The sequence below is a fragment of the Limanda limanda genome, chromosome 15 (genome assembly GCF_963576545.1).
Source record: "Limanda limanda chromosome 15, fLimLim1.1, whole genome shotgun sequence".
Lineage (NCBI taxonomy): Eukaryota > Metazoa > Chordata > Actinopteri > Pleuronectiformes > Pleuronectidae > Limanda > Limanda limanda.
The window spans coordinates 15,918,981-15,972,842 of NC_083650.1; the positions used below are offsets into that span (position 1 = coordinate 15,918,981).

General features: G+C 42.5%; 1 protein-coding gene across 1 annotated transcript; it reads left to right on the top strand.

Annotated features, from left to right (window-relative positions):
* The first annotated feature begins 247 nt into the window (after positions 1-247).
* Positions 248-52,949, top strand: lyst (lysosomal trafficking regulator). The gene is made up of 54 exons (XM_061087184.1): positions 248-311; positions 1,731-2,006; positions 12,237-12,328; positions 15,617-15,815; positions 18,932-19,022; positions 19,952-22,046; positions 23,774-24,710; positions 24,820-24,981; positions 26,575-26,731; positions 28,401-28,612; positions 28,725-28,791; positions 29,103-29,212; positions 29,890-30,259; positions 30,349-30,505; positions 30,601-30,774; positions 30,875-31,035; positions 31,950-32,140; positions 32,704-32,949; positions 33,318-33,491; positions 34,269-34,418; positions 34,995-35,132; positions 35,208-35,406; positions 35,498-35,626; positions 36,441-37,056; positions 37,638-37,818; positions 38,349-38,518; positions 38,616-38,846; positions 39,019-39,185; positions 40,474-40,626; positions 41,290-41,481; positions 41,598-41,815; positions 41,902-42,111; positions 42,447-42,623; positions 42,796-42,872; positions 42,964-43,152; positions 43,971-44,116; positions 44,198-44,294; positions 44,438-44,499; positions 44,711-44,766; positions 44,849-45,001; positions 45,981-46,225; positions 47,778-47,844; positions 47,928-48,084; positions 48,628-48,768; positions 48,869-49,086; positions 49,171-49,401; positions 49,928-50,117; positions 50,213-50,349; positions 51,091-51,189; positions 51,667-51,806; positions 52,113-52,210; positions 52,306-52,462; positions 52,553-52,624; positions 52,719-52,949. The coding sequence occupies exons 2-54, from the start codon at positions 1,926-1,928 to the stop codon at positions 52,855-52,857; spliced, it is 11,478 nt and encodes a 3,825-aa protein (XP_060943167.1). The 5' UTR covers positions 248-311; positions 1,731-1,925; the 3' UTR covers positions 52,858-52,949.
* Positions 52,950-53,862: the final 913 nt, after the last annotated feature.

Genomic DNA, 53,862 nt, shown 5'->3' on the forward strand with positions numbered 1-53,862 from the left:
AAAACAAAGAAGGATACATTGCAGGTTATTCCAAGAATCTAGGTGGAAATGTAGATAACCTCACAACCCAAACAAACTCAAATCCAAGCGGACACAAAATAGTTAATATCAGTCTAACGCGAATCGTGTTTTCTTCTCCTCCGTCAAAGTGCAGGCGTGTGTAGCGTCAGCAGACAAGGAAAGGGGCGGCAATGTGTTGGTCCTGCAGTCCCCGCTGAGGGTTTATTGACACACACACATACACACACAGCAGTAGTAGTAGTGTGCCTGACGGAGGCTAACAACAGTCGCTGGCTCTAATTCACACCAAGGTTTGTATGAAACTTATTTCCTCCCGGAACTGGACAGTGTGAGTTTGAGGGGAACGTGTTTGCCGGAAATCGGTGTGTTTGTTTGAGTCCCGGCTGACGACGCGCCCGCTTCTCTCTGTGACAGCTGCCATCCTCCACAGTGCGATGCTAAGGCTAACCACCTCGGAACCGGGAGGGAAGCTGCTCGAACCCCGGGATGCGCAGATCGTAGAAGGGACGTGTTGTAGAGCTCGTTGGGTGTAGCAGCTTTGAAGCTAATGTAGCATTCATGGTAACATTTGACAATGCGATACATCGAGCTTTCTTGTGTGATGCGGTCAAGCTAGCTAAACAAATAACACAGCTGTGGAGCGGTGCTTTCAAAGTAAGAGTCCAACTGCAACGTTTGTTGTAAACAGAACAAATTGAAGTAAAAAATACATTGAATTGGGGATTGTAAAATATTTCAAATGTCGTAGTTGGTTGTATGTATTTAAGTATAGGCGTATCAACACATAATATCATTTAATTAATGAATTAGCTGTTGAGGAATAATAGCTTAATTTAAACAATCAAACTATTGTCTCTATTTCATTTGTGTAATTTGAGGTGTACTGTATGGTTTGAAATTCTCATTGTTAGCTTAAATACTAAATGTTGTCACTTTTTCATGTATAAACAGATTTCACAAAATGTTTGGTCATGGAAATTTGGTTTAAAGTTATTAAAAAGCCATGGAAAAGTGATGGAAATCCATTGGTCAAATTCTGTATGAACCCTAAAAGGTGTAGAATAAATATCATTATCCTTTGAAAACATGTGAAATATTAAAAAAGGTTTAATTTACAATTTTTTTAATAGAAGGAAAACCTTGTTTATTTGAGTTGACAGTCTATTTCGTGGTTTACACATGCATCTTAAATATATCTGACGTTATAAATTTAAACAGAGAGGTTACATTTGTTGACTAAGTGGCATTCAAAGCATTAAAGCTCAGTGGCTTGGAAAACTTTCATTCTAATAGTTTTGCTGCCACTGCAATTTATATATTTCTGAATGTTGTAGGTCTCTGCTGTAGGAAGACAGTAAGATTCAAAGTTAAATATGTTATTTATATTTCTAGTGAGATAATAGTCTGATGTAGGGTCCCAAGTCCTCAGCATTTGTAGTTACAAAAGCTTTTATTTTGAAAACAAATCTCTCCCCGGACATGAGTTGCTGGGACGTGCCTGGTGTTTGACGTCACGTCACGAAGCTAGCTAGCTAACCGAGTGCGTTTTGTTTTGGTAATGCTACACCGCTGCTCTGGATGAAGTTTCTCTTCACGTCGGGCTCAGGTGCCTCCGTGCAGAAGGATCTCTGTTTCCCTGCGAGCGGAAAGAAAAACGCTTAATTGGTTTTCTCGGGCTAATTGTCTTTCCACTGACTGTCTTTCTGCAGAGCTCCAGTTTAAAAGTGGCAGAGCTCTGCAGTGAATGATGTCTCTGCCATGAGAGAGTCTGGAGGACAGCTGGAGCTTCGTTCGGTGCTGTCCGGACCACGTCCAGTCACCTGGAGGAGCAGGAGGGAGACCTGAAGGAGGCTGACATCTGGGACTCTGCCCCGGCTGGTGGTGCACCTGGAGGTGGGGACGACATGGCAGCTCCACAGCAGAATGAGCTGTCATTCGCCTGGGAAAAGTACATGGACTGTAGACTGCAAGGAGCGGATCTGCAGGTAGGCACATCACGACTGGGCTCTTTCTCTGGGTGGTGGTGAGGCTTCCTTTTCATTCCCTGGCCCATATGCTTGTGGTCCTGTAAGAAGCCTGAAGAATACTGACATTTGTATGTGGAAAGGTCCTGCACACAGTTGCGTTTCCCATTCAAATGAAAACAAATATTGGTTTTCATCATGTTTTATTTGCCAAACTCCTCAAAAATAATCTTTAGGATTAAGAAATACATCTGATTTCACTTTATTTTTGCTCAAAGTGATGAAGTGAGCCTTTGCTGTCTGTTTTGAAATTTTAGTTAAATTCAATATTTCCTCCTCACCCAATCCAACCAGTTGGGGGGTTCTGGTGTTTGGATCCGATTTGCTCAATTTCAAGCCGTGGTAAAAGGTCACATCATCCAACAATAGCAAACATTGTTAGGATACATTCTAGCTGCCTAAATCACTTTACTGTTTTAGTGTTGGCTGTTCCAAAGTGAGTCAGAGCTTAAACAGTCTGTTGCAATATGCTGTGCAGCTGCAGAGAAGTTAACAATAACACATAAATGTTAATATTTGTTGTAACTGTGTTGTTACTCATTCAGGCACTCCAAAAACTTTAAATGATACATCTGTACATGCAGGAGATGACAGGATGTCTGTTGTTCTCCTTAGAAACGGAGAACATTGTTTGTCCTATGACTGAACAGAATTGTATATAGTTATATGAGTGGGTAGTAAAAAATAACCTTGAAGTAAAACAATTCCCTGTGTTGCATGGGACCTGATTTGAATCCTCTTTAGATCTCCAGCTGCCATTTTTTTTGTAGCTAGAAATGTGACTGATACACAACACGAGCGGCAGTAGCAGCAGTGAGTCACCTGCAGAGAAGGAGGCAGGTGTGAACCGCAGATTGTTCACTACTAGTGTTGTGTAAGAGCGGTTAACGCACATCGAAGGAGTAAGTGACTCTGGTTTTCAAATTTCTGTCAGGCCACTGCAGCTCTTTTCACTCCCATCCTGCTGCCAGGGAACTCACAGCAGCCGGATCACGAGACATGGATTAGGATCGGACTGCAGGCCTGAGAGAGTGATCTGCCCCGCACCCACACTCACACACACACACACACACACACTCACACACTCAAACACACACACACACATACACAGATGAGCTTATTTAGCCTTTCTGGTAGACCATTATATATGCTCTGTCACGTGTGAGCCGTACTGTAAAGACTGAAGTGCTTTCATTTGTAAAGCTAATGGCCGCAGAAGAACCCTTTTGGGGTTTTGTCTTTCTTGGAAATAATGGCTTCCTTCCTCAATAGTTCTCACATCTGTGGTGGTGTATTATGCTTCATAGCTTTGTTAATCACGTTGGTGTGCATTAGGTTGTCAGCTGAAGAAATGGTGCTGGTTTGTTCGCAGTTACCATGGTGATAACAAAGCAGGCTCTGCCTTTCTATTAATGGTAACTTTTTCTGTCACTTTTGGTTGTGACAACTCCCTTGGGACGACTGCGTTTGCTCGACTTGTCGCCTCTGCAGTCGTCAAAGTGTGTGTGTGTGTGCGTGTGTTTGTGTGTGTGATGCAGAGAGATGGTTAAGTGAGCACATCTGTACTCTCTAGTTTGCTGATGCTGTAGCTTTCCCTCCTAAATGAATCTGATGGGGACACACAATGACAGGCTGTGGTGCACACATGCTGATGCACTGCTTGTACATGATATATTGCTCCAGCTCATCTGTGCACCAAATGTATACTGTACATTTATACTATCTCTCCTAAAGTGGCATCTTCTAGTCGTTAACATTGGAATTGAACGACTGAAAGGCTGTTTTTGACCCATCAGAGTGTAAAAGCTAATTTATGCAGCCTGTATGAAAAGAGATTTGTCCGCTTCACACAGTTTAACTCTCAATGCCCACATACTTCCATGTGGGCATTTACGTTGGCATGGTTGTTCGGCAATACATCCCCTAGAGGGCAGATCAGAGTCAAGAGTCAAGTTTCTGACAACAATAAACATGACGACGGTGGAGGATGTTGAGATAATGTACCTTTTAAGAAAGAGGCAAAAGGGGTTGTTTGTCCCTCTGCCAGGGCGAAGTAACATCATATATTAGTAGTTACTTTTCAACTTGCAAACTCTCCTTAAAAAGTGCCACCATTGTTAAAATGTCTTCCTTGTCATATTTCAGCTATTGGCTAGTTGGACCTTCAACAATTTCCCACTGGTACTGCTCAGTTTCGTCTGCATCCTGAAGACAGATATGATTGAAATGAGCGTAGAGACGTCTCTGGTTTCTGTACACGTATCTTACATTGAGCAGAAATGAGCCTTTAGCTATTCTGTGGTCGTACTTGACAGTGACATGTGTAGGGCAACGAGACCTTCTCCTGCAGTAATCAGTAAGGTACCATGAAAAAAGTGTGAGAAACTTATGCTGCAGTCCCCCTCCTTTTTTTTCTGCCTACTTCATTTTTCATTCTTTGCATTCTTGTTTCTCACTTCTCTGTCTCTCGATTGCATTTCTGCCAGGATTAAATATCTTGCTGGAATATCTGTCACTTATCTGCGTTGGCTCATTGTGTGGAGCCCTAACCCTGACCCGATGTTTGACTTTCATCTTCTGCTTTTCTGCTTTCTTCTTTCCTTCTCGGTTGATGCTTCTCTGAGAAAGCAGAAATGCCCTAAAGAAATTACATTTTGGAACTTTCTCTGCTCTCGAGGTAATTTAGCAGTGGTGCAAGGGTAATGGGTCAGATTCTCTCTTAATGCATCCCTCCTCCTACTATCTGTACAGTGTATACACTGTATTAGATAAAAGCATTTACTTTATGGAATCCACTGTAATCCAAATGACATTTCACATATCTTATTCAGGTATATTGGTATAGTAACACCAGTATAATTATTTGTTCTTAAGAATTACTTATTTTTTGTGGAGCCTAAAGGACCACATTGGTGTACTCCACATCAAAGTCTTTATCTGTAGGGACCCTTTTAATTCTGCTTAGTCTGATGAACAGAGTCAATAGAACGAGGGTTGCCTGGCTTGGAGCCAAGCAAGAGACTAGCGTTGGCTGCTTTTGGATTTTCAGTTTCAATATGAGCTAACAGGATGTTTCAAAACACCAAAGTGAGGTATAAGGGAGGACTTCACTTGTTGTGTCTTTCAGTACTGAAGGGTCTCGAAGTAATTGAGCTTTGCTGGTTCTGCGATATCAGTTTAAAATCCATGTATTTGTAAACTTGATCTAATGATTACTTCCTAGACCAGTTCAGCTCTTTGCATGAATGTCATCTGTGAAAGGAAAATACTTTTCCTGCAGTGTGATCTGACTCATCTCGTAAGTATGATTCTACAGCTACTCTAACATGACTTGCAGTTTATGAATGTGATGGGCTTTAATGCAAATGTCCTCATTGTCACATAATCTCTAACAACACACTCAGTGATTGTCTGAAATGGGACAAACCTGGGTTACGCAGCTTTCTAAGCTCAGGTTTGTGCTTTACATTCCTTCTGTGGTTAAGCCCCAAATCCTTGTCTAAAGAAGATTAAACTTGTCGAGCAAAGCATCAGGGAAAATGCGGTTAATTCTAAGGAGGAAGTAAAGTTGGCAGTTCTGGTTTACCTAGATCCTCTGAGTTTATTATTTTACTTTTAGCACTTAACAACAGCATGCACCCTCTGTTATCTCCAAAATCTACAATGTGCACACTTTTTCCAAGAAGGCATTATCAGAGACAGTATCCTCTTCAGTTTGTCTGCCACGCAGTTCGACTGTAGTAAAAAGTAAGTAATAATAATATACACTGATCATAATCCTGCAAGGGCACAGTAAGGGAAAAAGTCATTTGTCTCTCTTGTAATTTTTTAAAGCCCTGTATTAAAATAGAAAAATCATTATTGGTATCATTTTCTTTTAATTTTAATGGTAGATGACTTCAACTATCCAATTTTCATAAACATTTACATAAAAATGTGTCACTGTAACCCAAGTTAATTTGTTAGATATTATAGTCCAAAGTGGAAAGTCAAATCTAAGTCAAGTTACACTTCATTCATCAACAACCACGAGTGCTGAATTGGATTACAATACACAAATACAGGAAAATCTAAACAGATAAAAACTGAATAAAGAGAAAATACAAAAAGCAATAAATCTAACAATTAAAATATAGCGCAATGGCAGATGAAAATCAAGATCTGGAGGTGAGAAGAAGTCTGAGCAATGATTTAAACGTTTGAGGGGTTCTGATATGAACAGGTAAAAAGTTCCAGAGATGAAGGGAAGCCACTGTAAAAACCCTATCACCTAGAGTATTTTTAAGCCTAGATCTCAGGTCATCCAGAAATATCCACAAGTTGTTCAACCTCAGGGCACGGGATGGTGCAACCTAAAGTCAGAACCAGTTTGTACGGCAAACCGTTTGTTGTTGTTGTGCTCAGCCTATTGTTGCTATGTAACTATGGCTGCTGCTTTGTTGTGTTTGTTGTCAAAATGTCTCAAAGTGGTCTAAAACTTTTGGGTCACTCTGCATATGAATGGCATATGTAGGCTGAGGGCAGCATTTTTCCCTATTGGGACATATAGATATTTCAAAAAAATAATCTAAAAAGTGTTTTCAGAAACAAATGGCCAATCCTACATTTTAGTTAATTTTTTAAAAATATTCTGGGACTGGATGTTTATCGGTTGCCATGTTTCCACGGTAAGTAACCTAAAGTAAAGCTGGAGGGTTGCATAAAAAGTTCCTCTTTCATAGCTTGAGAGCTGCTAATTTTAAAGCACATGGCATCACATTAGTGTGTCTGTGAATCTCTTCCCGTTATTACTCTTCCACTTTTTAGAGAATCTACAATGAATAATTGTTGTGCGACGAGTGAAATTCAAGGACTCCGGTCCCAACATAAAAGTCGTTAGTCAGGCTTGGATCCTTATGTCTTGTGATCATCACACTTCTTTAACCACAGGTTGTTGATGATGATTTTGAGTTTTGAGATTTTCACAGTAACTAGTTTGTTTTGACATTGTTTACGAGTCCAGAGTGAAGTGATTTCCATGGAATTGCCGGTTGACCACAGGACATGTTTCACATCTGCATTTATTGTTCCGCTCTCATTTCCAGCCTAACTTTTACTGGCTCTGCTCTCCAGGGCTGTTCCAAACGCTTGGCTGAATTGATGAATAATTAATCTCTCTCGATCTGGACTGAGTCAGTCTCAGACCATTGCTCTACCTCAGCTTTTTCCACCCAGTGGCATATTATTAAGTCAGATCTCTCCCTAAAAAAACAAACATTTCTCAGGCCACCTGAGAGGGGAAAGGCCAGAGCAGGCTTCTCGGATTGTAATTTCGACCAACGCCAGCTTGTGCGCTATCTCCCTGTAATGAAAACAATGAAGCGGAGAGTGACGCATTTTCATTTCCTGCACAGTGGCTGCGCTTGGATAAAGGTCACTGCTTGTGACTGTGTGGAGCTGTTACAAACACAAACATGCTTTTTGATGGTAGCCTCCTGACATTTTGGCGTGTGTGTTAGTGGGGGGAAAAAAAGTTATTTGTGGTGTTGTGTGAAGCGGCTCTGCTCTCTGACTCGTAGGTTGTGAGGAAATGCGCAACGTTAGGGGCTCCTCATGATGCTCATAACCCAAATGTCAAATTAGATCAGTGGGGATCTCAAACAGGAAAAAAACATTGCGTAACCAATGCCCCACGTCCTCGCTCACGAGGACAGGATCACATCGCTTTCACTGCCTCTGCCAAGTTGTAGTCTACCCAATTATCCAAAGAGAGCTTGAGAGAGGAAAGTCTGTACCAGCGTGAGTGACTCAGCGATCAGACTCCCATGACTAGACCTCGCATGATCACCGTGTTGGTTAAATACAGGTCACAGTTCAGGGGGAGATAAAACGATAACAGTATTTAGCAGGATATGAATTGGTTCTAGAGCAATCGAACAACTTCAATATATATCAGTCAGTGTAATGCTTATGGGCAAGATAAATGAAAGGTTTAAAGGAAATAACTTGTTTTGAATCCACTACTTCAGATTTGAGAAATGTTGTTTGTTTGTTTCTGTTTGTTATTTTCTGCCCATGATGTAAAGTTTAAAACAACAAATAACTGACTAGTTTCTGCAGCTTTCAATCAGAGGAATTTAAACTTTAAACTTGAATGAAATCATGATAGTCATCGGGATAATTAGGAAAATCGACTGATTTACATTTTTTATCATAATAATATTTCTGTCAATGCAGCCCAGCCCTGCTTGCAGCTGCTCTGTCTGAACAGCTATGGAAACTCAGCTTTCGGTATGTGAGCATGAATTCTTATCAGGTAAAGACACCCTCTGAAAAAAAGAAATGGTGGAAACAGTTTTGTTTAGAGTATAAAACAAGTGTGAGAAAATGTGTGTTGTTCAGAGGTAAGTGTCATTGTCAGTTCCGGTGTTTGGCAGTTGAATCTAACAAGAGTGTTTTGCTTTACATTACAGTTAGACACTTACTAATATAAAATCCCATTATATTAATTATTTGCCAAACAACTTTAAACAGAGGAAATTTGAATGCTGTCAGTGCCGAGTAAATCCTTCTTTGTTTCTTAATACACCAGAATTTTACATCCGGTATCTGTGGTTACGTTACCGTGCTGCACCAGTAGCGATGCATTTTACGACCAGCAGCAATGACTGGTTTTGATCGAGCGGAACTGTTATGATGGGGAAGGAGTAGATTGAGGATGGAGGATACAGGGGTGGAAAGATTTAGCAGGTGAAAAACAAAATCTTTTTTATGTCGTTTTTTCAGAGAAGACTAAATGAAAACGATGAACTTAAATCATGTCTTGTCTACACAATATTGATCTAGAATGCTTTTTTTACCTAATTTGCAGCTCTAGTTAATTTTTTCCATTGGCTGATACATTATTCTTTCAACGAATAAAAAAAAAAGCTTGAAAAATATATTTTTCTGGGAATTACCGTGATCGCAGACCACTCGATTTCCTTTTCCTATATGAGGAGTACAACCACAACAGGTATGCTGATAACACAAGGACAAACTCAAGTCATTTCAGATGCTCATTTTGGTAGATTCATTTTAATAAATAGAGTGAGTGCACAGCTCCAGGGCTTGTTTAGTAAACTAATCACAGTTTAGGCAACCTTGAGGCTTTGATTTCCTGCCAGTCACTCCCTCTGTTTATCTTTGTTCTAAACCGCTACCGCATTTATTTCTCTCATCTTTATGTTACTGTCAGCTTTTATGTTTTTCCCCTGTCCTCTCCTGTCTCTCTCATGAGCCATGCATTTCTTTTTCTTCCTTTTCCTCGTCTCCTGTGTGGGATGCTGCCTGGCCCCCTGGTTTGCAGTAACTCCCACCCATCAATTCCCCCCTCTCTGCTTGGTCTGGTTGTTGCCTCAGCTGGGGAACAATCACTCTCTCCTTGACCTTGGTGAGTGTGGTCTACTCTGCATCTTCATCACTTGGAACATCCACAAGCTGTTGTTAGAATGAAATCCAGAAAACTGTGTCCAGACATTTTCCTGAGTTTGTCTTTCACAAATGAAGATCCCATCAAGTGATTGTAGTGGCCAGACGCATTCAATACAACAGAAAAATGTCCTTAGAAATTCAGTTGAGGGATGGTGCCTGGCTGGACTTTGCAGGAGGCAGGACATGATGTGTAAATTCAGTTGTTTCTGACCCTCGAGTGTTAGAAACCTATTCAAGAATGCTCGCTGTGATTTTGCGGACATTTTCCTGCTGTATTCTCACATTGTCTCGCTCCAGATAATTTTGTAGAGCAACTGATTGGGACATTTGCGTTGTCACTTACAGCCCCTAGGTACAATTTCTGAAAAGTTCATGTCAGTGCATGTCTGAAAATAGCTTGAGATTGTCGCAGGCATGATAAGTGTGTGCATCGTGTAGTCATTATATTGTTAGCATTATATTGTCATTAAAAACAAATCTTGCCTTGACAAAAGTGTCTCATGAAGGAAGTTGACTCACCACAAGCTGTTTTTTTGATATAACAGTAGCCTCCTGGTCCCCGTTCTCCTCACCGTGAAAGTTAGCAACAAAAGTGTGATGGAACCTCAGGAACTGTAAATATATACTTTGAAAGTTTCACTCTTATTTGATAGACATGGAAAAGGAAAAGAAATTCACAGATATGCATAGTGATTTTGCGCATTTAGAACATGTGAACTATACACAGACAATGATGACCTATTCACTCTATAAAGGTCTCTTTCCATCACCTGCTTTCTGTGTTTGTCACCTTCTCTATGTTATAAACCAAGAGTTTCCATGTTTGACTCGATGCAGAAATCGGTGTCCTTTCAGCTACATGATTTGCTGTGGTGTCGCTGCCGATGTTTTTGAATATTGTAAACCCTGCATTGCTTTCATCCTTGTTTGTTGCTAGCAGTCTTCTCCTTCCCAGCCTTTGCTACACTTGTTTGGGCACGACAGTCACCAGTTGTCAACCAGTAGATCAGCATGAAACAATCACAGAAAGTGTGTATCGCGCTGCCCCCTTGCTCGTGTTTGTGAATTGTAAAAAAGCCTGCTCCATTGTGGTACAAAATTGCCACTGGGACCTTCAAACAGCACACTAGGTGATTTTATGGTTCCTCTATCAAAAGTAGGGTGGGATCATGGAGTTTCTGCCTTGACAACCATTGTCACCTTCAGTGTTTATTCTGCAAGTTTTTAATGGCACCTGAATTATCGCCAGGAGGTTTCATTCTCTCCAAAACAAACAGACCCAGTGATAAAATGAAAAAACACAAAATAAAGCAGGTTTATTATTATAAATTTTTTTTTTCTTATGATGCCCAGTGAACCGAGTCACACTTGCTCAGCTTGTTTGGGACCCAGATGTCCTATAACTAAAGGACTTTTTATATATAACCAATAATTTGGTTAAGATACACATTATTGTGTATCTTATTATTAGTGTGTATTATTAGTGTGTTTTTAAAATGTTGCTTAAAACGGAATAAAAAGTTTATGTTTGTGGCAGACAAGCACAATGCTAATATCTGCACAAAGGGGAGATGACAGGACCAAAGGTAACACATTTAATATGACTTGATAGAATTTGTGACAATACATCTTTAGACAAAGATGATCAAAGTTCTGTAATCAGTCAATGGGTTAAGATCATACTTACTGGCCACAGGTTTAATGTAATTCAGATAAAGAAGTGTTAATTGAAGATTCCCTCATGTCTTAGGTTAAGATGTTTGCAGATATATAGGGAACCCCTCAGACACTGCTGTAGGCATCCCAGTATAATAGGGCTGGGCCATGGTCAAAATATTATCAAGTGAAATATTGAAATTGTAGGAGATGTTTCTGTCTGTGCATGTCAGACTGTGTGTAAATTGATTGGCCCTCTGTGGTGTCTACGCTTTGGCTTTGTGACCTAGACGCTCAGTGCAGCATCTCTCAGTCAGGGATCAGGGTTGCCTGAATGAACCCAGTCAGTGGTGTCAGATTAGTAGAGGCGTACAGCTGGCTGCTGTGTGGTCCGAGGGACGGCGGGACGCTGGCTTAGAAGATCAAATGTCTGCCGATACAGCTTTAACACCATGGAACCACTAATGTAGTAAAAAGTCGTCAGGTGGCGTGTCTGGAGTGCTGTTACGAAAAATCCCAAATGCCTCGCCAGCTCCGGTGGTGAGAGATTCCGGCTCTGTGGTCAGGCTCTGACCACAGAACTGTGACGAAGCTGATCCCTGTGTCGTCTATGTTACCCCAGATTCAGAGATTATCCTGGACTTTTCATTTGTTGCTCTTTGTCACCCATTACATTTAAAATGCTTAAATATTACATGATAACATATTAAGAATTATAAAATATGACTTGTGGCTCTAGGGACTGAATTTGTTATGTGCCATTTTCTCATTTCTAATGTGTTTGAAAACTGTGCTTTCTGGATATGGTGCATTTGTTTCATATTACACTGCTGCAACTGACCTGATAAATCAATATTGGTGTAACTGTTCCACATAATGACATTAGTGACTGTTACATCACTCTCTAACTGTATTATCCTGTATAACAATTACAAAATGTTGGACTGGAGTGTCATAATGGCTTGTCATAGGAAATGGTGGTGTTTCATTTGAATTCCTCTTCATGTGAGTGTAAGTAATAATGTGGCTTCGATTTATCTTGTCGCTCTCATGTCTTATCTGTGTGTCTCTGTCTCTTATCAGGTCAGCCTCCAGAGTCTAGAGAATTTCCTCTGTCTCTTCCACTACGTGCAGCATCACCCCAACCACAGCACCAAAGATGCCCTGAAGTTCTGGTAGGTCTCATTTAGGGCGGTGGTGACGTAAGCTTGACTGTGTGCATGAGACAAATGGCACGAGAGATGTTATGGTACCAATAACATTATCGGAAATGCTTCAGATACTGCCCAAAATGATGGGTCAGGGAAACGGGATGTACCTGAATCTATGTACAGATCTGATATCAGGCCTTAAATGTACATTTGTTTCACCCAGGTAAAACTGCAATTTTCTTTTTTGGGAATCTCATCGTCTTTGCTTTTCCAAATCGGCAGTTGCACTGTACTGCCACTGACAACAACTGTTTTTAGAGTAGCGGAAAATAAGGGATTTCCGTTAGTGTAGTAATAGCCAGAGCTAGCTACAACGTCAGCAATTTGGCATTATTTCAGGCTGGTCAAAAACTTGTCAAACTAAATAATAAAAGAAGTTCCACTACATAAATTCTCTTTATGCATTTGTTTTTCAAAGGGTTAAATAGGAGTCCGGCCAAAAACAATAATGGCAATAATCACTTGGCATCATACAGCTGTTAAAATACGTTTTATGAAGGGTTTTTTTATGCACAACCCTATTTTCTCTCTTTTTCCTGTCACAGGAAGTAGCTGCAGAAGTGAAAGATTTGTTTTCATCATTTTTCTATCGCACCAAGACATTAGAGATTGCAGACCTTATGTAACCAGGGTGCATTTGCTTTCAGTGTACCTCGCTGCATAGATTTACATAATGATGAGGAAAATTGTGGGACATTAGGCACCTCAAGTACCTTTGGTTTGTATTCTGTGTAAATAAGTCACATACACACACACTTCCTAGAATTAAGTGAGTGCATTAGCATTTATGAGCCATGTGCTGCCTTAGGCTGAAAAGTGATTAGTTAGAGAAGTTTTTTTTGGTTAAAATGCCGGAAATAATGTCCTCGTTTAAAGACAAGCTCAGGGCAAGTTAATGTTTCGCTCTGTGAGATCAACTATTGGATGTTCCATGTTTTTACTTTTAACTTTCTATCTGCAGTAATGAATAACTTTACCAACAGATGTTGTAGAAATGGTACAACAATGGATTCCTCAGTTTCTAAATTCCCTTGTCCTGCCATAAACTCTCTGATATTTGTATTTTATTAGATTTGTACAATAATTTATAATTAGTCTGTTATAAACAGCCAGTTTGTAAGTGAGTTAGTGTAGAGTTACCATTAAGATGAATGAATAAAGTGAAACCTAAAATTGGTGTAGCAACACGAACACAGTAAAGGATTAGACTTTACGTTAAAAAAACAGACACGATGTTACCGTCACTGCCCTCCTACTTCAATGCGTTCTTTGTTGAAATGATTGTTAAGCAATATATCCACTAGACTCTAGTGGATATATATATGGAGCATAGAGAAGACTCTAAAGTTTCTGAGAACAAACATGGCGATGCTATAATATTGAGATCTTGATTCAGCAGACAGACATATTTGATCCGGACTAAAACTGAGTAATCATAGTGAATAGGAATTTAAACTGCAGTTACAACGTGTCACAGGAGTCACAACAGGCAGAGCAGGAAATAGCCTGGGGCCCTGAGCTGAGAAGGGACCCTTTGAGGACAAAGATTACCGCAGTCCACACCAACGACAATTAATCAGTTTTATTCCCCCAAGTTTGTTTTGCCTGGGGCCTCCAAAGACCCTATAAACACTTGTGAGTGTCACTTGATACTTTGTAACAGTACATCATTGTATTATCATTATGGAATTGTTAGTACACTATAACAATAGTGGATTTCCTGATTGGGGTTGTATACAGCTTGCATGAAAAATGTAGATAACATTAAATGCAAAAGTAACAGTTTGTGCACATCTTCATTGAAATATTGTTGGCAAATTTAGTATTTTTTAGTAACCTTTCCGTGTTGTGAGAGGAATTAAAATAGAATTAAAACAATACTAGGCTAGTAGACCTTTGGTGCTTAAAAAAATAAATCCTCAAACAGTTGTTTTAGTGGAGAACACAAAGGCTGTTGTCGTGAGTCGCGGTTGATTTCGGGAGGTCTTGTTCAGGGCTCTGGGGGCTCGTCAGTATTCCCAAGGCCGGTCCCCTTGCCATGTGACATCACATGCTTTCATGTGATACGCTGATCTGCTGCGAATCTGGAAAGCTTCCATTTGAAATTCCAATTTAATGGAATTTGTGCTGCAGAACAGCAAATTCAGTCAGCAGTGGTGTGAGGAGGTATGCAGCTACAGCCAGCAGAGCTCCAGTCAGGCTTGGAGCAGAAACAAGATGAGTGGAAGGGAACAATTTGGCCCAGTAACATTTGGTAAGATGAAAATGATTGTGCACTGTTGAAGGCGAGAGTCAAATATGCATTTTAGTTCTTTTGAAATTAGACTTTTAATGTCGATTTCACGGGACAGAGCAACCGGAGAAATGTAAACGCGTAAATGTAAGAACTGTTCCTGGGGCACTTCTTGAATTCAGGTTAAAAAATGTGTGTTGAACTGTGTAATTGGGATTGTCCTGTAAAGGGTGGGTGTTTGCGTGTGTGTGAGAGTGAGAGTGTGTTGATCTGTGAATTAGGAGAGGTGGCAATTGTGCGTCTTCTTTTGAGAGATGCAGCTCACTCTCAGTAATGTTCAGAGGACTATGTGGTTATAGCAGACAGAAGCATTCTGGCTTGGAGGCGCTCTATGAATGCTTGTCGTAACGATAAGTCGTATTCCAACGTTCAAGCAACACAAGTCTAGATTTCAAGCTTCGATTTGACAACCTGATTATTTAGGTTTCACAATGATATTGCTGAGGCTTTTTAGCGGAGCTGGCTTTGGCTTTTTTGCTCTGTCATCTCACTGTGCTTGAGTTGTGTTACCCACTTGGCTGTGGTATGCAGGCATGTCCATTGAACTGACCTTAACACAGCAATTACTCCTCTATTTTGTCACACTGTGTCGTCTATTACCGATAAAGTCTTAAGTTAACTTAATCATGCTTGACTTTAAACTCCAGTTTTCATATTAAATAAGTTGCATACACTTTCTCCTCAACCTACTGTGTACTAGTACGTTTTTCATTAGCAACAGAATAAACAAAACAAGTGATGTAGTAAATCAGTATCTTCTATGTCTAAACTCTTAATATGATTCATCAAAGAAGGAGTGTGATTATGTTTTATTTAGACCCTACTGGTTTTCCTTAAAGTTACATCAGTAATCCCGGTTTTATTTTCCTCACATGAATAGAAACCTCATAAATCTATTTTGACTGTGAAAGAACTCCATTGTACCTCAGGTGTGTGATGTTTTGTGTCTTCTGTTTTAGTTCAGATATGAGTGGGGCCAGTAACACTCTGGCGAGGGAGTTCCTGACCGATGTACATCAACTATGCAGTGCGGTGGCTCAGAGAGCAGAGGCACGGGAGGAAGACGAGGAGGAGAGTCACATGGTGGCACTGGGCGAGTACCTGGTCAGGGGACGTGGCTTCCTGCTGCTCAGCACCCTTGATTCAATTATTGACCAGGTAAGGAAACACTAAGTGTATCTATCTTATCTGCTGAAGCAAAATCACACGTTATGTGCCTTTTCAATTGTGGTACTGGAAACTGAAGTTGCAGCTGAGATCTTTACTTCCAGGGCAACACTATTAACCTCTACTGTAGGTGAGGAGCAAATAATCCCTTCCTCCGGGATCCTTTTCATAAAATCTGTTTCTGAGTTTCAGATCAGAGCTGAGGGACAACACAGCCAAAAATCACATGATTCACAAACTTGCAAAATGTGTGATAAGTGTGCACCGGTTTTCAGATCACAATTTACAAGGTTGAAAACCTGGAAAAACAAACTGATGCACTGAACACTGACAAATTTTAAACTCTGAACAGGTGAAGAAGGAAAACTTAAATACAAAATAATGTTTTTTTATGTAATAATTTCAGGCAAGAACCTTTCAAATAATATGTCAAGCTTTAAAATAGAGTTTTAACCTCACAATATCTTTTTTTCCAGTTTCTCAATATGATTTGATATTGATCCCATAAAGTTGAAACTACTGCTGTTTTTGTTTTCAACTGATTGTTCAGTGAGAAGTGCAGGGAAGAGGTTACTTCACTCATTGTTTTCAATGAGAAGTGAAATCCTGAACTGAACAAAGTAATATCTACACTGAGCCATGGGCCGCTGATATTACTTTCAAACCATGCCTCACATTTGTTAATTAATCAATATAAACTGGCCTTTATAACCTGCTGCGACTAATCAAAAGGAAATGGCAGACAGTGTTTGCAATAGAGATAAAATATAACGAACACACATGATAAAAGCAATGAAGATTATGCAAACATCAGACAGACACCAGCTGGTGAGATTAAAAGGATATTTAATGAGCACAGTGTAGTACAACCCCCTTAATGAAAAGTAGGATATGCACTTATAAGACTTAAAGGATTATTCATATTTTTTTAAACAAATGCCTGTTTTCATTTACAGACACTTGAGCATTATTATATTTAAACATGTTCAATATTAAAGCTCAACATTGCGTTCAATATGAATGCTCAACATTTTGTGCAATATCAATCTTTCATTGTCATTAAGGTATGTGCAATACTACAATATAATTTCCATTATTATCATGTATAGTATTATAATAACATCATGTACAATACTTACTTCTCACCAGTCATTTCTAGTGCTACTCATTATATTCCTATTTCAGTCTAGTTTTTAGTTTATTCTCTTTTTTTTGTAACCTATTTTGGTATATTATATATATATATTTAGTCTGTGGTCCTCTCTTACTCCCCCTTACACATGATATTTTCATACTTCACTTCTTTTTTTAATACTATTACATTATTCATTTTTATTGTAACTTTGGAGCAAAATCTGGCACAAGACTTTCCTTCAGGATTTATAAAATTCTTACTTTATAGCACCACATGGAAAATGTTGTGTATATATATCTTTTTTTCAGAGGCAACTCATGCTCCCTCTATACCACCTACATTTTCAGGGAGACTATTTTTAAGAAGAAATAGGCTTTACCGTGGTCACATGATTGATTGTGGAAGATTATGCTGCTGCTGCACACAAGATGTTGATGTTGAAATTTTTCCTGTTTTTTTATCATCCAATGCACCAAATGTGTCAGTGCTACTCTCCTTCAAAATGGATCTTACAGATATGGTTTGGACAGTGTTGTACCTCTAAGCAAAATGGTGTCCACTTGTAAACACTCTGTCGTGCTCTGACGGAGCCCAGTGTTTCGTCTGCTTACACACTGATGTCTGCGGACTTCACAACAAGAGACTGGGCTGCAGCAAACAGTCTATTTACAGTACATATTGATCTGATTTGTGTTTTTAGGTCAAGTAACAAGTTATGAATTAATGGGCTTTCACATCTAATTTAATGCATTATGTGTTTGTTATCACACTTCCGACTCATGTGCGTCAGCTGTGGCCTGAATGGAGTAAAGCCTGTAATGAAAATTGGGGCCAGACCTTGTAAAGATTTTTTTATTTGCGGTTTTGGTTAATTGATCTAGAATAACATGAAATTATGAATCCGTTTTCAGAATTCAGTAGAAAAAGAGAAAATATATTTTGGTCCATTATGCGATTAAATACTCTTATTTCTGACATTGTTTGGATGCAACATGTCTTTTTGTAATGATGGCACGTCTCTTATTTATTGGATTTGTAAAGTAATTTTCTAATGTAACCCTGATTCCTTCGGGCATGTTAAACTCATGACACAGCACGTCAAAACATATGATTTACTTTTTTAATTAATTCCACAACGGAGGTTATGTTTTCACTTGTGTCTGTTAGTTAGTTTATTCGTTGGCAGCATTACACAAATACTACAAGACCTATTTCCACCAAACTTGTTTGAGGGCTTGAGCCTGGGAAGAACCTTTAAACTTTGGTGCAGATGCACGAACTTCTCTGTCAGGGTAACAATTTCAATAATTTGTCAGAGCATAATGCACAAGCAATTTTTTAGGGAACTGATATTTATCAGTTTTTACAATTTGGTGGTGATCCATATCTTCAGATTTCTTAAAATAATTTTTTCCACAATTGTTTATTGTTGTTAAACTGCAGCCTTTGTACTTTCTAATCTTTTTAATCTGTTTTGATCTTTCTAATAATGAAGTGAAAGTGATTAAACCATAGCAAGCTGATTATTTTTGAATTCACACATGAAGGAGTTGGTTGATTGTTTTTAATTAACACATGAAGGAAGTGGTTCTCGCCCTGCTGTGAGATATGCACTGAATAGATCCCTCGGGTCTAAGAAGTAATGTTGTCATGTAGGTGCCACATTGCTCACAAACGCACATGCGCAGAATGCTAACTCACTCGCTAGCTAACTGCACACAAACATATAACAAGCTCCTGGGCGGAAGTTTGGTTTAGAAAGTGAGTTAGTAAATCAAGATACGAAGCAAATCAAGTCTTTGATTTGTCTTGGCAGAAAGTGGTAAAACCACGAAATTACTTTTTTTTTTTTTTATATGGACAAAAGTGTATCTCAGTGGGAGGGTCTTAATCTGACATTGGAGTGTGAGGAAGAGGGGCAAGAAGGCATTCTAGGTAACCCCACTGAGTTATTTTGAATTTGTTCTCTCAGGAGCTGACCTGCCGAGAGGAGCTGCTCACTTTGCTGCTGTCTCTTCTGCCGCTGGTCTGGAAGATCCCTGTTCAGGAGGAAAAAGCCCCAGGTGATTGCACACAGATACTTCCTTGGTTACTACTTTATGTTAACTTTAAAAGCACATACCTCTCACTGTCCTGATGCATGTATTGTAACTACTTCTTATTCAAGCTCTGTATGTAACATTTTCAATCACACACTCTATTTAATGAGTGTAAAATATGCATTAATCTGTACAATAGAACAGAAATGCAGACTTCCTTTGGTAGGCCAGAAATCCTATGTTCTGTAGTTTCCTCTATTTGTTTCATCTTCCATATTTTACATAAATCTTAACCAGTTATTGCCGTCAGTTATCATCAGTGTTTTAGCTTTAGGTTTGGTCAGTTTATGTGAAAGCAATGGGATTTGTGCACATTGCCATCTGCTGTAAAAATGTCTCTTAAATTATATTTTATATATATAGAGAGAGAGATTTTAACTAACCACCGCTTACTGTGCACTGTACTCAATTTGAGATAGATGAATCTTTTGAGCCAATTTCTCCTGTTTAATAAATCTTAGCATTGCATCACATAAACAGTCCGACAAGAGGAGAAAACATGTGGTTGCATAAGCATGCGACCTCAGGATGACACTGATTCTTAGTACAGGGCTGTTGATCCTCTCTAACATGGACCCTAGACATTTTTACGTTAATTAATTTTTTCTCACTGAAGATGTTAAACACACTGGAGAGGCCACGGCTGCTGTAATGCAGCAGAGCTTTCTGATCTCCATCTTTTACTTTAAAGACAAATGGTATTTTTGGAGTATAAAATCCGGTGTATTTCAGCATAGCGCTTAGAAATTAGATTCTAGCATAAAAAAAAATATATAAAAATATATATATATATATATATATATATATATTATTTAGGGTCTTGAAGCATATTTGGTACTGTATTTTTATATGTCTGTGCAGAATTATATTGACAGACGTTTTTATGTGGACAGATTTCACGCTGCCGTCCCTACTGGAGGTATTCCTCGGCCGGGAGGTGAAGGCCGTCCCTCTCAAGGCAGGACAGAAGGCTGCGACAGATGAGCAGAGCTCTGGGAAGAGGTCCCGCGTTGGCAGCGGAACCTGGAAGTCAAGGAGGTCGCACCGAGCAGCACAGAGATACTCTGTAAAGGATGCTCGCAAGTCCCAGGTTTCTACCTCAGATTCAGAAGCGAACTCTGAAGACAAAGCAGGCGCAGGTGGTGCGAGGAGTCGAAGATCACACAGTTCCACGATCAGGTTAAGCTCTCAGCATCATCGTTCGGAGGCCTCGCAGTTCGCATCCACTACCAGCACCACCACAGAAATCATGAGTGCACCATACCCCCATCCCCGACCTCCTGGATCCCAGACAGTGGACACGGAAACCCTGACAGACCCAGCTGCAATATCAATATTTAACCGCATGGAAAACTCACCGTTTGATCTCTGTCATGTGTTGCTTTCCTTGTTGGAGAAGGTGTGTAAGTTTGACATGAACATCAACCACAACCCAGGCCTGGCGGTCAGTGTTGTTCCGACTCTCACTGAGATCCTTTCTGAGTTTGGCGACTGTTGTGGTCCAGGAGGTGGCAGTGGAACCGGGGCAGAGGAGCTTGCTGGAGGCTGGACCGAAGAGCCCATTGCCTTGGTCCAGCGGATGCTACTACGCACCATCTTGCACCTGATGTCCGTTGATGTGAGTCAGAGTGAAACCCTTCCAGACAGCCTGAGACGCAGCCTGACAGACCTGCTACGAGCCACCCTCAAAATCCAAAGCTGCTTGGACAGACAGGCCAACCCCTTTGCACCTAGACCCAAGAAAACCTTGCAGGAGGTCCAGGATGAGTTTTCATTCTCCCGCTATCGTCACAGGGCTTTACTGCTGCCAGAGCTTCTAGAGGGAGTACTGCAAGTGCTGCTGGGTTGCCTGCAGGCTTCCACACCTAACCCCTTCTTCTTTAGCCAGGCACTGGAGCTAATCCATGAATTTGTCCAGCGCCGGGGACTAGAGCTGTTTGAGGCCACCGTGTTGCGACTGGAGGGGCTCGGCAGGGCGAGGGATTCTGAAATAGGAGGTGAGGCTTCTGAGAGGCTAAGAGGTCTGATTGCAGGGGTCTTCAAGATCATAAGTGCTGTCAAGAAGGCAAAGTCAGAGCAGCTGCATCAGTCTGTGTGTGCCCGACGCCGTCATCGCCGCTGTGAATATTCACACTTCCTGCACCACCACAGAGACCTGTCAGGTTTGCCCGTCTCTGCTTTCAAGCAGACAGCTAGACGCAACCCGTTTGAAGAGGACATAGATGGCAAGGAAGAGATGGAGGAGGACACAGTGCGCTACCCTGAGCGGTGCTGCTGCTTGGCTGCCTGTGCTCACCAATGTTTGCGGCTCTTGCAGCGCCTCTCCCCGAGTGGACCAGCTGTACTTCAGGTGCTTGCTGGGGTGCAGGCTGTTGGAATATGCTGCTGTATGGACCCCCGCTCAGTTGTAGGACCCCTGCTGCATGCCTTCCAAGCTCAAGGTCTGCGTAGTTACCAGTCTCATGTTCTCAGTGTGCTGAGTAGACTGATCCTAGACCAGCTTGGCGGGGGACAGCCCTCAGAGAAAGCCAAACTGGCTTCCTGTAACATCTGCACTCTGGACAGCAGTCAGCTGCCAGGCCTGGAGGAAACGCTGCAGCATGGGGAACCTTCAGCAGTTTCTACCAGTCTGTGCTACCGCTCCCAAGGTATTCTGCCAAGTGGAGGGGGGGCAGAGGACATGTTGTGGAAGTGGGACGCCCTCGAGGCCTATCAGGAGCTAGTGTTCGGTGAGGACTGGCAGTTGAGTCAGCAGATAGCTGGCCATGTTTGCCACCTGACCTTGCGGGGCAATGCTATTGTTCAGTGGCAGCTCTACACACACATCTTCAACCCTGTGCTTCAGAGAGGAGTGGAGCTAGCTCACCATGCCCAACAGCTGGGAGTTTCCACTGTGTGCACTCAGGTCTGCAGCTATCATACGCAGTGTCTGCCTGTGGAGGTGCTGCTCATATACCTGCAAACGTTACCTGCCCTCCTCAAATCAAGGTGAGCTGTTTACATCAGTTTTTTTTTGTCTTTTCACTTGATCATCTGTCTTTTTCAGTGGTTGTATTAGTCTGGGTTTTCTCAATACCATCGGACTGCATTTTAAGGTTGTGCCCTAAAAGATTAAAAATCTCTAGGCAAAAACATATGTAGCTACAAAGTGTCCAATAATTATTAAAGTTCTTTGGTTTGAAAACGTGCAGAATCCTCAATGCCAATCTTTGTAAACACTTACCTCCAGATGTTTGAAATAGGGGAGAAACAAATATGATTTACGAGCTCAGAGTAAGAAACCTGAGTCACTTGAACGTTGTTGGTCATTAGATCTTTCTCTCCATGTCTTTGCTAATTGATACTAATCAATAATTCATCAGAGCATTCTAGCGTGAGTGCTAGACGGAGGATTGTTGACCGTTTATATAACACTGTTATGAGCAGAGCGGCCACGCTGAAGAAGGTGCTTGCAGTGTTTTGTCTGGACACGTTTGACAAACATACATTTGGCCTGTTTAGGTTCTATCTCAGCACCTGCTTGACCAATGCAGGAGAGGTTGTATTTCCCTTGGGACCCTAAACAGTACTCAGCAACAGTACCATCTGCTTGCCATTTACTATATGTTGTATATCAAATCCATTGTATTCCATTGAGCAATCAACATTTACAAACAAGCTTGAATACTTTTAAAGCATTTTTAACCACATCTGAAGCTGCTTTATCATTTGTTGTAGTTTAACAGGCAATCTGCAAGCAACAATCATTGCTTGTTAAATTGTTGACTGTTTAGTTGTCTCACAGTCTCAAGTGTTTTGAAAAACTAAGGTTAACTGATGTATAACCTTTAAACTAATTAAGGCCACAGCATTTTAAAACCCTTTTTGACAGTGTAAAAATAAAAAAATGTTGCAAGATAATGTAAAAGAAAAGTAATTTTTCAAAGTTGTACACCATCTGACTTCTTACCTCTTTATCATCTTTCACTGCTCTCCCAGCTTTCTGCATAACAGAACTCCACAGCATTAAATATGCAGGCTAATGGATAGTCATCCTGATGGACCTGCTCCTCACTAATGAAAAGAGCAAATGCTCTGAAAAAGCGAAATCAACCAACTCTGCATTAATTTAGAGGAAGACTGGAGAAAGGGTTTGAAAAAGAGAAATAAAAAACAGCTAGTTAATAATCTATGTAATTTCATGCTTTTCGCGCCAAGCTTCAAACAAACATCTGTTTCCTTATCACGCTGTGTAGACAATTTCAGTCATGTTTAATGTCGGCACATCTCTTGAGGGTTTTGTTTGATTTTATCCAATGTTGATTTAACCGCCACTGAGGGCTGATGTATTATTCTTTTTAAATTATTGGCCCTGCTTTTTCAGTGTTATTTTATTATTTATAAAGGCCTCAGTTGTGTGCTCGTGTGAACCAGTTTTAAACACATTTTAAAAGGGTAAAATATCGGCTTTCTTATTGACTAAACTTTAACATTCAGATAGATAGATATAAATTTGTCTTTTATGTGTCTTAGTAGAATAAACACAGTCACATTCTGGGAACGTTGGCAGTACTATCGTGTGGTGCCCTTCACTGTTAATTTATCATGTTAAGAAAAGTTAAAAAATGTATTTAAAGGCATTCACATCTACCTTTTTTTTTTCTGTTTGTGTGTAGTGTTTTATGTTATTGTTCTTCTTGATTTAGTTTCTAACAGTTTTTTTTATTTTGTTACAGGGTAATTAGAGACCTTTTCATCAGTTGTAACGGGCTTAATCAGGTGACAGAGCTCGTCTACCTTGACCAGACGCGCTCTTTGGCTTTGAAGGTGTTTGAGATTCTGATCATTGGAATCGGACACCAGCCGGCTTACGGGGTGGTTCAGGAGCTGGAGAGTGCTGATACCGATGAAACAGAGGCTGTCTTGAGCCTTGCTGAGGAACTGGGGTCCCGAGGGGCTGGAGAGGGCCCGCAGAGCCTAAGCAAGTTCTACGAAGGCTTAAAGGAGGCATATCCACGTCACAAAAGTCGGAGCGGGCAAGGTCGTGGATCAGGGCGCAGCCGAGCAGAGACGCACCTCCACGTTATCAACCTCTTCCTGTGTGTGGCCTTCCTCTGTGTCAGCAAAGAGGCTGATTCTGACCGGGACTCGGCTAATGACTCTGAGGACACCTCAGGTTATGATAGTACAGCCAGCGAACCTCTTGGCGGGAGGCTGCCTTACCTGTCCCCAGATAGTGTAGCTCTGCCCTCCAAAGAGCAGGTGCGACGTGCAGCAGATGTCTGGTCGGTGTGTCGGTGGATCTACCTGGCCAGTCCCCTGTTCCAGAGGCAGTTCTTCAGGCTAGGTGGACTGGATGTCTGCCTGCGTCTAATGGCCATGGTTATCCAAAAACTTTCCTGTAAGACCAAGGATGGGAAAGCGAAGAAGAAGAGGGATGGCAAGGGCAAAGGCAGCCCTGAGTCCACTGTGCCGGTCACACTAGAGGAGACTACATATGATTCAGCTGATACCCTCTGCCCTGGTGAGGGAAAGACCTGCAAAGATCCTGCAAAGAAATTTGAGGAGGAGTGGCAGCTTCAAAGTATTCGTCTGCTTGAGGCTCTGCTGGCTATCTGTCTGCACAGCTCTAACTCAGCCCTGCAGAGGATAGAGCCGGAACTTTCTTATCAGGTATGTCACTTCATATCACACTGATCAGCTAATCCCTAAACACATTAACCAGAAATTCACACTTTTACCCTGGACTTAGTTAAACTATTACATTTCTTTGATTCTGTAGCTCCAGTCAGTGGAAGAAACCCTGTTTGAGGTGAGGGACCAGCTCTCTCGCTCAGGGGTGGTGAACTCTGACCTTGCTATACCTCTGTTTGACTGTCTCCTGAGAGTGGCTTTGGCTGAGGTGTCATCCTGTCCTGATCCCCCTGAGGAAAAGCCAGACAGGGTGAGTCCTGCCTCGGGAAAACCTGTGAGTGTTACATGCACCTTTTTTATTTATTTTTTTAAGGTTATTTGAGCTACTCATGTCAAGACGAGAGGCAGGTTCAGGTTAAAGCTAGTCAGGTATCAGACACTCAATTCCACTGTACACAGGTGCCATTATTGTTCATTACGGTGTAGAGGTTAGTAAATTGTAGTATAATAGTAGCCTTGATCAAATTAACAAATTAACTTGTTTAGTTGTCTCTGATGTCAGCACACTCACCTTTCTGGATCTGGAGACCTCAAACTCTCTGTAATTAAAAATGTTAACCACAAAAGTATATATTTAATTTACAGTTGATTTTATAACTGGTTTCCCAGAAGAATTAAGTAAACAGTGTTAAGTTACCTGCTGCTTCTATGGCTGAAAACTAGTTTAAAAATATTAAAAGCAGTAGTGTTTATTTACCAAATGATAGCCATTGTTAGCTCAAGTATGACCTCATATTTAAACCAAACGAAGTCCTTGGGTATACTTGGATTTTTAGCCTTTTTTATGGTAGTGTAACTTTTTAAGTCTTATTCAAACATACAAAAGGTAAATCATTTGTAACATTTACACATGTCGACAATTTCTCACTACAATGATTAGTCGGAAAGAAAGTCCTTAAGTCACAGAAACTCCTTCCTCCTCCACAGACGCCATTAATGAGAGACTTTCAGGACCGTATATGGTTAAGAGCAGAATGTAACTGCTTTTGTTTGTTCCGTTAAGTGAGATGAACACAGAAAAAAAATACAAAGTTAAGATATGATCATTTGTCATCTTGATGTCCTCACTGAAAAAACTTTAAACCTGGTACAGGTTACCTCCTAACTCGCAACCTTATTTTCCACAAGTATTAAAATGCCTGTCTGACTATGCCTGTTCCAACACTGGAGGATTTAGATTTTTATATAATAGATTTACCCATTTCTTAAGAGCTTAAGTTCTTTCTAGGCAAGCTCAGCAGTGTGATGATCACTAACCAATGCAAAGTGTGCTATGCGCTTGTTTTGAAAGAAATAGAAATAGTTTTGAACGAAATAAAGGTATGTATGACAGTAAACCTCCTGTTTGAAACAGAAAAGGTTAGAGTTTTATTGTGCCTGTGCGTGCGCGTGCGTGCGTGCGTGCGTGCGTGTGTGTGTGTGTGATCATTAAGTAACTGGGCTGTGCGACTGCTCCACAAGTCAGCTGCTCTTTGTCTTATGACCAAAATCTTGTACTTTCTTTCCTTTTCCACATCAATTGAAAACATGTTATTAGCGACTAATTTCTTCAGTGAATAAAACAGCAGTTTTTGGTTCTTAGTATTTTTAGCATTACACTCTTGGTCGATGAGTTTTTCTTTTTGAAAAAAAAAAGATAAGATTGGGTAAGAGCTTGTGAAATGTTTTTTTATCTTGCCAACTGCTTGACAGTTGACCAGGCAATGATCTTGACTTATTTGTATTTGGACTGTGCTCGGACTGCAATTCAGGATTTTGCAGTCTTGCTTGTCCTCCCCCTTCCTCTCCGTCTTTCTCTCTCTCACTCCTTATCACTTCTTCTTTTTCACTCTTTTTCTGTCAGAAGCTCCAGGTGTTGGCGGAGGGGGCGGCTCCAGCAGACGATCTCTCCGAGGAGGTGGACGAGGTGCAGAGCTGTGGAGTCAAGCCCCCGGGGGAGGAGGAGGGCTACGACGCCGACAGTGAAAGCAACCCTGAGGACATGGCCAAGCAGGAAGAGGGTAGGTCCACTCTTATTGCCACACCATACAAACACACACACACACACACACACTCAATACTACTTCTGTTTACTTCTCAAGAATCCACATCTTCTGCACCCTGTCATCGCTACAAATAATAGTAGCTAAGACAAGTTTAACGTCATTCGCGTTGTTTGCTTTAAGTCTTATCTCTGGATAGTTACATAGTACTACTGCTCCTCCTCGTCTACCATTTGTTTATTTTGTCGGTGATAAATGTCAACAGATCCTGATGGATTGAGAGGTCATGTTTTGCATTCAGCCTCTGGCCTTGGGAAACCATATTCCTTCCATTATGACTCGATAATTCAGTTCATTTTTAGCATTATTGCGTTCATTTAGAAGGTTTCATTTTTGATATCACCACAGTTTTTCTGTACTATGCTGTTTAAGTGCAGGTACGGGCTTTCAGTGTCATGTAATGAACCACATCTTCCTTTGACAGGCTGTTGACCATATTGTGGTGAGTTGTTGTTGCGAGCAAATGACATGGCAGAAACTCGGCTGCATGCTTTTCTTCCCCCTCACAACAGCCTCTTGTGTCAGCTCTGCCTCCGCACTCCGGTGTCGCGGGTTAAGAACGTGGCCTGATTATACCCCTTCTACTTTTTCATTCCCCTCTGAGTCATTTTTTTCAGTCTGTGGCCTCATGTGCTAGAGCTTGTGACTTAAAGTGACCATCAAATAGAGAACATTTCCTGTAAGTATCTTACGTCATGGAAAATGGCGAATGTTTGACACTGACCTCATGCTAGACAAATACATGAATTGTCTCCAACCAATGCAGTAACAGTGCAATTCAATCAGCTTATCTCTTCTTAACATTGAACAATCTGGTTCAATCTGAAATACATGCTTTCACCCCAGGATTTTCTCTTTATCTCCAAATTAAGATTTTCTGGTTCTATTAGCCGCTGCCTTCTCACAATCCCTCTGAATGACATAACTTACACTTCATGCTTTTGTAAAGTCTGTGTTCTAAGTCTCCTTAAATATGTACATGTTACTGGTTCCTTGTGTTCACTTATGTAACCTATGAGATTAGGTTGATTTTAATGTTTTCTAATAAAAAATTGCATTTATTTTCCAAAATTACTGCAAGAATGATTGTGAAATGCAAACTTTAATTAAATTAATTAAATGTATCCTCAGACCAAACAATAGCATTGAAACCTCCCACAAAACTCTTTTAAGGGAGATGGGGGTGATAGCTAGAATATGCCCTGTTAGCTTGTATTTACTGAAGGCTGTATGTATCTGGGTGTGTTAGTGTGTGAGACTGAGGCAACCTGTGTAGTTGTGAGAGAGAGCGAGAGAGCAAGCAAATTAATGAATGGAGTAACCAGAAGCCGCAAGGGAGCCTGCTGGGCTGCTCTCCTGTAAATCATGAGGGGACTTCCATGCCGCTCTGAGGCTGAGCACAGGATTGAGGGTAACTCATTTTTATGAGCTGCATCCAAGATGGGAGCTTGGAGCTGAAGCAGAGGGAAGCGTGTGTATCATGAAGCTGTTTCACTAACGCTGCCCAGCAGTGGGTGTTTCTGTGTTAGCGTGTGCCGGTCAGCTTGATGTCTAGAATCTCTCCATGTCCATGTGCGAGTCGCTTGTGATTCTAAACGTCTCCTGGTGGCTGTGATTGTTTTCTCAGGAGTCAAGGTGGAGCCCAGCGGGCTGCGGGAGTTTGCAGCCGTAGTGGACGGGCCCGGGCGTGGTGTGCTGCTCTTCCCCGAGATCTGTACAATGGAGCTGCAGCTTCTCGCCACTGGGTCCCCCGACTTGGAGGTTCTGAGTCATGTGTTTCACAGCTTGCTGGATGCAGTACACGCCGACCCCCGCAATGCTGCCTTACTCTATGATCAGGTCGGACTGACCACTCCTTCCTCTTAACTGCCTCACAAGTTTATATTTGTCTTATTTGTGTCCTCAACTGTGCCATGACTGATAAAACTTACTTCTTGTTCTGGTCGCACAGGGAGGAGTCAAAACCATTCTCTCTGGGTTTCACAACATCCTCAGCCAAACAGATCCCTCCCTCACAGGTTTGTTATTTCCCTTTTCTTATTTCTGATCCTGTAGGATTTTGTTCATGTGTGTTACATCTTAGGAAAAACAACTGAGGACACTCAGTTTGCTCTGTTCCTTGGAGGCTTTTTAACTGGCTGCTGACATTTCAACAAGATTTTGATATACTGTAAATACTCGTATTGTCTGTAGCCTTTTAATTTTTTTAACTGATATTTTTAACTGATAACAGGCACTGGTGACGTTGTGTGTGTCTGTGGTGTTCTCGTGCATGCCCAAGTGAGTGAAAACTGTTTACGTAATATGCTCTTCATTGGTCCATATTCAGATTGCCAGACTGTGCTAGTGGAGCTCCTGGTTGCCATGGTGAGCCAGCGAATCACAGCGGAGGAACTGGCCCTATTGATTCGCCTCTTCCTGGAGAAGACCCCACCTACTGTAAATAGCAAACCCTATCAGTCATTCAACAATGTTCTTTTAGCTTGCATTCAGGGTGTTGACACCATTAGCTTATGATCACAGCATGTGCACACTCAGGCTCATCAAGAACAAGAACTTATTTGTTAGACTTGATCTCCGACTTGCTCACTTCTCAACTCTTTAGAACACGCAATGCCCCCCCTGGGTCCACATTTTTCTATATACAATTAACACCAGTGTGTGAGGAGCAGCTGTGATGCCTCAACTTATTAACACATTGTTTAATTGGAATCCGACAGCAGACATCGTCAATAACCTGTCTCCAAGAAATTTGTTTCCAGAAGGAAAAGGAGAAGTTTATTTTTAACCATGTGAATGTAATGACATGTGACATGTGACATGTGTGTTTTCCGTCTATGAAAATAAGACACCTCAAGGCTGAAGTTTCTGCTCTTTTGGTTTTGCTATACAGGCTTTTCTGGTTTAGACACTGTGTATTCTGCTGGATTCTTCTGTTTTATCTATGGTAAATTTCGTTCTACTTCTTAAAGGCGTTGTTATTTTAATAGTTTCACACAGTTAAAGCATTATACGTATATGCAGAGTCAACTCAGATCTTTGAAGTTTTTCCTTTAACAAATCTAAAACTGATCAAATGCTCCTCTCATTGGTCATTCACTTTCTTTTATTGCCAGGAGATTTTACTGAAGGGCATCCTGCAAGTTGTTGAAGCCAATGTGAATATGGAACCTCTCCACTTCCTGACCTTTCCAATAATCCTCGGGGCTTCGACACAAGGAGGGGTGTCTCCCAGCTCCAGACAGAACGGTGCTGCTGGTGGCAAAAGTGTTGGTTTGCTCTGGAAGGGGAAACTCTCTCCTGGGCGCAGAGAGGGGGATGTCGAATACGGATCGAGCCATGTCAGTTCCTCTCCCTGGCACATCGCTCCTCTCCACTTGCCCTTGGTAGGGCAGAACTGCTGGCCCCACATGGCCAGTGGTTTCAGCGCCTCTATGTGGCTGTGGGTAGCAGAGCAAGAGGAGAAGGACAGGGACAAAGACAAGGGTGAGACACAAATACTTTACCAAGAAGCTTGTTTGCCTGATGACCATAAAATGTAGCTAGTTTTGAGATTCCTCTCATTATTTTTCCAGAAGAGAGTAACCCTCCTGCAGCTGATTCGCTCCTGGACTGCTCTCAGGCTGGGACAAGACTAGTAGAAGAAGGCCTCATTCATATTCTGTCCATGGGCTCTAAGGCACTGATGCTTCAAGTGTGGGCGGACTTCTCCACAGGCTCTCTAACATTCAGGTGAGCTCCAATGAAGACTGCAACCTCAAAGATTAGACCTATTAAGTATTCACGTTTCATTAACCTTTAAGTATCGTAATCTGCTGTTCCCTCAGAATTTGTATAGACCCAAATGATGAGATAAAAGCTGGGCTCCTGGCGCAGGCAGAATCTGCTGAGGGGCTGCTCAGGCCAGGCCAGTGGCAGCACCTCGGCCTCACGTACACCCAGCAGCCCGAGGGCAAGAAGAACATCCATGGCCGAGTTGTTGTTTGGGTGTGTGGCATCAGGTGAGAGACATGTGTAATAGCAACAGTAAGAAGCTGTCAGTTTGTTTTTTCAAGCAAGTTAGTGATTCATAACTTAACTTTAAACATCTCTCCTCTTTAGGAATTGTGAGGTTTCTTTGGACTACACGCTACCTAGAAAGTCAAGTTTATCGTCTGACAGCAACAAAACCTTCTGCATGTTGGGCCACTGTGCGCCGTTCTGTGAGGAGCTGTTGAAGCAGGGTGGACGCTGGAGAATGGGCACTGTGCTTCTCTTCAATGGTAGGTCTCCTGTTAACTCCTATCTTATCTTCTTACACATGCATACATGTACAATCCATTTCCATTCATCTGTCTTCTGTAATCACTAGTGGTACATTGACCAAAAGCTTATCCAATCTGGTGGCTGTAAAAGGCTGTAGCTGGTGTGATGTTTGGCATGCTGCAAATTCCCAACATTCTCTTGGGAGGCTTACTGAATACTTCTCTTGTTGCCTCTAATTGGCTGTGAATGGCTTGTGTCTCAGACGAGCCCAACCTGTGAACCCAACTGATGCCTTTACACGAGCTTTAGCGTCTCTGCTGTACTTGGAATTCATCGCAGGTTCCTGTTTCATGAAAAGAAGAAATAAAACATACATTTTTAGCGCCTCAAGGATCTCACTTTGCATTGCATCATATGTTATAAGGAAGTTGTTTCACCCATGTCTGCTTGTTTACTTGTCAGCAGGACAAAAATATTGAAACAGTTTGCTTTAAACTTGGTGGATGGATGAAGCAGAGAAGAACCCATTAACTTTTGGTTCACTTTAAGATTTATCCAAGATTCATGTTACATAACTATAGACCTGTTATATATGTTGTGGACTTGTGTACTGACATCCAAAATATTTCCAATGATGTTCAAACCAAGAGAAACACCCAGATTCATTCAGGGTAACGTAACATTCCATTTTGGAGGGCCGTCATTCACACATTTTTCGATAATAGTGGTGAAGATGTCAACTGCCATGATTCCTGGCTGCTTCGATTGTCATCAATTGTTTGTTATTTGTTGTTTTAAATGAGAAATATTAAAGGTTTAACAGTAAGCTCCAGATGTCTGGATGATGAACAACAAAAAAATACAATTTGTTTATATTTTCAGGTTTTTGTAATGTTTCTGTCTCCAATTCTATGTTTTCTGTGTATTTCAGGGTCAAGAATTGGATCTGAGGAAGCCTTCTACCTGTACACCCGTGGGCCCGACCTTACTTCGATCATGCCCTGCAAATACGGCAAGCCCAGTGGGTCATTCTCCAAGTTTGTCACTAAGGAAGGGCTAAAGTGTGACCATGTGCGAGAGATCCTAATGAAGAACAAGGATGTGGACACAACAGCTTTGGTGGTACGTCAGAGCACAAAACATCACAAATGAAAGAGACAAAAAAAAGTTTTATTATGTGCGTTGTGTGATCTTTTAGCCAATTACTGTTAAAATGCAGATTGACGCTGCTGTTGAAACCTGTTATAGTACATTGTGATTCAAGTGCTCTGTAAGCATAGTAAATCCTCCGTATGTCTCATTTAAAGTGTCATTTCACGGTGTATGAGTAATGTTCAGTTCCAATTAGTTGTCATCAGTGATACTCCACAGTAGGAAGTAATTTTTCCCCAATGGAAAAAGCTATTACAGTTAAGCAGCAGCTATTTCAGTCAGACTGAAAATAGTTTTACTCCCATTAAATGCTAATAGCTTTATTGATAATAGCTCTGCTGATAAAGAAGAGAAGGAAGTAAGACAAGAATAACGAATGATTTCCTCTTTACATTTTTATAACTTCTCTGGCGCGGGTCTTGATCCGTGCTGGAGACTATTTGGGCGACTTATTTAAACAAAACAATTTAATATAAATCTTTTAGAAATGACTTGAGATGACATTTAATCGTGTGAATTGTGTTTGTCAACAGGAGAGCTTGGCGGTGGTGTATGCCCCCGGCAGCCCCAGCGTCTACACTATCTACGAGCCTGTAATCAGACTGAAGGGTCAGGCCAAGACAGTGGTCACCCAGCGACCCTTCAGCTCCAAAGAGGTGCATAGTGTTTCCCTGGAGCCCAACACTCTCAGGGCTCTGCTCCCCACCGAAACTAAAGGCCTGCAGAGCGTCCTGCATTGGATCGGAGGAACGGGAAATTTCGTCTTCCTCTTTGCACAGGTGGGTAGAATTTTAGAGCTGTAGAATTAGGGGTTGAAATTTCAAGTTGTCATGATATTTATCGCATTAATTGAATGCTGTGAGACAGTTTGGCTCCTGCTATTAAAATGTGTCCTGAATGTGTCTCTTGTGATCACTTGAAATCACATCTCATTCCCCCTGTCTATATGCAAATAAACATGTACGTCTTTTGTGTACATGTACATGACCAACAGTATAAGTTTAGCAGGAACATTGGGAATTAATGTAAAACGCAACACATACAGTAAATGCATCGGCAAACTACATTGGTAACTTGTATACCTATAACTCAGTTTTATTATGTTCATTTTCTTTCTGTCTCTCATCTTGGGCTGGGTGGCATCCAGACTGTGGAGCTGTGTGACTGTGAGAAGACCCAGGCGCTGGCCCTGCAGGTGCTGCTGTCTCTGTCCAAGTTTAACCAACACCGTATCCACGAAATGGACTGTTACCATGGTTACTCTATGATCCACCAGGTCCTCATAAAGTCCAAATGCATCGTGGGATATCATATGCTGAAAGTGAGTCACACCTTGACATTTTTGCTGTCTTATGTTCCCACAACTTCATCTCACGTTTACGGCGAAACATATTCACCGACGCTTGTTGTCAGTGTGAATCGGATCCGGCCCGATACTCAGGTGCTTCTCGGAGCTGGTGCATGTGACACTGCTGTTACTTGACCCTCTGGCTGTGTCTGTAATTGAGCTGTGTGATAGCTGTGTGCTGAAATGGATTCTGTCTCAGTCGATGAGCACTGAGCTTCTGCAGAGTCTCACAGCACCTCCCGATTGCCTGGGTCACTTTTGTCTTCCAAACACTTAATTGTGTAGCACAGAACTGACTAATGAGTGTATCAAACTTTACTTTTCTATTTATATTACCGGTACTGATAACTCAGGAAAATGAACTGTAACTGAACTCACTCATCAGTCAATAAATAGTTGTGTGTAAGCCTTCAGATTTCTGTCATACCTGAGGATACCATAGACCCGAAGGAGTGCAAGATTTATGATCACTGCAGTGAAGCTGGTCACAAATGATGGACTTTGATCGATACCAACCGGGCCACTCTGGGAATAAATGGCATTGGTTTTTGACAGAGTGATAAGCTCTCCAAAAAATTACATGGAAAATGTATTGATTTCCCTCCTATCTGTGATTCTGCACTGCAGGGTAGTTTCTGCAGAGTAAGCGATTCTCATATGTTTAATATATCTGATTAGAAGGAACAGCCCTCTGAAATCTACTGTAGAATTGGATGTAACTCATGTGGCTGCCACATTTTGTCTCTGTAGACGCTGCTGGATGGGTGTTGCAGTGGACCCATTCTCATCCTGGGGGATGATGGGCAGTTTCGTTTGGACACCGAGTCCATCGCTGTGGTTCAGGACATCCAGCTTCTCTCAGACGTCCTGTTGGACTGGAAGATCTGGGCCAAGGCTGAGGTAGACACTCGCACAACTCCAGATTAAGAATTTTCATACATTTTTTATCATAATGAACTGAAGGCCAATAAACATAGACATGAACATGCAGTTTCTCTCAGTTTTATCCCCAACAATCTAAAACATAATTATGGATTTCACACATTTCTTGTTTCACCCAAGGTCTGTAAACTCCTTAAGAGACACCGAAAGCTCAAAACATGATCATCTAATGATTAGATAGTAATAAATTCATACACCGCAGGAGCTATTCTCAGTTGCAGGCTCATATATTTTGGATTTAACCATGTTTCTTAAAAAAAAATACCCAGAATTGAAAGTCTGCAAATTGGTTTAAACTAATGAAAACAAAGGTTAAGGGAGAAAGCACAAATTGACTATGCAGTCAAGCTTGGTAAACAATAATCACCCGCCTTTTTAACAATTTAATAAATCAAAGAAGCAAAAATAATGAGACCTTTGAGATTTCATTTTGTGCAGCACAGTTTTATCGCGATGAGGAGTGATAGTACGCTTAACTACACCATTAGCTGTTAAACCAGGTCCGTCCCTCTTGTTCCCTGTTGTTTCTGTCAGTGCGGAGTGTGGGAGACGCTGCTCGCTGCCTTAGAGATCCTCATCAGGGTGCACCACCCTGATCAGGTTTTCAACATCCGGCAGTTTCTGAAGGCTGAAGTTGTGCATCGCTTCCTGCTCACCTGCCAGGTGCTTCAGGTAGGTCACCATCACAAATCCACTGTGCCCTCTCTCTTCAAGAGCTATTAATAACAATATTGTGTTTGTGTTAAGGAGCACCGGGACGAGTATCTGACTGCCATCCCACAGGAAGTCTGTTTGTCATTCGTCAAAATCATCCAGGAAGTGCTCGGGTCACCTCCAGATATGGACCTGCTCAAACTGATCTACAACTTCCTGCTGGCTGTTCACCCCCCAACCAACACTTACGTCTGCCACACTCCATCCAGCTTCTACTTCTCACTGCACATGGGTGAGGAATCGGGGCAGCTGAAGGCCACGTCTCTGGATTAAAGTTCCATGAATTTAATGCACTGAGCTCTTTTGATGTCTCTGTTTGTCAGATGGGAAGCTGTACCAGGAGAAGGTGCAGTCCATTATGTACCTGAGACGCTCCAACAGCGGAGGGAAGTCTGCCAGCAGCTCTGTGATGTCACTCTCTCCGACCGTCTTCACTGACGCTCATGGCGAAGGTACGACTCCTTCAGCTGTGTTACCCTGACCTTAGAGCAAACGCTGCATCCGAAAACAATGATGATAATTTAATCTAAACCTTCCGTCTGTTGCTCACAATTAAATTATAAATGGTAAGATCGGCAAAGCTTTTATGATTGCTTGTGCCTCTAACAAGGGAAATTTGTCAAACATGTTTAGTGCTGTATCAGCCCGATATTCTCTGTGATGAATAACAGTCATCAGAGTTTAAGTTTAGGTTCCTAATGTAAACACCATTAGTTCTGGGAAAAAACCTGATGCATGAGCATTACGTTTGTGAAACTCCCTCCCATCACTACTCTGCTTTTACTGAGATGGAATCTACCTAATGCTCATAACAATTCTTCTCACAGAACCCTCTTGTTCATTCATCCTATATATCTTTCTAACAGTTCCCTTTCTCTTCTTTTATCTAAGCTTTTATTGTTCTACTTAGTCTTACACTCATAAGCCCCTTTTGTCATCATAGCCTTTCTTTTTAAAATGAATTATTTTTATTTCTTGCAAAGCACTTTACAACTTTGGGAAATGGCTGTATACATGAAATAGATTTGTTGCTAGATCTGCTTTAATAGATTAGCAAAAATACAATTATGAGACTAAAAATATAAAAAGAACTGAAATTTCCTGCACTAAACCTGTTCACATGAGATTCCTTTTTACCTGTTTCTCTGCATATACATATAAAATATTGACAACAAACAGCCATGCTGCTGCTCTGCCACATCGTATTATTCATCAGGTTTGCAATTTATACTGTAATCTTCATACAATGCATCTGCCTACAAACAGGACCTTCCCCTGAACATGGAAGTGATGATCTGTCGCTACGCCCACCCAGTCTGGCGCCATCTCCATACTCCTCCCCGCTGCTGACACCTCGACTCGGACACGCTAGCTCAAGTGAGGCCAGCGAAGGTGACCGGCTCTCTCTTGCCACTCAGCAGGCTCGGGGCAGCACAGAAACGCTCAAGAAGGGCGGAGGCTGTGACGAGCAGCTCCTGAGCAGCTGTGAATCAGCCAAGACAATCTGCGACTCCAAGGACATAAGTGAGGGGGGAGCTCTGCGCACGCCCTCCATCAGCGTGGAGGAGGAGCGGGACGAGGCGGCAGATGTGGACAGCCTGGCAGAGGGGAGCGTGGGGGTGGCCGAGTCTGAGGACAGGTTCGACTGGGCCAGTGAGGAGACACCGCGGCGTCCCGACAGTCTGAAAGGGATTCAGTCCTTCCAGAGGAGCCACAGCAACCTGGCTAGTCTGGGCCTGGCCTTTCCAGCTTCTAACGGGTCGTTGGCTGTTGGCCGGTGGCCCAGTGCGGCCGACCGAGGCTCCATGCCTGAAGACTGGGAGAGTTACACTTACTCCCCTGGCTATGAGAGGGCCCAGAGCAAGACAGAGTCCAATGACAGGTACGCTGCCATTGTACTCTGTCAAATGGTGTAAAACATGTCAATATGTTAAATTAACCCTATTAATATCTTAGTCAAGTTGATTGTGAGTACTTTTCGTAGTTTTAAAAAATAAATCAGTTCTTCAACCACAAGTTTTCATTTCCAAAGAAAAGCCGGTTAAGGGATTTACAGTCTTCAGCCTGCTAAAATTTGAAAATGATTTTCACATAAGTGTCAGCGTCAGTTTACTTGATATGAGCTCACTGAAGGCTTAGGCAGATTGGAAATTAAAAAAGAGATTTGTTCATTGTAATCCTGTTTTCTCATCATTGCGTTGGGCTGTTATTAGACACAAAATGAGATGTCTGACTGTGGGAGATCTGTCTTCATTTGTTAAATTTCAAGCAGTCAAGGAAAAAAATTACACTTCTCATATAAATTCATGGTTGGTGTTTTTTATGTTGTGGGAGATGCTCATAACAGTGAACATTGTACAAAATTCAACATCCTGTGCAATCAAAAATATATTTAAATATATTTAACACTACATTTCAAGAGTACAGTAAATCAACATTGAAATCTAAACGTCTTTCTTTTAGGTCCAGTACTGAGGACTGCCTGGTGCTGATCTGCTGCGGACTCTATGATCTTCTGAGAGGCGTCTTGCTGCTGTTGCCTGATCTCATGCTCGAGGACGTGATGGACAAACTCATCCAGCCAGAGGCTCTCATCGTTCTGGTCAACCACTCGTCACCGCTCATACAGCAAGGAGTCATGAAGGTTGGTACAGGATCCTCTCTGCTCTAATACACATGGAAAGCAGGCTCATCTTATGTAGCAACAGGAGTCATGTACATTTGTTGTACATTTCAAGCTTTTAGCAAACACATTTCTCTCAAAGTCTCACAACAAGTGAAACTGATGTGCAAGATTAAAGATCAGAGGTGTTTTAGGAATTTGAAAAGAGCCTGGTTAGCTGTTTACACCGGTTTCCTGTCTTTATGCAAAGCTAATCAGCTCAAATCTGTAGCTTCATACTTATCAAACAGAGATGTGAGTGGTAGCAATCTTCTCATTTAACTTGTGTTAGGAAGATGAATAGGTTATCAAAAAATGCTTAATTGTTAATCATCTTTATTGAAGATTTAATACTGAACTCGTGTGCCATTTTAATGATAACATCTCAGATGAGTGTGAGCACAGCATACTCAATGTAGGAGAAGGTGGATGAAATCAAAGCGACGCCTCCTTTGCAGAGTTTTAAATCTGTACTCTTAAGATCTAATGTCATTCTCACCACTCTCCTCCAGCTGTTGGATGCCTACTTCAGCCGTGCTCATAAGGAGCAGAAGGAGAAATTTCTTAAGAACCATGGTTTCTCACTGCTGGCCAACCAGCTGTACATCCACCAGGGCAGCCAGGGGCTTCTTGAATGCTTCCTAGAGATGCTATTTGGACGGCCTGTGGGCCTGGAGGAAGAGTGAGTCTGGGAACAATCACATACTCATTATTATACCATAACATCCTCTTTTGTTCACATTCTAACATAAGTTTTTCTTATCTGTGTTGCTTTCTAGTTTGGACCTGGAGGAAATGGAAAATATCTCTCCCTTCAGAAAACGCTGTATAATCCCCGTTTTGGGCCTTATTGAGAACTCTTTGTATGAGAACTCCCTGGTGCACAACATCTTGTGTATGCTGCTGCAGCTTCTCAACGCCTGCCCAAAGCTGGCTGACATCCTGCTCGACCATGGACTGCTCTACGTGCTCTTTAACACCCTCTCCACCCTCAATGGCATGGAGAATAGGTATGTCTGCCAGAACAGAGGATGAGTCATTCAAACACCTTCAAGGGTTCATGTTTTTTTCTGTCTTGAACCTTTTAACCGTGATAGATTAGTCCTCTCACTGTTCATTGGTCTGGTGGTGCATACTTCCTCTGCTTTGTGTTCTATTGTTTTGCTTTTTCTTTCTTTACAGTATTCCCCTGAATGACTACAAGCTCTTGGTGTGTGACATCCAGCAGCTGTTAGTGGCTGTGACGATCCACTCCTGCAGCTCCTCAGGGTCCCAGTACTTCCGCATCATCGAAGACCTTATTACCTTGTTGGGTTTCATGCAAACCAGCAAGATGCGTCGCACGCAGGGTGAGGACTAGTGTTCTGAAATTAAATATATGTGCAAATACATCAGTTTTGTCATCTTCTTCGCTCTGCAGTTCAGGATGATGTGAAGCTGTCAAGCTCTGCTGCAGAAATTAACGGTGCTGTCTCTTCATTATCTACAACTGCAGAGTGGGAGCTCATTTGAGAAGAAATAATTGAAGAACTATCTCACATCTTCATCTTCCCACTAAATGGTTTTTCTAATTTGTGAACTTGGTCTTTGAAAAATATCTCTCCCATCTCGTCCCCATTAGCTCTTACTTCTTTACAGTTTTCCGATCTGTTATAAACATTCTGTGATCTGTACGTCTTCTGTATGTGGCACCCTTTATTTTTGGTAGTCTGTCATTTTAGTAATTACTAGTGCACTGTCTAGTGCCTGTTTGGAATGGGCTGTTGCTTGGCCTGTGGTAATGTTGCAGCTTTCTTTCTAAAATTGTAAAGCTGGCCTGCAGGAATTGATTGAAGACCGATTGCAGGAATCAGTCCACAGAACCCTGAAGCTGCTCCACAAAGAGCTGTTCACTCCAGTTGTTGTTGCCGTCACTTCTGTTGATGAGCGCTAGCCATTGCTGCTTTAGACCGCTAACTGTCTGTTTCTTCAAATTGTATTAATATTAAATGTATCATGCACTTCCTTGGACCTTTAAAAATACTCATACCCAGTGTGAGGCTGATCAGATAACAGGTCTCAAGATATACATTCCACATTCAGACAGACAGAGGTGTCTGCAATTATTAGATAGATTTTCAACTGTATTACTGAACCAATTTGGCCTAATGCAAAGACACATATCTCTCTTTTCAAGTAGGATTCAGGATACTTACTTTACTGCATTTAAGTCTCTCATTTCAAGGTATTAAATGGCGTCTGTTCGTGAGAAAGTGCATGAGTGTATAAGTCTAATTTAGCATAATCTGCTATTTTATAGACCTCGAAGTAAAAAGCAGGATTTATAATTGGTAGATGAAAACCTAAAAAGATAATATCAAGTAATTATTGTGTTATGAAACCCAAAAATTGTGTTTTGTCCTTATAGAAATTGTGTCCTTAAAGTTCTCCATAAACTCCTAGTCTGTGATGCACAGCACACAACATTTGATACGACAGAAATAATATTATGAGCAAATGTTTAGCAAATCAGTGTATGCGATTTTTTTGTTATTTTTAATAATTCAGAACAAAGATGTTTGTGCTGTGTCGTGGAATGTGAGGAATATCATGTTGACCTCTTACATGACAACCTTCACTGTCTCTTGTTTTTCCCAGAGATGGCCGTAGCGTTGCAGTTCCGTGTCCTTCAGTCTGCTATCGAGTTTATTAAGACGACAGCCAATCAGGAACCTCAGAAGCTGAGCAGCTCAGTTAATTCATCGAGCTCTCCACATCATGCCATCCACCAGAAGCGCAAGAGCATCGCAGGTGAGTGTCTCACTCTGATGCCGCAGTAGAAATCTGCTCTGCAGTGTTTGTCTCATCCTGTGTCTCCAGGTCGAAATGACCTCCATTTGTTTTTCACTGCTCCGCTCTCACATGTCTGTTCCTCATCCCGATCTGAAGGTTCCATTGCCATGAAAGACTCCATTATCCCCCGCATCCCCAGACAGCACTACTGCTCCTATGGCCAGATTCCCATGTCCCCTCCCTTCAACTTCCTGTCCCAGGACTCCCCCCTCAACTCCCCCTCAGGAGCTCCATCCTACATGCTCCACTGTGAAGCAGGTAGCTGGGACTGCGGTCTGCAGCGGAGAACATCCCCTTTGCCATGGGGCATGTTTCCCAATTTTGTAGTGAACTCACCCTTTTCCACCCCTAACTCACATTGGTGGAGTTAATTTGCCCAGTACCCTCATGTGCTACTGGTGCGTTTGTGTGTGCATGTTTTGAATGCTTAATTAAATCACTGTTAAGCATTTCAGCACAGATGGCATTTTGATCAGTGAATCTTTATAATCTTCCCTGTTTTCAATCATACATGAGACATTTACATAATGTTACTCTCGACTTGAAAAGAAAAATGAATGTGTGCTTTGACTAAAAAATGGCGTTCTCACTGCTGAGCTCACACCAGTGTTGTGCTTGCAGGCCGTCGTCGGTTCTCTCTGGCGCAGACTGACTCCCTCCTGATGCGGATGCGCTCGGTAGCCAGCGATGAGCTCAACCAGATGATGCAGAGGAGAATGAGCCAGGAAAACCCAATTCGTGCTAGCGAGACAGAGTTCGTCCAGCGGCTGCAGAGGCTTGTTGTTCTTGCCGTGAACAGACTCATTTACCATGGTGAAAAACTCCTCCCACCTACCTGTTCTAATCTTCATTTCCTCCTTCACTTAAAATGAGCATAAACTGACATGCTGTCTAATCTGTTCTGTTTGAATGCGTCTCACTTATTTCAGATGTAAGTCAGGACTTATTTGACCTGCTGAATATCCCAGACTCCCCAGACCAACAGGTTTTCACACCAGATCCAGGTGATCAACTACATGACGATAGTGGCTCCGGCTCCGCCTCCGTCCCGCACTCTCCGACTCCCTTCATCCTGCCGCCGGCCAGCAAGAAGAGCTTTCAGAAAGACATCCTCAAACTCATGATGGATGGGATCAAAATCAGCCTGGTAGGACAAACTCACAGAGAAGCTTTTTCACCTGTAAAGGGACAATTTGATTGTGAGACCATACATTGACGATCTTGATCTCACAGGGCAGCACGGGTCGGGGAGGAGCCCCACATCAGCAGTGGCGAAGGATCCTTTGGTCGTGTCGGGACACCTTTCGGGTCCAAATTGGTCGCCTGCTGGTGCACACACTCAGCCCCACACTTCCCCTGTGTGACAGGAAGGAGACGCTGGAGTTTGTGTTTGATCCAAGACATTTGGATATCCTCAAGGAGAGTCTCAGCCCGGGTCTAGAGGTTAGTGTGAAGGAAATACATCATTACAATCCACGCGTCAGCTCGGATACTGTTCACTGCAAAGTATTAAACCTAAAAATTATACAATTCTGGTAATTCTTAGACTTTTTTACTCGTTCAGACACGTTTTCCAGGAGTTTTCAGGCCTTGTTTCTCAAAACAAGGCCTTTGCATTGTTACATCATCCCTCTGCTTCCTCCTCTCAGGCCTTGCTGAAGGTCAGCTTCCTGTGTAAGGCTTCTCTCCTGTCCATCATTGTGTGTGATTTTCTTTAGTGACAAATAAATATTTCATCTGTCCTTCCTTTGCTCTCCCCCTCTCTCTGCTTCACTCAGCACGGACCGAAGTTGTCGCTGTACCTGTACGAGATGCTGCACGATCACAAGGACAGCCTCACCAAAGATGAGCAGAATGCCGTGGGTGTGTTCATGACCTCACTCAAGCTTTGTGGCCATCGTTGCATCCCACCCAATGTTCCACACAAACAAGACTTGCTCAGGGCCATAAAAGAAGTAAGTCCTAAACTGAGAGCCATTTTTAAAGGGAAGTAAAACAATTTCTAAGCACTATTAATATAACATGTGAAAATTGCCACTTTTGTCCAGGTTATTCCGTAAATGCAAAGCTCAACCTTTCAGAAAATATATGCTAAGAACTTGGTTCCTTGTATCTTTATTCGCACAGGAAAAAATCAAGTATGAAACCGAAGAGAAAACAAGCAAAGTGGCGTGGGAAAAGAAGATGGCAAACACTCAGAGGAAGTGAGTCTGGGCTTTTCTTCTGATGTTAAATTGTTTTTCAGAGCAAGAAATTGGTGGTAAGCTCCGTTTCTTTTTTCTTATTCTTCTGCAGTCTTATCCAGAGGCTTGATGGAAAGTCCAAGGACATTTCCAAGATTGCAGCTGATATCACTCAGAATGTGTCTCTGCGGCAAGGCATGGAGAGGAAGAAAGTCATCCAGCACATCAGGGGACTCTACAAGACGGACCTCAGTGCCAGCCGCCACTGGCAGGAGCTGGTGCAACAACTCACTCATGACCGGTATGCACAGAAATATCTTCCTCACATTGGCAAACGCAATATCGGAAAGTGCAACAAATAAATTGCTTCTGTAGTGATGATAATTATCCTCCTGCTTATTCCATTTAGACTTTAATGACATTTTAATGTGCAGCGCTTTGGCCGTAGTTTGTTTGAATAAATAATTTGGAATATAATAAAAGATTCTCTCAGTATGCAGGGCACCAGAAAAATGAAAAAGAAAGTACAATTTATAAGATGATCAAGTCACGCAAACGTTTTGATCTACACTTTTATAAATCTTTATGAGGTGGGGATGTAACCAGGTTTTAGATTCAACAGCCACAATAGCATCTCTGTTAGCTTATGCTAACATAGAGCTTACAGCTAAATGCTTACATACTGACTATACAAAAATGCTTTTTATGCTATTTATCAGGTATAACAATTAGCATCTTCACCATCTTAGTTTAGCATGTGTATGTTCCGTAACATTTTAACCTGCTGGTGGCGCTAGATGACCAGTTGTCTGCACAGATTTCATCCATTCAACACTGAGATATTTTAATTAGACTTAATTGGGTGACCAACATTACCATTCATTGAGATATGTTAATTTCCCTTTTATGTGATATTTCAGCTGCTATTTCGGGGTAATTTTGTCCTCCTACACAATTTGCTAAAGACTGTTTCATCAGACCTCTATGGGAAATTGTAAAATATAAACTTCTGAAAATGTTTCAAACATTTCTGAGGACATAAAAACCCCGCTGTCAGTTTCCTTCGATACTGATATGAGTAGACAAAGTGTTTGAGACAACTGTAATGGTCTGTTTCAGAGCGGTGTGGTACGACCAGACATCCTACCCGACATCCTGGCAGTTGGACCCCACCGAGGGGCCGAACCGGGAGCGAAGACGGCTACAGAGATGCTACCTTACCATCCCCAACAAATATCTGCTCAAAGACAGACGCAAACTTGAAGGTTGGTACAACCTTTTTTATTCCAAAATTCTGTCTAAGTACCTTTGTGTTTGTCTAACTTAATCTGACCTTCATCCTTCAGACACTATGACGCCACCGCTGTCCTTCCTGTTTGAGGATAAGACTCACTCCTCCTTCTCCTCCACTGTCAAAGACAAAGCCACCAGCGAGCACATCAGGTATAACTTTCTCCCTCTCTGTCTCTAAGCCTTAAAAAAGCATCATGTCCGTCTCAGGATGATCCAAAGAAGACGCATTAAGAGATGCCCATGTTTTATTCAGATGGCGAATGTCTTGTTGAGGAATATCTTTTTGTCCTTAGGTTCACCAGACGCTGCATCAGCGTCGCCCCCTCCAGAGAGACAGCAGGGGAGCTACTTCTGGGTAAGTTGCTGACCGCCGCTCGCAGCTGCTCCATGCATAATATACTCAGGAGGTCAAAAAGGCACAGAGAATAATGTGCTCTCTGTCTGAGCCTCTTGAGCATATTTCTCTGCCCTCATACACAAGTGTTTGCTACTTATTCAGTGTGGCAAGCTTTTGTTTGTCTTCTTCTTAAGACACCAAATGTTAAACATTCTGCGCTGTGTCACAGGAAAGTCTGGGATGTACTTTGTGGAGGACAATGCCGCTGATGCTCATGACAACCAGGTAAAGACAGACTTTACTGTGTTGGCTTTTCCAGGGTGGGGCATTGTATTACGTAAAGAGTCAAACTTTTGTGTTTGAACAGAGTCTTCACGGGGAGACGGAGGCACCTTCTTTTTCCTGGACATATGAGGAGATCAAAGAGGTGCACAAGCGCTGGTGGCAGCTGAGAGACAACGCTGTGGAGATATTCCTCACTAATGGCAGGACCCTGCTGATAGCCTTCGACACCACCAAGGTTAGTCAATAACATATTGAATGAAAATTTAAGAAAGAAATGCTGAAATTAATGCAAACATAGCTCGTGACGGGGATAGAGTAAATCCTTTCCCCTATTTACTCGAACAATTTTTATTTTATTATTGCAAAGAACTGATTCGATTTATTATCAATACCTCTCCCCAGCAGATCTCTGCTGGAAAATTAAATCAATGTTTCATTTGACTATGAGAATGAATTCACACGGGATGCACTGTGATAAAAATAACGAGATGAAAGAGCCACTGATGCTCAAAGTAAAAGACGGATGAAAAGACAAAATGCGACTTGAAAAAAACCTTTGCTGTGTGAGATAATTGTTGAATTGCCTTTTTGTTATTCTGTTCCTGATGTCTGTCGAGCTGTGAAGTCTGTGCCAGGAATTAAACATGATGATGATAAGATACAGTGCCATAGTACTCTGTAAGAAAAAAAAGCTGTTGTTATTTTGCACAGCTTTCATTTAGATACTAAATGTGACTCTTTGGTAGTACAACTGACTTTTGTACACATCAGGGATTTCAAGCAGGTATTTACTATGCAGACACGAAGAAAGATAAATTAACAAGATGATATTTCCATTTTCTGTTTACTTAAGGTAATGCTTTGGTTATTTGTCCAAACATTAGTGTGCCACTCAGAAAGAATTGTAATCAGTATGCTGGCTGTTGGTCTGGATGTTTTCGGCATTAGTGCTTTTATTTTCTCTGACTTGGTTTGGTTTTAAATGCAGGAAACGTAAACTAAACTAACTAAAGACAGATTAATTTATTCTCTACGGAGAAGAAGGTTTTTTAAGGCACCTTGCTCATTATTTCAGTGGTATAGGAAAGACAGAGACACAGCAGGTTTTATCAATCAGCTTACAATGGCAGATTTATACTTTTCAAATGTTAACTTCCAGTCCTGCCACTTTACTGTTTGAAATAATCTTAAAGTTCTCTCTGTTGTTGTGTTAGTTCCGTGACGACGTCTACCACAACATCCTGACCTCTGACCTGCCCAACCTGCTGGAGCACGGAAACATCACGGCCCTCACGCAGCTGTGGGGCTCTGGTCAGATCTCTAACTTCGAGTACCTCACACATCTGAACAAGCACGCGGGCCGCTCCTTCAATGACCTCATGCAGTACCCTGTGTTCCCCTTCATCCTGCGAGATTACACCAGTGAGACACTCGACCTGCAGGACTCAAGCATCTACAGGTTAGAGCTGGATGATAACTTTGCCACGTTTCCCATGCTTTGTGAGTGGAGTGTGTCAGGGATTAGTCTTCAAGATCAAGATCAAGATTCAAGATTTTTTTTATTGTCAAATGCACAGAGATAACATGAAGCAGTCGCTGGCAATGAAATGCTTGAGTCACAGGCTCTCTTTTAGCAATGCTCAAGTAATTACAACCAAAAAATAAATAAATAGAAATAGTATAAAATAGAATAAAAAAGAATATCAAACATTTAAAATAGAAAATAAAAAATATATATCTAAATCTATATCTTTACAGATGAAGAGAAAAATAAAACAACAATAGTGCAATTTGTGCAGTAATGCAAATATTCAAATATGCCACGGTGCTGGTGCAAATATGCAAATATGCTAAGGTGCTGGTTTGGTGGAGTTATTGCATTTCAGAGGAATTTAAAAGTCGTATGGCCTGGCGGATGAAACTGTCTCTGAGCCTGGTGGTGCGGGCCCGGATGCTGTGGTACCGTCGGCCAGACGGCAGCAGGGTCTTTAATAATCCGGTTGCTCTTCTTCCTGCTGGGTGTAGAGGTTCTCCATGGATGGTAGTGCCGTCCTGGTGATGTGCTGGGCAGACTTCACCACCCTCTGTAAAGCCTTACGGTTGAGGGCGGTGCAGCTGCCGTACCAGGCGTAGATGCAGCTAGTATCTTATGCATTGTAATAAACATTTGTACCTCTACTCTTTAAACGCATTAGAAAGGACTCTACTGGCAGGTTTTCTTAGAGTTATTTCAACCTATTACAATAAATCAGAGCAGATATTGCTAATAGATGAAATCTGTTATGTTTAATGAGTGACAGGTTTTGCCACAGGGTGATAGTGTACCTGTGGGGGTGGGTTGTGTGGCATGTTAGCGATGTTCATGTAGGACAACATGCAGTTCAGAGGGGGAGAGTTTAACCCAAGTTATTTCCTGTAGCAACAGTTGACAGATGTTCCCTAAACAGCTCACATGTGGTCGATACTTCAATTCAGTGATGTTTAAAAAACAAGTTATAGTTAGACACTAGCTAGGCAGCTGTGCACTGTGAAACAGCGTGTTCCCCCCATTGCAGAGCATGCAACTCAGACAGGTGTGTGGCCAGAAGAGTGAAATCATTCGTCAGGTAGCATCTTAGCGATTTTATTTATGAGGCGAGGCCTTCAAGATGCTGTTTGTGTGTACAGCCTCTATTACTCCGGACTATGTATCATGTTTTAACTCAATCAAACTGCTAATGGTAAAGATATTAAAAAACCAAGGGGCATTAACAGAATTCCTCGTTGTGTCCAGCTTCAGCTCGGTTGCTAGGCAACAGCAATACTGGCGGGATAGGCTGGTGAAGCCAATCATGGAAAGCCTCTGTAGACCAGCCCGTCTCCTTTCAGTTCGGTCTACGCAGCCCACGAAGACCGCCTCCTTCGTGGGCCGGGTGGACTGCGTCCCTGAATTGAGATGCAGCTCATGTCATTTGCCACTTTCGAAAATCACAGCTCATAAGTTCTTTGCTTCTTATTTTGTCGTTTCTCAGGAATTTGAACAAACCCATTGCAGTCCAGTCAAAAGAAAAAGAGGATCGTTACGTGGACAACTACCGGGTAAGGCCCTGTGTTTGCTTTGAGCGTGTGGATTGGATGTTCCAGTATAAGAAACCACACTGACACGGGTACTTGTCGTACAGTACCTGGAGGAGGAGTACAAGAAGGGTGTACGTGAGGATGACCCCATGCCTCCTGTCCAGCCGTACCACTACGGCTCCCACTACTCCAACAGCGGCACTGTTCTGCACTTCCTGGTCCGAATGCCACCGTTTACCAAGATGTTCCTCGCGTACCAGGGTGAGTCACACGTTAATGTTCGCTACAAGTCATAGAAGAAAATCTTCAGCTAAGTTAAGGCAAAAAACTGAACGTCTGGAGTCTGCAGCTGTATTGATCTTATTTTCAAGAATCAGTGTAAGTGTTAACTGACTGACAGTGTTGGGTTCTTTAACGGTAGATAATTATCATAGAGTTCCAAAAAGCTTTTAGCAGAGAGCCACCTGTCTGATTTAAAGAGACAGCACCATCTTAGTGGACGCTCAGGCTTTTAGTGCAGAGATCCTGGACCTGAGTAGCACGTAGCCGCAGCTGTGTTGCGTCACAGGGATCAGCCATTAAAGGTTACTTCACCTCTGTACTCTTCTCTGTTCTCCTTTTTCTATTCCTTGCGTACGAGTTAATTATTTTTTCCATTCATCCGCCTCTGGGCTCTGATCCTCTGAGGCATCTTTTTGTGTGATTGTAAATGTATTCAGCAGCCGAGGCGTCTTTGGTCTTGAAAGGGAATCTTTTCAATCAGTGAGTTGAATCTGTAATGAGAATGTCTTTGGCCGTACTCAGACCAGAGCTTTGATATCCCGGACCGAACGTTCCACTCCATGAACACCACGTGGAGACTGTCTTCCTTCGAGTCCATGACTGACGTAAAAGAGCTCATCCCAGAGTTTTTCTACCTCCCAGAATTCCTGGTCAACAGAGAGGGTAATCATTTTTTCTTTAAGACTTTAAACCCTAATTAATTACTTGTTATTCCTTCAGACATTTTTTCATCGCTGTTGATTCATCAAATTTGCCTGCACAGGTTTTGATTTCGGGGTACGTCAGAACGGCGAGAGGGTGAATCACGTGAACCTGCCGCCGTGGGCTCGCAACGATCCGCGTCTGTTCATCCTGATCCACCGACAGGCGCTGGAGTCCGAGCAGGTCTCCCAGATGCTGTGCCAGTGGATCGACCTGGTGTTCGGGCTCAAGCAGAAAGGCAAAGCTGCAGTCCACGCCATCAATGTCTTCCACCCGGCTGTAAGAAGCTGCTACTCACTGTGTTTACTTTGAATTATCAGGAAACTGTTTTTGTTGCTTACAGTTTCACATCGCTTTTCACAGACGTATTTTGGCATGGACGTGTCATCTGTAGAAGACCCAGTGCAGCGCCGGGCCCTGGAGACGATGATCAAGACGTATGGACAGACGCCCAGGCAGCTCTTCAGCGCCTCTCATATGAGCCGGGCCACCACCAAGCTCATGATGGAGGGGGAGCTGCCAGCCGCCATGGGACTCCTGGTTCAGCTGGCCTTCAGAGAAACCAGAGAACAGGCCAAGGAAATAACTTGCCCGGTAATCTATTGCAGTGGTAGTGATTCTAGCAGCCTGCTAGGCACTGAGGAAGACATTATCAGGGTTCCTATGGTCATGGAAAACCTGGAAAAGTCATGGAATTGTTTAATGTTTATTTCCAGGCCTGGAACAGTCATGGAAAACAATAAAACCCCAAAAGTTTTGGAAAAGTCATGGAAATTTGTTTTATTCATATTTTCATGTCGTTCACTTACGCTGAGTTTTAAATAATTCACATGCTTTTAAAGAAATACCTTCAAAATATAAGCAGGCATACTTCGGTTTGTGTCATTTAAGGTATACTGTATGCCTTGGAATTCTCATTGTTAGTTTAAATACTACATTTCGTCACTTTTTCACACATCGAGATTTCACAAAATGTTGGGTCATGGAAATTTGGTTCAAAGTTATTGAAAAGTCATGGAAATCCATTGGTAAAAATGTGTATGAACCCTGCATTATTCAATTAGTCATCTACGAAATGATCTGCTTCTCACCCGGCGATTTCCTCCTCCCCCCCCCACAGAGCCCGCTGCCGTGGATCAAAGGTCTGAAGTGGGGGGAGTACGTGGGCTCGCCCTCAGCTCCGGACCCTGTGGTGTGCTTCAGCCAGCCGCACGGGGAGAGGTTCGGATCCCTGCTGGCGCTGCCGACCCGGGCCATCTGCGGGCTCTCCTGCAAGTTCTGCCTCATGATGATTTACAGCAAAGAGCAAGGTAGGAAGCCCCCCCCCCCCCACTCAACCACGAGCCAGAGTGGATTCAGAGGACGTCCCCCTCACTCTGTTCATTCTGCATCCTCTCCTCTGTAGGTGTCCGGAGCATGCACAGCACAGACATCCAGTGGTCGGCCATTTTGAGTTGGGGCTACGCAGACAACATATTGAGGCTGAAGAGCAAACAGAGTGAACCACCGATCAACTTTATACAGTGTTCACAACTTCACCAGGTAAGAAGCTCAGAGAACATCAAGGGCTCATGTCAGTGAAAGAAAATATACAAATCTACACTGAGGATAAACCATAGAATGTTTAGCTGTTGCTAAATATAGACGATATCACTGCTCCCCAAAAGTGGGGCCAAAAGGTCGCCACCTGGTGGCTGGCTGCATTATAGGTCATCAACCCCACCGCCTCCATATTAGTGGATGGTAGACCCCTGGATTTATATATAAAGGCTAGATGTCTCGTTCGACGGAGCCGGACGTCCGCACATGGCGGCCATCTTGCTAGGGGGCATCTCGCTCACCCATAACATTGTGTTGGTAGTGGTAAATAACCATAACTTGCTAAATTTTCAACTGATTTTTAAACGATCTGGTTTGTTATAATTGCAGAGATGTAGTTATGACACTGCATAAATTATTCATTTTTAAAAAAAAATAACATAATTATTCATCAGTATGCAGTGTCATATCTACATCTCTGACGTTTATAACAAGTTATGGTTTTTTACCACTACCAACACAATGTTATGGGTGAGCGAGCTGCCCCCTAGCAAGATGGCCGCCATTTGCGGACGTTTGTCACCGTTGGCCGGCAACGCAGACGAGACATCTAGCCTTTATATATGATATCTATGGGTAGACCATCAGTACAGTCGATGGGATTAACCAATAAGCTTTCAGGTCTCTCATTCCTTAACACGTTTCCCTCTCTCTCCCCCTCTCTCTCTCCCTCTCTCTCTCCAGGTGACCAGCTGTGCCTGGGTGCCCGATGGCTGCCAGCTATTTACAGGTAGCAAGTGTGGAGTCATCACCGCCTACAGCAACCGCTTCACCAGCACCACGGTAGGTTTCCATGGTGATGTCTCCCTCTAACCTTCCGCCAACACATCGACGCCCTCACTCCACCCACCCACCTCTCATTAAGCCCCCAACTCTCCTCTCCCCCTCTTTAGACCGCCTCTCTGTGCTCTAACACCCGGCTTCAGTAGTCACATCACAGTTGCCCTTGAAACACATTTTCCACTGAGCCCACAAGTGGGATGAGGGTTGAGAGTTCAGTCATCGGAGGTTTTCAGACTTTCATTGGTCCCCACAAACACGCTCTTGCATATTTTGTTTCTCTGCTCCTGAACCATGTTTCAGTAGCACCTGATCTAATAAGAAAATCCGATTGTATATTGATTATACAAGTTTCTTTGGAAATGGTAAAACCGTGATACCTCATCCTTGCTAATGTGTCACATAAAAGTATTCAGATCTGTGTGTCCTCTGTGTATGGTCTCTAATATATGTCTGGATTTGCATAATGTCTTTGCATAGCCATCAGAGATGGAGGTGGAGTCTCAGGTTCACCTGTACGGACACACAGGGGAGGTCACCAGCCTGTTTGTCTGCAAACCGTACAGCATCCTCATCAGTGTCAGCGAGGACGGCACCTGCATCCTGTGGGACCTCAACAGGTCAGTGTGTGAATGAAGTGGGGCGGTGTGGCCTAGGGGGTAGAGTGGGTGTTCTCCAACTAGAAGGTTGCTGGTTCAATCCCCACTCTTCCCCATCTGCATGCCGAAGTGTCCTTGGCAAGATGCTGAACCCCTAAATGACCCCTCATAAATGTTGAGTGTACTAAAAATGTAAGTCGCTTTGGACAAAAGCGTCAGCTAAATGACATGTAATGTATTGTAATGTAAAAGTGAGAAATACATCAATCTTATCTTTTCTTTGTGAGATGAGGAATCTAAATTAAACACTTTTTTTATTTTCTTCAGACTTTGCTATGTTCAAAGCCTCACAGGCCACAAAAGCCCGGTGACTGCCGTCTCGGCCAGCGAGACCACAGGTGACATCGCAACAGTTTGTGACTCAGGTGAGGAACCTCCCACTTCATAACCACAGCGTTCATTGTATCACCTCGTGCTGTGGCCCTGCTTTGATGTTAATCACGACTTTGTTTGTACCCAGTTGGCGGAGGCAGCGACCTGCGTCTGTGGACTGTGAACGGCGACCTGATTGGTCACGTCCACTGCAGAGAGATCATCTGCTCCGTGGCCTTCTCCAACCAGCCGGAGGGTGTGTCTGTGAACGTCATCGCCGGCGGGCTGGAGAATGGTGTCGTCAGGTGAGCAGAAACTCCTTTTTTTAATGTAAATGTCTTTGTTTTTATGCTCAACAAACTGATCTGGTCTCACTGGTGTTTGTTCCTGTTCAGGTTGTGGAGCACCTGGGATTTAAAACCAGTGAGAGAGATCACCTTTCCCAAATCAAGCAAACCCATCATCAGGTAACAGTGCAGCCATGCTAATATCCACCGTCATTGTTAATATTCTGATTCTGTGGGGAACACTGCTGATGACCTCCTCTCCTGTGTGTCTCAGCCTGACGTACTCGTGTGACGGACACCACCTGTACACGGCCAACAACGAGGGCACGGTGATGGCCTGGTGTCGACGGGACCAGCAGCGCATGAAGCTGCCCATGTTCTACTCCTTCCTGAGCAGCTACGCTGCAGGCTGACGGAGTGTCGGGCGTTTACCCCTGTCCAGTTCGCAGCAAGAGAGGCACCCTCCTCCTCCTTCTCCTCCTCCTCCTCCTCCTCCTCCTCCTCCTCCTCCTCCTCCTCCTCCTCCTCCTCCTCCTCCTCCTCCTCCTCCTCCTCCTCCTCCTCCTCCTCCTCCTCCTCCTCCTTCTCGGGGGGATGACTCGTCAGCATGGCATCAAGCTCCCTGATTCCTCTTTGACTTTGAACTAAAGCCATCCCCAGCTGAGCAAACTCTTCTCCCAGCATCAAGAAATGATTATATAAAATAGTATTATATGTATATAAATATATATTTATAAACATACTGAAGTTGAATGTTTCGGGGGGGGGGGTTGATGAACATTGGTCTGAGGCTGCAGCAGACACATGAAATGCATTTCTGAGCGTATGTTTGGTTTGTTGAGTCTTCTCATTCTTTTGTTTCTGACTGTTGAGATTTTGTTGTGCAAGGTTCCTTGCGTGATGTTGATTTCTTGGTAAGCTGCTATCGTCTGGCCAAAGCCGGACCCCAAGTGTGAAGACCCCCGGTCTCTCATGTCTTCACCGCTCCGATCTCCCGCAGCGCGTCGTCTGACAGTGTCCCGGGGACGCTGCAGCAGTCTGGGGGGGGCAGGGACACGCCCCTCTCTGTGGGGGTGAGGCGCCACTCGGATGGGCTGTCAGCTCCACTCCAGTCTGAGCTGTGGTGTCACGGCCCCACATGGCTGTGTGTCTGAGCTCAGGGGAGGGATGTGGGGGGGGGTGAATTGTACCTTGTGTTGGATGGACTGTCTTTCCTCTGCATGCTGGGATGACGCTGACCTTGACTGCGTGACATTTGCTGTCACGATACTTTGTTATTAATGCCTGTCTCAGCTGAACTGTCCCTTTGCATTGACAACTATTGATATTCACTTATTTTTTAAGAATCACCGTTGAGGCTCATCTTTCCTTTCTTTGCTTGCCTCGTGTTTTACTGTCTGCTGCTCAAATGCACTAAA

Coding starts and splice junctions, on each gene's coding strand:
- lyst (XM_061087184.1), top strand. CDS start 1,926: ATGGCAGCTCCACAGCAGAATGAGCTGTCATTCGCCTGGGAAAAGTAC. Junction 28,792..29,102: donor AACAGATCCCTCCCTCACAG/GTTTGTTATTTC, acceptor GTCCATATTCAG/ATTGCCAGACTGTGCTAGTG. Junction 51,807..52,112: donor ATCCTGTGGGACCTCAACAG/GTCAGTGTGTGA, acceptor TATTTTCTTCAG/ACTTTGCTATGTTCAAAGCC.